The sequence below is a fragment of the Carettochelys insculpta genome, chromosome 2, assembly GCF_033958435.1.
Source record: "Carettochelys insculpta isolate YL-2023 chromosome 2, ASM3395843v1, whole genome shotgun sequence".
Lineage (NCBI taxonomy): Eukaryota > Metazoa > Chordata > Testudines > Carettochelyidae > Carettochelys > Carettochelys insculpta.
The window spans coordinates 141,294,106-141,366,194 of record NC_134138.1 but is presented as its reverse complement, the minus strand read 5'-3'; positions in this window follow the sequence as shown (position 1 = coordinate 141,366,194).

Genomic DNA, 72,089 nt, shown 5'->3' with positions numbered 1-72,089 from the left:
CTTTACTAGCCTGTGCAGCTTGCAATCGTACTTTCCTGAAGATAGTTTTCCATCCTGCCTCTGCACAGACAAACACAAAGTGTCAAACTCCTCTTCTTGTAATACAGACCGTGCATCACAGAGTGAGGGAAAAATCCTCAACAGAGATACACAGAACTTCTGCCTTATGCTATATGGAATACCATACAGGGCAAGCTCATGAACACTGGCCCTCTTTTTCAATGTAAAGAATGATATATACAGTCTCCTTACCATGCCACACTTCAGTAACAATTATTTACTGTGGTTTCATTTATTTTAAAAAATTGTTTTACTATGTATGAAAGGTAGGATTTGGGTGGTAATGAAAGATAGCACATAGAAAAAATAAACAAACATACAAGCTCTTCTTAATACACTAAAGGAATTTTATGTTAAGATCTCAACCCTAAGTGTGGTTCTAATGGCCTCCTTCACAGATGGTCCAGTCTTTTCCCCTGTTTGGCCTGAGATGTTTCCAGCAGTCTTCTTTGGCGTGTTGCCAGGGCAGAACTGACGACCTGAATTAGCTTACTGTGCTCTTAAACAGGATTTGTCTCAGGCAGGAATCCTTTATCTCCCAAACCTGCCCCATCTTCCCATTTTAGGAAAAGTATAGAATCCAAGATGCATTCCAGCATTGGTGAACAGGGTCACATGAGCTGCGTCTACACGTGCACGCTACTTTGAAGTAGCGGCACCAACTTCGAAATAGCGCCCGTTGCGTCTACACGCGTCGGGCGCTATTTCGAAGTTAACTTCGACGTTAGGCGGCGAGACGTCGAAGTCGCTAACCTCATGAGGAGATAGGAATAGCGCCCTACTTCGACGTTCAACGTCGAAGTAGAGACCGTGTAGACAATCCGCGTCCCGCAACGTCGAAATTGCTGGGTCCTCCATGGCGGCCATCAGCTGGGGGGTTGAGAGATGCTCTCTCTCCAGCCCCTGCGGGGCTGTATGGTCACCGTGGGCAGCAGCCCTTAGCCCAGGGCTTCTGGCTGCTTCTGCGGCAGCTGGGGATCTATGCTGCAGGCACAGGGTCTGCAACCAGTTGTCAGCTCTGTGTATCTTGTGTTGTTTAGTGCAACTGTGTCTGGGAGGGGCCCTTTAAGGGAGCGGCTTGCTGTTGAGTCTGCCCTGTGACCCTGTCTGCAGCTGTGCCTGGCATCCCTATTTCGATGTGTGCTACTTTGACGTGTAGACGTTCCCTCGCTGCACCTATTTCGATGTTGGGCTGAGCAACGTCGAAGTTGAACATCGACGTTGCTGGCCCTGGAGGACGTGTAGATGTTATTCATCGAAATAGACTATTTTGATGTCGCAACATCGAAATAAGCTATTTCGATGTTGGCTGCACGTGTAGACGTAGCCATGGTGTTATAGAGCCAGTAGCCATTTCTAACAGGCTGAGCCTCACAACGAGTTTGCCCAGAATACACTGTCACATGCTAATGGATCATTAGCTCTGTGTCTGTCATCTTCATTGCTGTGACTGCTTGGCTGACAATAGATTTTTCCTGACATGAACACGCTGGTAATAAATCTAGAGTCAATATAATTAACTTCAGATACAGAAAGCTTAGATGAATACAAAATGGATAAACACATTCAGCAAATCCTAACCTTTCCATTGATATTTCATATAAAGTTTCTTGCAAATGGATATTAAGTTACATCATAGTGATATTCATTAAGCATATTCTCAGAGAGAATAAGCAATTCCGCATCACAACAATGGGGACATTTAAATCAGAAGAAGGGATGAGGTTTTTGATACCTGCCAAATGTGTACTGAAGGAAATTTGCTAAAAGAGTTTCTGTTTGCCCAGTGTTTCACATGCACACGTTCCAGTGGAACAAAAATTCAGACTGACACACAGTGTCTAGAGTCCAAGAAAACAAAATGAACTCTCAAGGCTATATTTTTTTTAATAAAAGTGAATCGCTGGTTTAGTGTTTCGTGATAAACTCATTGAGAACCCGAAATTACTCAGGAAAAAAAATCCTCTCCTCAGACAAACTTGTTAGGAGTAAATAACTGGCTGTTAGCAACCAGGCCCACTGACGGAGGGGGCAATGAGGGCAGTTGCACAGAGGTCCGGTGCGTCAAAGGAACCAAGAGCTATGGCTGCCACTTCTGCTACTTCAGCAGTGACAATGGCCAGAGCTCTGGGTCCTTTTAAACTGCTGCAACATCACTGCTCTGCCACTCTGTATGACTGTGTGGGGGTAGGAGGGGACGGGGCACAGCACCACAGTGCCAGTGGCATTACGAGCTGACCACCCTTGGCACCACCAGTTCCTGGAGCGCAGAGACACCCCTCCTCCTCCCCTGGCCCTGCTGCCTGCAGTGCCTGTCAGCCCTGGTGTTAGCAACACATATTTAGATAACATGATTTCAGTGCATTGTTTTGGGGTAAAGAAATACTCAGAAAATGGACAAAAATTGTGCTTTAATTTTGAAAATATAAGCACTTGAAGTATAAGATAAAATAAAAGCAAAATCCTGTGGCATGAGTGTTCACTAGAATTCCACTTATGTTATCTAGAACAAACCAAAGAGGAATTTAAAAGCTTCATGTTTTCAGCTCCAGCGCCTGGAACATTTCTGGATAGCCTGGATATTGCTAGTCACATCTATTTCAGCGTGTGATTTGGTATGTGATTCAGATGCTAGTTCAAACAATCTAGTCCAACAGGCACATTCTTCCCTGACACACACATTGTACATACACACACCTGAGTCGAATAAACATTAGCTTCACTAAAAATCAACCATTGCAAGCAAAAGCTACAGGACAGCCAGAAGAAACAAGTGCCAGAGTAATCATTTGACAAATACATTTCAAAGCACGAAATTTAATTATGTTGCTTAAGGTTACATGACAAAAATGTATGTTTATTCTAGATCAAGGAACCGAAAACAAAACAAATAAACAAAGGCGGCAGCAGCAGCTCTGAAGACTCTGAATGTTGGTTTGTGTTCATAGACCAGCTGAGTTATAGCATTTATAGCTCTTCCTGGGCATGTGAATTTTTTAAGATTGTCATTTCCTAAGGCCCACTTATTATTGCCTGGAGCCCAGATATTACTGCCTGGATTCATTTTCATCCTCAGAATGAAAATGCATGTTTTCCAGAAATGTTTCCTTACTCGGGTAGCTATTTTTGTTGATGCTTCAAATCTGTAGAACGAACATAATGTGATTGGTAAGGAGATAATACAGCAACATGAGATGATAAACCCAAATAAGAGCCAGCCAAATGGGCCCCCGGGGCAAGGGAGAAGTGGTGTATAGCTCTGTGCCCTCAGAAGGGGCAGGTCTAAGGTTGGAGGGGGCAAGGCCTATGGCACACTGCCCTTTGTGCTGCTCAAATCGCAGTGCTGCCCCGCTCCCAGCGCTATGCACAGCTGTGTGGAGGCCCAGAGCTGCGGCCCCTGTACAATTCCCCTTTTGCCCCTCCCCACCAGCATGGGCCTAACGGGAGCCAAAGATCCCAATTCTGCAATACAATTATTTTCCAGATATGTGGTTTTCCAAATTCCCAAATGAAGTCAGAAATCATTCTGCAGTTTGTTCTTCATTAACATGACATCATTTAATCTGGAAAAAATAATCAATACCGACAGAAGAAATGTCACCTATCATAGATGAGGTTACTCGATGGAATTTAAAAAGGGAGAAAGATAGGAAGACTTCTAACATTATTTTCACTTCATCTTTCTCAATATGAACAGCAAAAATGCATGAAAAACGGTACCAAAGCTATGGTACTCTATATGCAAAATGCAACTTTTTAAATTTAGAACAGATACAAGTGAACTGCATATGTGCTTATCATCTATGGGTATTTTCACCTCTAATTTATTTCTTTGATTTCATCATAGATTGATGATGACCATTAATTTTATTGTGAGTCTCATAATATTATGAGTCGACAAAGTACCAGTTACCGGTGCCACTTGTTTACCTGGGAACATCAGCTTTCATTTAAAATAAAAATGACAAAAATTTTCTAGTCCTTATAGTTGAGAGAAAAACTTTGAAATGCTACCAGAATGTGCCCTAAAGTCCCAACAACCAGAAGGTAAATAAAATGAAAGCCAATTAAAAAAATCAATCTCATGTTTTTGGTAATAGACTGACTCATGATTTTTGAGTGCATGTATTTGGCAAATCTTAAGCCAGTTATCATCTAGCAGGTGTTCTGTGACCTGAGTAAAATGAGCTGACAACCTGAATATTGTTCCTAGTGGACAGGTGTCCATATCATAGGAGTCCATATCACATTTAACACTGTGTCACAACTTTTTAGCAGGAAGACGATAAGAATGTTGAAGGCTGAATAATCATGGAGGACAAATTATCATCCCTCCGAGTTAGAGCTAAAGCACAATACACAGGCATTATGGAGAACACTAGCTTTTGTTGTTGTTTTGGTAAAGATCTAGACTGAGATTATGAAGTGGATCCATACTGGGACCTATCCTCTTCAACACATTCATAAATGATATGAAGAAGTTGGTTAAGAGTGAGGTGGCAAAAATTGTAGATGGTATTAAAATGCTCAAGATAGCTAAGTCCAAAGTGGACTATGAAGAACTTCAAAGGAGTCTCACAAAAGTAGGCAACTGGGAAACAAAATGGCAGTGTAGAGTGGATGCATTCAAGGTTCTCCCCTGATGGGGTGGGGAAGGCTACATCACCTCACTATAGTCTCAGCGCTGCCTGGATCAGGGTGGGGAAGCCTCCTCTCTGGGCTCAGTTCCCCTTTAACTCAACTGAGCAGGCAATCAGTACATATGGAGCCTGGCCTAGGGCAGGGTGCAGCAGCAGCCACCATAGTGTCCAGCAGTCACCCTGTAGCAGGGCTGGGTAAGCAAACAGTAGGTAAGCCTCTGGCCCTGGGGCAGAGTGGGGAAGCAGTCAACAAGGCTCAGCTCTTTGTAGCAAGGCTGAGAAAACAGGCAAACAGTATATATGTCCTGGCCATGTGGCAAGGCATTCCCACAGTCAGTAAGGCTCCATGCTTTCTATCAGGGCTGAGCAAACAAACTGGGGCAGGGCAGGGCAGGGCAGGGCACGGCAGAAATGAATGTGAGGCTCAACACCTTGTAGCAGGACTGAGCAAACAAACAGCATGTAAATGGCTTTCTCTGGAGCAGGCAGAGTGGCAGAAACACCACTAAGGTGCTGTGGGTTTGGAGAGGTGAAGGGCTGCCTCTCTGGGGGGAGGGGTAAAATGACCACAGGCTCACCCACTCCACTCTGCCCCAGCTTGGGGACCTAACAGCAGCTGATGCTAGCTGCTGATTAGTTGGGATCCAGGTCACAACACACTGACATGGGTTCTGGTGGAGCATCTCCAAGGCTACTTCGTACCTCCAGTTCCACTGGCATATGGGGTCCCACTCAGAGTCATCTGGAAGACTGGGTAGATCCAAGTCTTCTGGGTAAGTGGCTGAGGTCAAGTCCGGAGACTTGGGCACATCAACATCATTAAGTTAGGCGGCTGGTGGCAGGTCCACAGGTTCAGGTAATTCCAGGATATCAGGGTATCTGGCTGCCTGCAGGTTCATAGGCATAGGCAGGTCTGAAACCTCTGGATAGCTGGCAGCCAGAAAGTTCATAGTCTCAGGCAGGTCAGAGCCTTGCAGCAAGTTGTGGGGGCCAGGAAGATCAGGGAACTCCAGTTAGAGGGCAAGCAGCAGGCCTGGATGCACCACCAGGGACCAGTCAGAGTGGCTGGTGGACTGGTCTCATGCATGGTCTTTGGTTCCCTCTCCCAGGAGCCTGGTTCAGAGGCTGCCCTTTAAATGATCCCCTTGTCCCACTTCTGGCATTTCTGCCAGCTGTGTCAATCTTTGGGAGGCAGGTCATGGGTGCTCCTGGCTTCAGCCACCAAGGCCTCTGGGAGGCTTCCTTTGCTTCTGGTGTGGGGGAAGGCCACACAACCTCACTTCAGGCAGTTGAATTTTAATGTTGACAAATGACAAGTAGCATATTGGAAAACAATCTCACATATATGTACAAAATGATGGGGTCTTAATGTGCTTTTACCACTCAAGAGAGATCTTGGAGTCATAGTGGATAGTTCTTTGAAATCATCAACTCAACATGCAACAACAGTCAAAAAAGGAAATATAATGTTAGGAACACTAACACTGGGATATTAGCTAGAATCGACAAAGCGGAATTCACTTATTTCTCTGGTGAAGACCTAGTCTCTATGCACTTGCATTGACCTCCCTTACTTACACAATAGTGTGAAGTACAGGGGTCTACTACTGACCCTAAAGAGATCAACTTTGCTGTGTCTTCACCAGATGTGCAAAATTGCACTCCTGGCTGGGTTGATCTTCCACTTAGCGTAGACAAGCCCATAGAGAATAAAACAGAACATTTTATTACCTCTATATAAATACATGGTACATCCACATCTTGAATACTGTGTGCAGATGTGGTCACCTCATAAAATAAACAAAACAAAAAAACCTTGGCATTGGAATAAGTTCAGAAAAGAGGAATAAGTTCAGAAAAGTTCAACAAAAGTGACCAGGGGTTTAAAATGGCTGACATATGAAGAAGAAAGATTAGAAAGACTGGGACTTTTCATCTTAGAGAAGGGGAAACCAAGGAAGGACATGGTAGAGGTCTATAAAATCATGACTGGTTTTGAAAAAACTAAATAAGGGGAAAAAACAGCATAAATGTATCACTTTAAAGACTGAAAAAAAGATTTATTTCATGGTACAGACCCACTGCATCAGAGCCACCCTTTCAGATCCAGACTCAGATCCTTTTGTGGGTCTGTCCTACAAAAACTCATCACCAGATAAATCATTTTGTTAGTCTTTGAGGTGCTACATTTCTGATGCTTTCTTTTGTTGAAGTACGGACTTAAATGGCTACCTCTTTGTCACTAAATAAGGGAACGTTATTTATTTGTTGCCATATCACAAAAACTAATGGCCAGCAAATGAAATTAGTAGATAATGAGTTTCAAACAAACAAAAGGAAGTATTTCTTCACACAACATACAGTCAACCTGCAGAACTCCCTTCCACAGGGGCCGTGTCTACACTAGCCAAAAACTTTGAAATGGCCATGCAAATGGCCATTTCAAAGTTTACTAATGAAGCACTGAAATGCATATTCAGTGCCTCATTAGCATGTGGGCGGCCGCGGTGCTTCCAAATTGATGCGGCTCGCAGCCCTGCGGCTCGTCCAGACGGGGCTCCTTTTCGAAAGGACCCCACCTACTTCGAAGTCCCCTTATTCCTATGAGCACATGGGAATAAGTTAACTTCAAAGTAAGGGAGCCCAAATTTAAAGTCCTTGCTCCATTCCCAGGAGTGGAGTAGTGCCCTACTTTGAAGTTTAACTTCGAAGTAGGGTGTGTGTAGTCGCTCAACTTTGAAGTCTGTTACAAAGTCTCAACTTTGAAGTCAAAATAAACAACTGAAGTTATTTTTGTAGTGCAGACATGGCCTGTGGCTTGCAAAATATTTAAATGAGATAGCAAAAGAAAAAGTCATGTGGGAAATACAAATATTATATTTGATAAGATGTTGAGTGGACATATTTACTGCAGGAGCAAATCAGTATTATATTGCTACCAATGAGTGGTTTTTTTTCATTCTTATAATCATCCATGTTGTTCATGGTTTGCAAAAGGCTTTACTTGCTTGCTATCCAAATTAATCAATTTACAAATCCCAGGCAACAGAAAATTAAGGCACACTGTAGCAATGGTTCAGTATAATCAGCTGTAAATCATCACATGTAAATCATCAGGTGTCAGATTTATTAACATTAGTTCAATTTATATCATTCTACCCTATTATAAAGAAAATGGTGAGAATCTTGGTTTGATGGCAACATCCCAATTCTTTTGTTAGCAATTAATTCCTAGGACAAGAAAAGTAGACTCATTTGTTTGGAATAAATCACTCTTGGAAAGATTACACTTAGGGGTATCAGGTTTGAGAACCAGTTCTGGGCCCCCAATTTTAGGAAGGATGTGGATACACTGGAGAGGGTCCAGCGGAGGGCGACCAAAATAATTAGGGGGCTGGAGCATATGACTTATGAAGAAAGGTTGACGGAATTGGGACTGTTTAGTCTGCAGAAGAGAAGACTGAGGGGGGACTTGATAACAGCCTTCAACTTACTGAAGGGAGGTTGCAAAGAGGCTAGAGAGAGGCTGTTCACAGTGGTCACGGATGGCAGAACATGGAACAATGGTCTCAAGTTGCAGTTGGAAAGGTCCAGGTTGAACATTAGGAAAAACGTTTTAACTAGGAGGGTAGTGAAGCATTGGAATGGTCCACCCAGGGAAGTAGTGGAGTCTCCATCCCTGGAGGTGTTTAAGTCTCGCCTTGACAAAGCCCTGGCTGGGCTGATCTGATGGGTTTGGTCCTGCTTAGAGCAGGGGGCTGGACTCGATGGTTGTTTTAGGTCTCTTCCAGCTCTATTGTTCTATGATTTTATGATTCTATAAAATGCACATCAATAAATGGCAGAGTTCAGATTACAAATATATCTTTCTGACTGAAGCTAGGTTTCTAGCTGTAACCTGGAAAGCAGGAGGAAAAGTCCTGAACACACAAGCTTTTAGGTTTTACACAGAAGTCCTTTTAGCCCTAACTTAAATTAAAAAACCTGATGCTCTCCTCCCCAAGTTGTAAAACTACCGAGAGAGAATTGCAAGATATTGAAGAAACATATGTATTTATTAAATAGCTCTCTGCCAAATTACATAAAGAGTGAGTCTGTTATCTAGACACAGCCCAACACACATACAAGTGCCACGGAAGAACGTCTGGAGAATATCCAAGAGAATCCACTTGATGTTATGCATCTTTCTACTCTCAAAACATTCTTATTTACACCCTGGCTACGTCTACACGTGAACGCTACATCGAAATAGTATATTTCGATGTAGCGACATTGAAATAGGCTATTTCGATGAATAACGTCTACACGTCCTCCAGGTCTGGTGCCGTCGACGTTGAACGTCGATGTTGGGCAGCACCACATCGAAGTAGGTGCTGCAGGGGAGCGTCTACATGCCAAAGTAGTGCACATTGAAATAAGGGTGCCAGGAACAGCTGCAGACAGGGTCACAGGGCGCACTAGCACTTCCAGGGCAACAGCAAGCCGCTCCCTTAGAGGGACCCTCCCAGACACACGCAGCCTGCACAGCACGCTGTCTGCAGAGCCATAGGCACGCACACCTTGGCGACGCAGTTATGGACCCCCAGCAGCAGCAGACAGAGGTCCACCCAGCCGCCCCTGTAGGAGCAGTGCTCGCCCTGCTCAATGCCATGCAAGAGGCAGCTGATCACATTCTAGACACAGAAGAGGAGCTTCTCCCAGGGGAGGAGGAAGCAACCCCAGACCCTGCAGCCCCCCCCCCGCCACTACACACGCTGCCGGCTGTGGAGCTACCCCACAATCGCCAACTGGTGGGAGCGGCTGGTTCTCGGCAAGTGGAATGATAATTGCTGGCTCCAGAACTTTCGCATGAGCCGGCAGACATTCCTGGAGCTCTGCCAGTGGCTCTTCCCCGCACTGAGGCACCAGGACACCGCCATGCGGTGTGCCCTCAGCGTGGAGAAACAGATCGGAATCACTGTCTGGAAGCTGGCCACTCCAGACAGCAACCGATCCGTGGGCCAGGAGTTTGGCGTCGGCAAGGCCACTGTCGGGGCTGTCCTCATGGAGGTAAGAGGACCCACGGGGAGGGGGAGGCAACCCTGGGAGGAGAGGGGAGCCCTGGAAGGGGAGGGCCAGACACACCCTGCACACCCCTCACTGGTGCTCTCTCATGTCCTTCCCCTGCAGGTCGTCCGCGCCATCGACACCCTGCTCCTCCACAGTCTCGTGCAGCTTGGGGACCTGGATGCCACCATAGCGGGGTTTGCCACCTTGGGCTTCCCCAATTGCTTCGGGGCTCTGGATGGGACCCATATCCCTATCCATGCCCTGCAGCACAGTGGAGGACGCTTCTTAAACAGGAAGGGCTACCACTCAGTGGTCCTCCAGGCCTTGGTGGACAGCCGGGGCCACTTCCTGGACATATATGTGGGCTGGCCTGGCAGCACCCACGATGCCCGGGTATTCCGGAATTCGGGCCTGTGCTGCTGGCCGGAGGCGGGGACCTACATCCCCCAGCAGGAGATCCCTGTAGGGGGACACCACCATGCCCCTCTGCGTCATCGCAGATGCGGCATACCCCCTCTGGCCCTGGCTCATGCACCCTTACATGGGCCATCTGTCAGCCAGCCAGGAGTGCTTCAACATGCACTTGAACCACGCGTGCCAGGTGTTCGAGTGCACATTTGGCTGCCTCAAAGGGCGCTGGAGGTGTCTCCTCACCCACCTTGATGCGGGCCCCACCAACATCCCCCAGATTGTGGGCTCATGCAGCGCCCTCCACAACCTGGTCGACAGCAAGGGGGAGACATTCTTTCAGGGCTGGGCTGTGGAGGGTGGCAGGGCTGACATGCAGCCACCCGCTGCCCCCAGTCATCAGGTGGATCCCGACGGGATCCGGGTCGGGGAGGCCCTGCTGGAGCTTCGGGACAGGATGGCGATCCGGAGCCCCCCATCACTGGAGAAGGATCCCCCCACCTCCTCCTCCTCTGGTGTCCCAGGGGTGGGCTCCTGGGGGGGCCCATGGTGTGCGGGTCTTGTCTCCGGGGCAGATTCTGCCTCCAGGGCCTGCTGGGGCTCCTCGGCCGAGGTGTCAAGAGTGGCTGGAGGAGAGGAGGTGTGCCGGGGGCCCAGGATTTTCCTGAGCTCCCTGTAAAAGGGGCAAGTGACGGGGATGGCCCCAGATCGGCTGGCCACATCCCGGGCCCAGGTGTAACCCTGCCACAGCTCCTTAACCTTACTCCTGATGTGGTAAGGAGTGCGGGCAGGGTGGACCCGGGTGGCCAGGCCCTCGGCCAGCTGAGCGAATGCATCCGCGTTCCGCCTCTTGCTCCCCATTCCTGGAGCACCTCCTCCTCGCTCCTGAGCCCCAGCAGGTCCCGAAGCTCGGCCTCCGTCCAGGAGGGGCCCCGCTGCTGCTTCCTAGCCTGGCTGCCAGACTGGGAGCCCTGGTTCCTTTTGGGGGGGTAGTACCCTGGGGTTGCTTGGGGGGCTGGCAGGTGGCCATCACAGGGGGGGGGTGTCTCTGGGCTGCTGTGAGATGTGCAGGCCAGCCGCGTGGCTGTGCTGCCGCCTGCACGTGCTCTCAGCTTCCTGCACAGGAAGGCAGGGGGCGGGGACCTTTAAGGGGCCGCTGCACACGGCGACCATCGAGCTCAGGGGCTGGAGAGAGCGTCTCTCAACCCCTCAGCTGATGGCCTCCATGGCGGACCCCGCTATTTCGAAGTTGCGGGACGCGCATCGGATACACATGCCCCACTTTGACGTTCAACATCGAAGTAGGGCGCTATTCCCATCTCACGTGTAGTCGTGGCGGGCACTATTTCAAAGTTGGTGCAGCTACTTCGAAGTAGCTGGCACGTGTAGACGCCGCTCCTGTAAAAGAGAAAAAATAGTTGCTGCTTTGCCTGCTTCTTTTTCCTACGTTTTTTCAGATCTGAATGTATATTGTATGTCAGTCAGGTTGTGGGCCTGGATATCAGAGCTCCAAAAGCATGGTTCTCAATCTTCTCATGTATACATTGACCCTATGTTATACAAGGCAAAAGTTGCAGGATCCTCTTCACTCCATTCAGATATAAGCAAAAGGAAGAGTATTCACAACCCGTTTGGGTTTCTTTTTGTTTCTGCTCTCATATTTACCACCCAGCTGCCAGGAAAGACCAACTTGCCAAGGTCAGCATACCCTTCTTTTCTCCTTCTCTCCCCAGGATTTTAAATCAGTGTCTGCTTGTCTTTTCTTCTTCTTATAAATTATATGAAAAAGTCATAGAAGTTAGTTAAACAATATATATGTATTAGGCAAGATCCTATGTCATTCTGCATACTTTATTGTTATTTGGACCTATGTTTCTCTCCCTGAAGTTAAAATTTTGCAATATTGTTTACTGATCACAAAAATAATCAGGAAATAAATCACAGTGAAATAAAAAATGTGTTGCACAATCAATATGACAACTTGACAATTTACCTTCTTACAGTAAAGTTAGTCAAATTCACAGAACCATATTTTCACAACTTTTTTGTAACAGAACAGTAATACCCACGATATATTTCACTGTCACTACATTCTATTTATAAGCACCAAAAAGCTCCTTCCGTCCCCCATCACTACAAAATTTCTGCTCATTTTAACCAGTTAAAACAAAAAATCTAGCTGAAATTATTAACATAATTATTGCATTATGACATTGATCAAACTCTGTCTTAGGGGGAGTCTTTCTATTGATTTCAATATGCTTTGGAGCACGATTCAATATAGCACTCATATCACCATACATTTTATTACACATTTGACCAAACTCTGTCTTAATGACACTGGCCGCACAGAGTAAGATAGGCAAAACCATGCCAAAACACTGTGTCTATGTCTATATTACAGGGATTTGTTGACATAAGTCACCGTTGAAGAGCTCTTCTGAAAACTACTTCTGTCGTTAGATCACATCCACATAGCAAAGCAGATCACTGTGTCAATCGTCTTGGTTGACAAAGAGCAGTCGCACTGCCCAGCCACTTTCTCAACAGAACGGGTCCGAGAACCTTGTCACACAGGGTCTCATGGACAGCAAGAAGACCCAGACAGGTGCACTTAAAAAGGCCCTCCCAGACATCCATTCTCTGCCCATGTTGAGGCTTGCCTACCTCCTCAAGTGACAGTGTAGCTACTGAAGGGCTCATATACTTTGTGTGAGAGTTTGTGCTTTCCACATAGCCAGGGGGCCAGAGCAGGTCCTGGGTCACACTGGACCCACTCAGAGATGCTTGAGATCATAGATGTCCTACACCTCCTCATCAGGGCCATGCCTGACACCAGACCCTCCCCCCAGGCGATCAGGTAGGTCTAGAGGCATGGTACCAGTTCAGACTGGTGGGACCAGCTCATCATGGGGAAGTGGGACATCAGAATTGGCTCCAGAATTTCAGAATGAGGCAAGAGATCTTTCTGGAGCTCTGCATCTGGCTCACCCTCACTCTCTGGGGGCTGGACACCTGGGTGCAGCCTATCATACCTCTAGAGAAGCAGGTCACCATCACCCTATGGAAGCTTGCCCTTCTGCCCTCTGTCAAGAACTGGATAAGGATGGCCCCAACAGGTGAGACACTCTTGGACTGCAGGCCCTGCATGGGGAGGCAGGGGGTTTCCATTCAATAGAGACCCTCGGGGAGTAGGATCCGAAGTGCAGGGGGTGAAGTGGGGAGTGGAGAGAAGCCCCATCCCCGGGGGACCATGCTGTCCCATCCTCACACAGATGGGCTGCCAGAGGAGGATGGCCTCTCATAGGGGGGCACCTAGAGATCTTGAGGGAGAGAGAATACCACAGGACAGAAGAACTTGCAAGGCCCAGGAACTCCTTGCCTCAGCCCATGATATTTGTGCTTGCTGTCCTCCCTTTACAGGCTGAGATGGCCATGAACAGCATTCTGCTTCAGAAGGTCATCTGCCTCACAGACCTGGATGTGGTCATGGTCAGCTTCAGCATCACCAGCTGCTTTGTGGTGATTGATGGGACCCGTATGCCCATCCATGCCACAGACCACAGTGAGGCCCAGTTCATCAACCACCAAGGACACCACTCCATTCTGCTGTAGGCCCTGGTCTACCACTAGAGATGGTTCCTCAATGTGTATGTCGGGTGGTCAGGCTGGGTACATGACTTATGAGTGTTCAGCAACTCCAGACTGACAGAGGATGGAGGTGGGTACCTACATCCCCCATCAGGAGCTTGGAGTTGGAGAAGTGCACTTACCATTGTGCATGGTGGGGGATGCAGCCTACCCTCTTGTGCCCTGGCTCATGAGGCTGTACACCGGCCACCTAGACCCATCCCACGACCTGTTTAATGTCCATCTAACCTGAGCACTGAACCAGGTTGAGTGTACCTTCAGCAACCTCAAGGTATGATTTAGGAGCTTCCTGACATGGCTGGAGATGGGGGAACACAATGTCCCTAAAGTAGTGGCTGGCTGCTGTGCCCTCCATAATCTTGTAGAGGGGAGAGGAAAGGGGAAGGCCTTCCTCCTGCAGTGGGTGGTGGATTCTGGGCATAACTCCAGTCTACTGAGTCCACAGGGATGGGGTGCAGATCTGGGAGGCCCTACAGGGGACCTTCTCCCACAGCCCCCACTGACTCTCCACAGATAACCCCCAAGTGCGGTCCTTGAGCCTGCAGCCCATCTCATCCCTACCACAACCCCTCCTGCCACTCTCTCACCCTTCAAATGTCTGACCTATCAACTTCCACTTGTACCTCCTGTGCCTACCATAGTGACTACAGGCAATGGGGAATCAGGGTTCAATATCAGAGAGGGAGTCTAAGAAAACAGCAGGGAGGAATAGTGTGGTGGTTTGCACATTGGTCTGCTAAAACCACGGTTGTAAGCTCAATCCTTAAGGAGGCCATTTGGGAATCAGGGCAAATAGATGTCAGGGGTGGGGTTTGGTCCTACCAAGCAGACAGGGGACTGGACTAGATGACTTTCCAACAGCCCTTCCAGTTCTAGGAGACATGTATCTCCATTACGTTAAAAGAAAATTCCCCTACCCCCTAAAGAGGGATGCAGAGGTGGTGAACAGCAACCTTTCTTACTATAACATTGGTAACTGTGGTCAAAATAAATGGTTTGATAAATAACTAGTTATAAAGCCCAATGATACATAACTATATACAGTGAGGGTGCTTGTAACAGCAGGTGGAGGGTCATCAGTGCAAAGAGGGGGCTGGGACCCTAAAGGAGAATGGGACCCTGTGCAGCGTCACCTCAGGATCCCCTCCTCCTGGGGGTTCAGGGTCCCTGTTATGGCTGGGTTGGGGCTGGGGGCATTGGGAGGTACAGAGATGGGAAGACTGCATCAGGGTCTGGTTTGGCAGGGGAGCAGGGGGTCCTGGGGAGCAGGAATGGTGGGCATTGCAGGGATGGGGATGGAGATCAGGGAACCAGACATGATCATCTCCCACTGAATCAGCTGCAGCATGCCTTTGGGCTGGGCAGGGGGCAGGGATAGGGGAGCAGCCGTGGTGAGGAGAGTGGAGACAGTGTGGGGAACTGGGGAGGCAGCTATGGATGCCTGGGCCAACAGGGTCTGCCAGATGGTAGTGGAGGTTTTGAAGCAGGCCATGTATTGGTCCCAGGCCCACGTCCACCACTCCCGTTCCCATGACCACCACTCCTGCTTGTCATGCAGCCATCACTCCAGGTCAGTGAGCCTTCACAGGGCAGTGGTGTGGGAATGAAAGAGGTCCTCATCCAGCTGGCATCAGCTCCTCTGGATGCAGGCCCACCCTCTTGGTAGTAGGGTGACAGTTCTCTTTGTACCCAGTTTTGGGATGGCTCGCTCCAGTTCTGGGATGGTGCTGGCTGGCCATGGAGGGGTGGTGGATCTGGCCCAGCCCTTGGAGGGTGCAGACATAAGGAGGATGAGGAGGAGAGACAGTGAGTCATTCCTGCAACACAGGCCCTAAGGCTCTGCTCTGAACCCACTGTGAGCAGCACCCACCACCCCAACAGGACAAAGGAAGGGGATGTGCTGGGAGCGCAGGCACGTGTGCCCTGAACATTGGGCCCTACAATTTGGGGAACCCCTGGTGCCCTGGGGACAAAACTCTCTATTGCAGACATAGCCTGTGTTGTTTTAAAACATCAGCGTCTATTTACAATGTAGCCAAAGGCTTGCGTCTTTTCAAATAGGGACTATGAAATTACAACAAGCAAAGACTAGGCAGTGAACAGTGTAATGGGATGTGAACAAAATTAAAAGAAAACATGAAAAGCTAATATAGCTTCTGGGAAATTATTCAAGTATTGTGTGAATGCACATGTAACAATGAAGCAAATATAATCCTTGGGGGGGAAAAGGCAAAAAATCTTAAGACACGGGAACTCCCTAAAATATAGAAAAATACAAAAAAGCCAATTCATCCCAAAATGAAGAAAGGGTTTATAGGGACAATTATCAGTGCTGGCAAAATGAACATTCTTAAAACAACAACAAAACAGAGAAAAGCCCACACCTTTTGGAAAATATAGGATCAAAAATTAGAAATTGAAGTAAAATTCTCATTAACAGTTGAAAGTTGAATCTAAAGAGAGAATATGCTGTGCTAGAATTCACCATGCTTATTTGTGGTATTTAACATGCAAATTATATTGTTGCTTTTGTGATAGTCTTTGCAATGCTAAAGCATGAAGTCTAGCCTATATTTTTCTAGCTTGAAGAAATAGCTACTGCATTTCCATGCCACGATTAAACTGATGGATGGCACAGCAAGGGTGGGCTAGCTCAGTGGTTAAGTAGTGGCTTTGTAAACCTAGGCTTGTGATCTCAATTCTTGAGAGGAATTGGGCCAGCAGACTTTAGGAAAAAAATAGTAATAGGTCTTGGTGTGAGTGCAGGGGATCTGACTTGATGACCTCTCAAGATCCCTTCTAGTTGTACAAGGTTGGCATATCTACATGTAACAAGAATAAACACTGGGGCATTTCACTATGCTAAGCAAATTCAGTGAGAATTTTAATTTTCAGTAACATTAATCCTGTACCTTTCGAAAGGAACTAATTTCATAGCATCTGTGAAAATTCAACCATCTCTGAATATTCAACTCCCTGATATACTGATTTAGGAGACAATTCTTTTCACACCAAAGTTTGATGTACATGTTTAGAAAAATCATCAGTCTTAACAGAAGTGGATCAACTTTTGTAAGTGCATTCTTTATCAAAGGACACAGGTTCAATGTGGTGAGGCACAGATCTCCTATGAGCTGATGAGAGTGTTTAACATAGAATCATAGGGATGGAAGTCTAACTGCCATCATTACAGTTTCAAGATGAGGTGGTGTAACTATATTCTGTCAAGGGACCTGGGATTACTGGTCATATTGGAAAGGAACTAATACACAAGATACTGGGTTATGGAAAAGCAAATAACAGGTATTTCTGTTCAAAATGAGTGGATGAAAAAGGTGAAGTAGCATTCAGTATTCTCACACGTCATTAAGGTATGCTACTATGGAACTCTCACAAAATATCGTATGGTAAACTTTGAAATACAGAGACAGAAAATATTGTCAAAAACAGGAACCTTTGTTAAAATAAAGATTTTAATTCAGTTCTGTCATCCTCAATTTTTATTATTAAATACTATTTTATTATTATAGCATAATGTTCAGAAACAGCAAAACTTTGAAAGGTCTCCTTTTTAAATGCTTACTGTTGATCCTTAGAGGAAGAAGGCACAAAATGATGTCAACAAGCAGCACTGTGTTTAGAACACTTTGTTTATAATGAATCCTCCCCCTCCACCTTCTTTATGCAATTCTTTAATTACATCCTAGATTAGTAAACATACCTAATCTCCAACCTTGCATTCCTCAGGCTCATAATGACTGTGTTATATTGTGATTAAAATATCCAAACAAACAGAAAAAAGACTTTGGGCTGAAAAGCCTTTGGCAATGACTTTGGAAACATGGAGGTATTCCTGGCTACTTACTTTTTCTTACTTTTCTACAGTTAATAAAATGTGCAGACTTCCTCATTCCCTTGGCACATAAGCAATAAAAACAATACATCCATTAATAATGATTTTTGCATACTGACACAAAGCCAATTTTCAGGACGCAGCCAACAAAAACTGACACATGAAAGAACAAGGTACTCAAACTCTAGCTTATCTCCTCAAGCAATGTCCTGTGAAACAATACATGGTCCTTGCAATCAGTCCTGAATGTTAACATGCTCTTGCTTTCTTGAACCAACATGAAGAATGAATTCTACATAAAAAAAGGCCTCTAACTGAAAAAAGATGTTCAGCTATTTGAGCCCCCTTTTTAATAGGGGGCTGTCTTCTCATCTGAGAACTACGATATCAGCAAGGTTGAGGTAAATTGTAGTGAGGGCTCAAATCACATAGAACAATTTTGGCAATGGAAAAGAAATTTTAGGTTGCCTCTTTAGCTTGGTTTCACAGAAATTCCAAAGAACACACAACTTCAAACTCTTTGTTAACATTCCTTTACAATATGACTTACTTATCTGTATATTTTTTCTAAAAAAAAACAGCTTTACAGTCAAATATAATGGAAATCAGCTTCTTCTTTTTCTTCTTTTGCTCTTCATACATATACTAGAGAATATAGCTAGTGGAGAGAAAGAAGCAAGCATCATGTAAAGTATTTTCAAAACATCAGTTTGTTTTCAAACGGTGATATAAAATAGAATCTCCCATTTCATGTAATTATACTTTATGGTAATATTGTCAAACATCACAGAAAATTTATTTCTGCTAGTATCAAAAAATTTCTCATATTCATCAGCTGTTATGAGTACATATAAAGGATACATTATTTTCTCCTTGAGTAAGCAAACAGACTTACAGTTAGTCAAACTAAATACCATGTATCACACAAAGTTGCCTTTTAAAACATACTTATTAATATGCTCATTTTATGGTATCTATAACTACAGCAATAAAAAATCAAAACTTTTTTTTATTTTCTGCTTGTGTGAGTTTTACTGCACTTACCCTAATTTCCTTCCTAAATCATCTGAGCTCATCACATTTCTCAGTTTTTATTCATATTTTTGACTGCTCTTGGAAACTCCCTTCCCTCATTAGAAGTGGGTTCCTGCTTCTATAACTTTTGGCCTTTTGGAAAAAGACTGCCCAGTTGTATCTGCCTTTTTTTTCCGCACAGCAGAGGATTTTAAGAGGTAGCCCATAATGTCACATATATCTGTCGAGAATGGCAAACCATTGATAATACAGTCCTCCTTTTCCAAAAGAGAGGAAGCAACTGCGTCAGCCGCACCATTCCAAAGTATAAAATGCTCTGTTGTTGAAACATAGGAAACCAAGCAGGTAAACTTTTCCACAGAATACATACTAGCTGGAAGCTGGTCTCCGATCAAAGTCAGATCTCACAGAGATAAACAGCAATTACAGTCCACTGGTTTATGACTCAAAAACTGTGTCAAAGCTACTTCCCTACTATGAAGGGAGGATGATAAGTAGGGTTTTGTGAGTTTATTAATGAAGTGCTGTGGTGCATATGCAGCACTTCATTTAGCAAATTTGCCTCCCGCAGCAACTTTGAAGTTTTTATAACTTTGAAGTGCCAGATCGCGTCTAACTGCTGCTCACCTGCTGGTACTTCAAAGTGCCCAGGGCGCAGATTCATCCTCCTTACGAGAAATGAGATCCTGCATCTCCTGATGGCTGTATGCTGGAACTCTTTTGTGAGCATGAGAACTCTTATCAGAACTGGAACACTGAGAACTCATGGGCCGTATCTACACGAGCCCCAAACTTCGAAATGGCCACACAAATGGCCATTTCGAAGTTTACTAATGAAGCACTGAAATGCATATTCAGTGCTTCATTAGCATGCGGGAGGCCGCAGCACTTCGAAATTGACGTGCCTCACCGCCGCGCGGCTCGTCCCGACGGGGCTCCTTTTTGAAAGGACCCTGCCTACTTTGAAGTCCCCTTATTTCCATCAGCTCATGGGAATAAGGGGACTTCGAAGTAGGCGGGGTCCTTTCGAAAAGGAGCCCCATCGGGACGAGAAGCGCAGCAGTGAGGTGCGTCAGTTTCGAAGTGCCGTGGCCGCCCACATACTAATGAAGTTCTGAATATTCATTTCAGCACTTCATTAGTAAACTTCGAAATGGCCATTTGCGTGGCCATTTCGAAGTTTGGGGCTCGTGTAGATGTAGTCGTGGTGGCGAGATGTGATCACTCCTGAGGTTCACTAGCCACTCTAGCCATAAAGAAAATGAATTCAAGTTCCTAGGCTTCCTGTTACACACTTCCTGCACACCTGGATAGCAGCAGACATGAAAGCGGATGGAATGGACACATGGGGCATTGTGGGATGCCTCTAGGTTACCTCTGAAGGCCAATACGATTGATTTAAAACAATGCTGTTTACACACTAGCATTAATTCAACATTTTAAATTTGAACTTCATGCTATTCCTCCTGAGAGGGGCGGGTCAAGAAAGTCGACTTTAGCGCCCCTTAAAATCAACCTAATGGTATTTGCAGTGGAGACAGTCATATTGTAAAATCAAGCAAAGTGCTTTAAAATCAACTTTATGCTCTAGTGTAGACAAAGCCTGAGGAATTTTTCTGCTCCCTGCCCCCTCCGCCTTCCCTGAATCTGGTTATTGGGCACAACAGTTGTTTAAGTCTTCATACATCATGTTGCGATTCTTAGATAAATCACCTAAAAGAGATATTGAAGGCTTCTTCCTTTCCTAGAAGCACAAATTATGGAGTTGGGCCTTGTTACCTAGAGATAGAATGGACTTTTATTGCTGGAGTGTATCTGCAAATATTTGTTTCTTAAGTGAACTGCAGATGCAATAATACTTAAGGTAAGAAATAATTTCAAAAAATTTGGAATAATTTATATTTGTCCATATCACAATTTCTAGATACACTTGAGGAAATATTTATGATTTTGAACAAAGTGACTTTTGCGCTCTCCTAAACTTGACAGATAGACTTTTATTCATAGATCTGCAAGTCCTCTAAATATTCTCATAAGGTGGAGATAACGTTTTTAGAAGTAAATGACGTTTGTCAATGAAACTGTTTCAACCAATTGAGCAGATGTACTGCCAGGCACTTATACCTTGGAATATTAACTATGAATGTGTTTTGATATGCAGAACTAATATTGAAATATTGATCTTGGCATTTTTATACTACCAGGTGCATTCACCAACATCATCAACATCAATAACCGTGTCTGATGCCTCTCTCACTATTTCCTTCCATCTTTCCCTATCCAGTGCAGAGTGGCTTAGTTTCTGTAGACTAGCTCCGCACCAATCTACTACATCATCTATCCATTCTCTGTGGGGACTGCCTCTCCTATTCGAACCATCCATTATGCCGAATATGAGGGTCTTGATTTTTTGTTCGTCGTTCATTCTGAAAATATGTCCAAATAGTTGTAGCTTCTGTTTTATAACCTTCTGCAGCAGGTTCTCTTTTGGCTGTATCTTCCTATATAATTCCTCATTGGTGACCTTCTGCATCCATCCTATTATCAGAATTTTTCTATAACAACTCCTTTTGAATGACAGTATTCTTCTTTTCAAATCGTTTGTTATCCCCCATGTCTCACATCCGTACAACATGCTGCTTAATACACATGTTTTCAAGATGCCCAGCTTCATTCTTAAGCTAATTGCTTTGCTTTTCCAGATCTTATCCTTCGTCTCCAAACTCACTTTTGCTTTCGCTATTCTAGTCGCTATTTCCTTTTTACAGTCTAGACCATACGTTATGTTGCTCCCCAGATACATGAACTTCTCTATATATTCTAGTTCAATACCATCCACACCGATCTTCCTTCCTATTTTCTTATCTCCAAATTCCATTGTTTTTGTTTTATCGATGTTCATAATCAAACCGTACCGCTTCCCTTCTTCGTTTAACACCCACACCGTTTTTGCTAGCTTCTCCTCATCTTCTTCAGTGATAACCAGATCATCTGCAAACCTCAAGTTGTTAATTCTTTTCCTGTGCACAGATATCCCTTCTACCTCTTCCTTGATCTTGTCCATCACTCTGTCCAGATGTGCGAAGAAGATACTTGGCAATAATGGATCTTCTTGTCTTGTACATTCCATTAATACTAGTTTCTACTTCAGTTTAAAATGCCCTAGTTATTGAACATACAGCCACAGTCAGGGGTCCACAGAATTGCTGCACTCTTGGGCAAGGTGGAGCATCTAGTTGTGCAGTCCCAGAAGGGGTGTGGCCTCAGGTGGAAGAGGCAGGGCTAGGGGCAGCCAGCACTTACTGAAGCATAGTAGTTGTGACAGTTGGAAATGCCTGGCTGTTTTGATCCACTGGGTCTAGGGGCACCTGCCTCCTTGCCTGCTCCATCAGAAGGCTTGGTAAGACTGTTCATGGTGCTCCAGGAAATAACACCCTTTAAACTGACCATGTCTTCATTTTATCTAGCATTAAAATTGGCATATGGCATGTTTATATTGATGCAAATAAGAAAGTATTCCACAACTATGCCAAATGCTTTCACTATGAAGCTGAACAATGTTTTAGATTGAGCATGGGTAGGAGGTAGTGGGGTAGGGGGTGGTGGCAGGAGAGAGGGAAAAGAGAGCATCTTGGCTAGTATGAGAGAAAAACAATTAAGATATAAAATATTTCTCTCCCTCTTGTGGCTGTAGTTTTAAAGATAAATTCGTTAATGTTTGTAAGGTGCTTGAATACTATGGGAATGAGGTCTACATAAGAACCAAAGTAGACAGTCTCTATGCTTATAATACGTCTTCGAAGTCCATTTGCTGCTCTCCCTAAGAAACTGCTTTCCTTTTTTAGATATTTTAGACAATATTTCACAGAATTTTCTTCATCTGAGGCTTTATCTTCTGTTAGCTTGAGGAATAATGAATAAATTTACCTTCTGAGATCAGTAGGAATCAGTTTGGGAAGAAATCATGTCAAATATTGCAAAAAGGTGATTTTAAAATAAAGGCAGTTACAAAAGGGGGGTTAATGTAAGACATATGCATAAAATTAAGTTATTGGAAGCCTGTTTGATGTAGTAATCTTGGTTGGTGGCTCAGATTGGAATTGAATGATAGTTTGGACCTACATCATTTATGACACAGAAGATGATATTTGAAGTGGTTTGTGCTGCGCTGATTTATGTCATGTCACATTAGATCACATCATGTTGAAAACAACATGTGACAGACAAGGTAAAAAATATATGTCAGGCACAGAATGCCTTGCATTGATAACATGAATATGTACTCTAACTGTACCATAAGTAATATGTAGAAATAAACTGAATAGACATAAAATACACTAATGGTGTGTCAAATCAACGGTATGACATTTCATTGACGGATTACAATAAAGTGGTCTGGAAGAGTTATGTAGTATCACCATGGCTGTCTATATCCACAGTGGCTTTATATTCTTCTCTACTATAAGTTATTTATCATGAAGTGAACACCGCAAACTAGGTAGTTTGGCTTGGATAGTAAACTGAATTGCTTTTGCTTTGGAATTTGTGGTTTCATTTAGACTAGAACTTCCTACTTCCTGCTAGCAAAAACCAGAAATGCACAAAAAAACACATGCCCCCCCACATGCATGCATTTACACACACATGCACAAAGTTTTGTGGGTTTTTTTAAGCCTAAAAAGTCAGCCAAACTTTTGAGATCTCAGACATTTTGATTTCATTTGGTATAGATTTAGGTCAATGGATCATAAATCAAAATTAATTTCCCTATATCCATTTGGTAAATGGTCTGTCATCATTGGTGATCCCTTGATTTGAGGATGAACTGCACCAAGGATTTACATATGGATCCTGAGATTACTCAGTAATCCAATCCTGGAATCACAGACCTACCATCAGTAGGTTTATATTTCTTAGCAGGTCAGATGTCTACTGTGAGAAAATGCTTTCTTTCTCCTCCCCCCACCCCTGCCTTACTTCTTTCTATCTTTTCAAAATCAAAGACAAACTGCTTCTCCTCCAGGTGGTCCACTGGCTGATGGAACCACTACTGAGGTTGGTTGGTGGCTTGGTCCTCCCAGCTTTTGTGATGTCCACATCAATTTTCTCAAGATGTGTTTTCAATATGTCTGAGTAACATTTTCTGTGACTACAACTGGATATCTGAGCAATGTCATTATATAAGAAATTATTTGCCTATATGTGATACCCTGTAAAGTGATATACATGGCAACATTTATGAAAGTTTTCTACCATACAAAACAAGATGTTGTGCCTCCTGAGGATTAACTCTTCTACGTACCTCATTATTAACACACACAAAAAATAGATAACTAACTAGCTATGTGACTCTGACTGAGTTTTTCTTAATCAATTAGTCTGCTTACTAGCATCTTCATTTCACTATTACTGCCTGGAATTTTAGCTGATGTAAACTGACATAGGCCGTGTCTACACTAGCCCCAAACTTGGAAATGGCCACACAAATGGCCATTTCGAAGTTTACTAATGAAGTGCTGAAATGCATATTCAGCGCTTCATTATCATGCGGGCGGCCACGGCACTTCGAAATTGATGCGTCTTGCCACCGTGCGGCTCATCCCGACGGGGCTCCTTTTCGAAAGGACCCCGCCTACTTCGAAGTCCCCTTATTCCCATGAGCTCGAAGTGCCGCGGCCGCCCGCATGCTAATGAAGCACTGAATATGCATTTCAGCGCTTCATTAGTAAACTTCGAAATGGCCATTTGTGTGGCCATTTCCAAGTTTGGGGCTAGTGTAGACACGGCCTATGTCAGTTTACATCAGCTAAAATTCCAGGCAGTAATAGTGAAATGAAGATGTTAGTAAGCAGACTAATTGATTAAGAAAAACTCAGTCAGAGTCACATAGCTAGTTAGTTATCTATTTTTTTTGTGTGTTAATAATGAGGTACGTAGAAGAGTTAATCCTCAGGAGGCACAACATCTTGTTTTGTATGGTAGAAAACTTTCATAAATGTTGCCCTTGTATACCATTTTACAGGGTATCACATATAGGCAAATAATTTCTCATGAGCTCATGGGAATAAGGGAACTTCGAAGTAGGTGGGGTCCTTTTGAAAAGGAACCCCATTGGGGCGAGCTGTGCAGCGGCGAGGAGCGTCAATTTTGAAGTGCCGCAGCCGCCCGCATGCTAATGAAGTGCTGAATATGTATTTCAGTGCTTCATTAGTAAACTTCGAAATGGCCATTTGCGTGGCCATTTCGAAGTTTGGGGCTAGTGTAGACATAGCCATAGATATTTTGGAATCACCACGCTACACCAGATTAAGTGTCTTCCTAGTCCCACTTCCTGTCAGCTGGGGTCAGGTTGTTGTCCAGACATCTTCCATATTTGTCAGTGGTGGCACTGAGATCTCCCTGCTTCCCAAATTGCATTCAATCCTTATATTATTTCTTTGGGACTACACCATGCTATCTTCACCAGGTACCTGTCATTTATTACCTGCATGTGTTTGAATGAGTGAAATTGCTCTTCCTGAATTTTGTTAGTCATATCACAGACTTTGTCTTCTAACCTAATACTTCCAATTTGAAATCTCTCTTTGGCTGTGTCTACAATAAGAGAAATCTTCAAAATAGCCATGCTAATGGCCATTTCGAAGAATACTGATGAGGTGCTGAAATGCATACTGAGCATGTTATTATCATGCTGCTGGCCTATCAGCACATAGGAATAAGGGGATTTTGAAGTTGGCAGTGTCCTTTTGAAAAGGACCCCCATCTGGATGAGCTGTGCAGGAGCAAAAAGCGGCAATTTTGCAGTGCCGTGGCCAGTGGCATGCTAATGAGGTTCTGACTATGCATTTCAGCACCTCATTAGTATTCTTAGAAATGCCCAGTAGCATCGTTATTTTGAAGATTTCTCTTATTTAGACTTAGCCTTTGTGTAATTCCTTTTGGCATGAAGACATCCCAGAGGTGTTGAACCTTCCATCTTCTTCTGTGCTTCTTCACCACATGGAATTACAGGTTGCACAATTCTTCTGTACAGTTGGGTTTTCAGTTTCGGTCACATATACTTGTCATGCACACACTGACAACTAAAGAGGAACTGATCATAGAAGTAAAAAATGCATGATAACTTATGCACAAGTAGTGATTGTGACTTGACTACATTTGCAACATGCAAGGAGACTAAAGTTCAAACCAGTAATATACATACATACTGCTTAAATGTTCATTTTCACACAGATGAAAACAATTACAAACCAAATCAACTAGGAAGAAGAATTTAATCAGAAAATAAATTGAATGATAATTTGTATTGTACACTTTACAAGATGCCTTAAAAAGGACAACCATGCAATGAGGAAGAAGGCCGTATTTGTTTTTAAAAGGGACTTGGTTTGTAGAGGAAGTGAAGATAGTAATAAAATTAGTTATACATATAAATGGAAGAAAGCAGGACTGATAGTAATGAACATAATTCAGAAGTTATAAGTTATAGAAAATTGATAAGGGAAACAAGGGGGGTAATATAATTAATGTCAATCAACCTGGGCTTATTAAAATAGATTCTGTCAAATTAACTTGATATCTTTTTTGATGAGAGTACAATTTTGGTTGTTCAAGGTAGGTTGGTATAAGAGACTTCTGTATGGCCCTTGTCTTGATGCTGCAGCATATTTTGATTTTTAAAAAGAGGATGATGTAAAAGTAGCATATCCTACGTTAATTGGATTAAAAGATGTCTGACTGACTGGTCTCAAAATTAGAGATATAAAGTAGGTGAGGTAATATCTTTTCTTGGACAAATATAGATTATATCACCCACCATGTTTTTCTGATATTCGGGGACCCAAGCAGATAAAAGAACATTGTATATGTCTCAAAATGTACTTGAATATGGAATATTGTCATCAGTCATGTGCGGTTTTAGTGGGATCCTGCAGGAGTCCATTCTTGAATCTATGGTATTTAACATTGTCATTAATAATCTGGAAGAAAACAAAATTACCACAGATAAAATCTGAAGGTGACACAAAATTGGGGATATGATAACTAAGGAGTACAAGTCACTGTTCCAAAGCTATCTGGATAATTTTTAAAGTTGTAGTAAGCATAGAAATATTTTAATATCAGTCAAGGTATACATAAGAACAAAGAATGGAGGCCATTCTTACACGATGGTGGGTGTCAGTGTTCTGTGGTGTTATTAACTGTAATTTACCCCTAAATGCTTGCTAAGATCCCAGTATGCAGGGGAAGTGTTGGTAATGTGCTGATGATACGACACTGCTCATGATAGTAAAAAACAAAGCAGATTGTGAATTTCTTCAAAAATACCTGACAAAACTAAGGGCCTGTCTACACTACCACCTTCCTCAAGGATTAAGGGGACTTCGAAGTTGCCCTGGCACTTCAAAGTACCAGCGGCTGGGCTGAGGCTAGATGCATGCCAGTACTTCGAAGTTTAAAAGTTCAAAGTTGACACGGGAGGGAATTTACTTAATGAAGTGCTCCCTATTTGAAGGATGGTGGTAGTGTAGACAAGCCCTAGGTGATTGGGCAACAGCATGGCAAACTAAATTTAATATTGATAAATGTAAAGTAATGCACATTCGAAAATATAATCCCAAATACACGTACAAAATGATGGAGACTAATTTAGCTATGTCTCATCAAGAAAGATCTTGGAGTGGTTGTGGATAGTTCTCTGAAAACATCCGTGCAACCTGCAGCAGTAGTCAAAAAAGCAAACTGAATGTTGATAATCATTAAAGAGGGATAGAGAATAAGACAGAGGCTATCTTATTTCCTCTGCATACGTCCAAGGTACACCCACATCTTGAATACTATCTAAATAAGTGGCTGCCTCATTTAAATAAAGCTATATTGACAGTGGAAAAAGTTCAGAAAAAGGCAAAAAAAATTATTAAGGTTTTGGAACATTAGAAAAGAGGAACTAGGGGAGATAAAAGTCTATAAAATCATGAGTGGTGTAGAAAAAAATGAATAAATAAAATTATTTATTTATTTCCATAACATAAGAACTTGGGGTCAGCACGTGAAATTAAAGGATAATGGGTTTCAAACTAACAAAAAGAATTTTTTCTACACATAACACAGTCATCATCATCATTATCATCAAGGCCAGTGGATCCTTGCCAGAGGATGCTGTGAAGACCAGAGTTCAAAAGAGAACTCAATAAATTCATGGACGTTAGGTCCATCAATGGCTATTAGATTGGAAGAGTAGGAATGGTGTCCCTAGCCTCTGTTTGTCAGAGTCTGGAAAGAGATGACAGGAGAAGTATCATTTAATGATTACTTGTTCCATTCACAATGCAAGTTACAGCTATTCAGGCATATTTGTGGAATGAACGATGAATAAAAATCATGACCCTGGTATTTGGGATAATACACAGTTTGAACAGGAGAGGCAAACCCAACAGAGAGTGGGTAGGTGATATAGTATATTGGTGTGGAGTTAGTCTACACAAACTAAGCCAATCTGAACCAGACAGGGAAAGGCATCAGACACCAAAGGGTGCTGAGCCCATGGTTGTTATTGTTGTTGATGATGATGATGATGATGATCTGTTCACTCTTTGTAGGGCATGTGACCTTGGCCACTGCTGGAAGACAGGACACTAGGTTAGATTTACCTTTGGTATGACCTGGTGTGGCCATTCTTATGTTCTTGAAAGGTGAATATAGTTCTTAATATATACTCATAATGTAATTAAATTTAACATCCCTGTGATGGGGAAAAAAAAACAACACAGCCGCCAATCCCTGTACCATTTAATCTCAGAAAGGGGAATTACAAAAATGAGATTAGTTAAGCAAAAATTTAAAAGCTACAGTGTCAAAAGTGAAATACCTGCAAGCTTCATGAAAACTTTTGAAAGACATCATAATAGAGGGTCAACCTTAATGTTTACCACAAATAAAAAAAAACAGTAAAAGAACCAAAAAAAAAAAGAGTTTCACGGTAGCTTAACAGCCAAATAAAGAAGCAGTGAAAGAAGATCAGAAAAGGGCAACACAAATGATTAATAGTATGGAACAGCTGCCATATCAGGAGAAATTTGTAAGACTGTGACTTTCCAGCTTGGAAAAGAGACCACTAAAGGGGTATAAGATTGAGATCAGTAAAATCATGACTGATGGGGAAAATGTGAATAAAGAAGAGTTATTTATTCCTTCCCATAACTGGCGGGGGGTGGGGGTCACAAACAAACAAACAAAAGGAAGTCCTTCTTCACACAGTGAACAGTCAACCTATGTAACTCCTTGATAGAGGATGTTGTGATGTTTATAATTCTATAATAGTGTTCAAAGAAGAGCTTGAGAAGTTCTTGTAGAACAGCTCCATCAATGGCTATTACCCAGGATGTGCAGTGAAGGTATTTCTCGCCTCTGGGTGTCAGAAGCTGGGGATGGGCAACAGAGGATTCATTGCTTAATGATTACCTGTTCTATTCATTCCTTCTGGGTCACCTGGCATTGGCCACTGTCAGAAGAGCTAGATGGACCCCATATGGTCATTCTTATATTCTTATGTTTAATCTTCTTTCTTTCTTTTTTTTGTTTGTATTTCATTCAGTTTGAAAAACTTTTGTGCCTCTTCAGTATCATTTAACAAACCTACATTTTGTGCCCTTTAGAAATACTTGACAGTCTCTCTTTAACAATATTTTATGACAGAGGAGGACTACTGACATAGTCTGACAAGTTTTATTTAATTTTTATTTTATATGCCAGCAGCACACACAGTTTATTGAGAAATGTTGTATTGCTATTTTTTTTTGCTGCACATTCTTACCTAGGAAACTATGGCAAAGAGCAGGAGGGTCTGCTGTTTTATATACTTACTACAATGTTCATTAGTGTTAGATACTGAATTCCTCTTTAAAAATAGTTGAAAATGCTTAGAATAAAGCTGTTAACAGTGAACAACTGACAAAATGCTTCAGGCAAATCATAATGTATAAGATTCTTCTACCCTTCTTCATACAGACTAGTTCCAATTTGTTCTTAACTCAACATAAAGGAAACAGAATCAGGCCAACATCAAAGGAATGCACTAGTGCCATGAGTTAATAATGCCTCACAAGGGCAACAAACATATATCTTTATGGAATCTATGCTGTCTTATCGTTCTTTACAAAAGCTCTTCTCCCCTCATCTGGTGTGTCCAGTTCAATGGTGTGCTTTGCACATAATGAGTATTGATAGTTTCTCCAAACAGAAGCAGAGTCCTAGGGCCAGGCTGTATGACAGCAGTGTGATTGCTGCACACGTAGAGCTGGTACTCAGGTGTAACCATAATGGTTACTGAGTGCCTGAACAATGAGAAACACAATAGTAATGTGAAGCTGTTCCTGTATCATTGATTTGGTCAACATAGGGAAATGGCTGACAAACTACTAAAAATGTAATGAGCATTGGCAGATGTAGGCATGCAAAAGAGGTGATCCCCAGGGATTTACACAAAGGGAGAGAATAAAAAAGTCTTAAGATACTGCAATTTTATTTGAAGCCCTAGTTCAACATCAGAATTTCAAAAATATACTGTAGAATTAATTTGAAACAAAGGTTTAGTCTGAAAGATATGTTCATCGTCTAGAAATATATGTTAAAATCAAGGAAAAGCCAGGTGTGTGCATCTTTTGCTCATATGTGTTAAGACTGAGTCACTGGCTTATTGGGAATATATTTGGAAAGGTTATTTCTGTATTCCTTTTTAACGCTTCAAACCATACTGCTTACTTAACAGAAAACATTCAATATACCTTTGTAGTCTTATATAGCCCCTTTATGAAAAGCTGAGTGATAAGCAGTAATTGAGAAAAGCTTTCAGTTTCTCACAGTGTTTGCATCTGGGGGAGGTAGAGGAAGTGAAAGGAAAAAAAGGACCAGCAACTTCTCATAGCACAAAAACATTCATAGTTATGTGTTATATAGACATTCACATATACAGACATGTACCCCATCATAATGGAACTATCTCTGGTGAGTGCCTGTGGTTCAATGCCACTAAGACACAGCTGGTTCAATGAAATAATGCATTTCTGAATAATTTATTTAACAGTTGACTTAAATAATTTGTCAAATGCATTATTCACTAAATAGAATTTGACCATCTGCACAACTGGACAAATAATGAACATGTCTGTTCCCAAATTCATCAGATAAATTATTCACAATTAATAATTCAAGCTGCTTGCAATGTTTAAGAAATCATAGGCCTACAGCTTGACAAACAATAAGATAAGCTTCTTTCCTTCATTCCGACAAGAAACTTGTTTCCTTTCCCATCTTTTTGAAGGCACACTGTTAAAATGAGCTATTTCAACTATAGAAGATCACACGGAACCCCAAGGCATGCAGGTGGCAATGAGGTCTACAAACTCCATGCTGAACATAAAGGGTGGGTCTACACGTGCCCCTTCCTTTCAAAAGGGGCGTGTTAATGAGCAGATTTGATGGCGGCCACAGCGATTTGAAAGTGTGGCATCACAGATAGGAAGAAGGGCTTTTGAAAACTGGGGGGGGTCCTTTCGGAAGGTCTCGTCTCCACGGGCGGCATGCGATTCGAAAAGCTGCACTTTTGAATTGCCGTGACCGCCTTTATGCTAATGAGGTGCTGCATATTCATTGCAGTGCCTCATTAGCATCTTTCAAACCTGCTCATTAACATGCCCCTTTCAAAAGGAAGGGACACATGTAGACCCAGCCAAAAAGAAGGGAAAAGAGATATTGTCCTGTTTACTTGTAAGCAGCTTGGTCACAACCTCACAGTTGCAAGAGCTTCCAATCATGGAAGCAGACCTCACAGGTGCAACCAATAAAGGAAAGAGAGCCTTCTGTGAAGGGAAGAGTAGAGAGAAGGAAAGGAATGGAGAAAGGGCTGCCATACTAAGTTGGTAACAGCTTTGTGCCAAGCTCCTTCCAAGAAAACATCCAGGACATTGTACAAGTCAATGACCTTGCACAGTGAAGAGCTGACAGCGGTAAGAAGTCACCGAGGAAGTTCATAGGTACTGGATGCCTAACATAGTGAATGCTAGTGGAAATGGGGTAGGTCACTCTCTTTAAAAGTGTCCCCTCCCAAAATGTCATAAACGGAATAACAAAGACTGGGGAAGAAAATTTTAGATATTGTGGCAAAGTGTAGTCTGTTTCCCGTAACTTATCCCTGGCTGTTTTTCAGTGTTCATATCATTTTCACTCTACCTTCTTTTAAAATTCTCCTCTCTCTCTTTTCACCTCCCCCTACCACCACGTGGGACCCTGAGCAAGGGGTGTGTGTGTGTGTGTGTGTGTCTGTGTCTGTCTGTGTGTGTGTGTGCAGTTCTGTGCCTCCAGAAAGGCCAGAGCCTCAGGTGGAAGAGGCAGGGACTGTGGCATGCAACCCTCCCCCAGCCTTTGTTGCTGCCCAGAGCGTGTGGCATGGAGCTCTGGAAGCAATTTAAAGGGTGCAGGGTTCCAGCCACCATCAGTACTTCAGTAGCAGCAACATTGGCTGGAAATCTTGGGCCCTTTTGGGCTCCAGAACAATTACTTCTTTTCCCCTTCCTCCTGCTTCCTGACCCCATCAAGAAGCCTGCTGATCTCCACTCATTTCTTTCCTAAGGTCTCTGTCTCTGTGTCCTGTGCAAATGAACATCTCTGTAGAGTCACTCTCTTCCTTTGGCAAATGCCACCAGAACCTTTTCTTCCATCCATGCTTTTCCATGCCTTTTCTAAGCACTTCTCTCTAAGCTCTTATTTTTTATCCATATTCTTCTGTTCCCAGTTGAGTTCTTGCTGATCTTCCTGCAGAGGTTATTTCACAGATTTTTCTCAGATCTCGGCTTCCTCAATTTATATTCCTTCAGGGATGTTATGCTCATAGGTGACATCATGAAAGTTTGATTGAACACCATAAACATGTCTGAGATTCATGAGATTTGTGTATGACTTGATCATACTATTTTGGAGAAGTATTGATGGAGTCACTGAAACAAAGAAGTTGGTGCACAATATATCAGTTGCTGCACTATATAAATAGTTTAGTAAAATGAGGACATTTCCAACTTGTGACTTTAGAAAATAAATTAAATAAATTCTTGCATCACTATTTCTTGAGAATATGGACAACAAGTTATCAGTCTTATTGGCACATATTCAGTCCAAATATAGGAATTTATCAACAGACAGGTTTTTTTATTATTATTTTTTCAGTGACTGCACTGGATTTATCAAAAGCTACCAGCCATTATAACACTTTTCTGTAAATTCTATTTCGGACTTTGCAGAAAGGAATAAAAGAAGCACTTCTAGTTTTCTCATTGCTAATGATACATCTATACTTACAAAAAACTTCGAAATGGCCATGCTAATAGACAAATTGAAGAATACTAATGAGGAGCTGAAATGAATATTCAGTGCCTTATTAGCATGCTGCCAGCCACAGCACTTTGAAAGTGCCGCAGTTCACTCGCCTGCAGCTTGTCTACATGGGGGTTCTTTTCAGGTGATAGGAATAAGGGGATTTTGATGTTGGCAGGGTCCTTTAGAAAAGGATCCCCGTGAAGATGAGCTGTGGATGAGCGAACTGTGGCACTTTCAAGGTGCCGCGGGTGGAAGCATGCTAACGAGGCTCTGAATATTCATTTCAGCACCTCATTAATATTCTTCGATTTGGCCATTATCAAAGCCATTTCAAAGATTTTTCGTAAGTGTAGACACAGCTTCTGTGTTATTTCATAACAAGAATGAAAGTGTTGATAAAAGGGGGAAATGCATGATTTCCAGAAATGCGATAAACATGATAATAAACGTCAATCCATGAATAGGAAAATAGAATTCACTAACATATTCTAAAAACAAAGAAGAGTTTACTTGGAGCCCAGTATGTTGATGTATGTGATAGATTTCTCCTCAGCCTATACCACTTTCCTTTCAGCAGCAACCAAGTGTCTCACTAGAAATGATATTTAGAAAAATTATTTTACTTGATGAGGTTCTCGGAGACAATGCTTTGTCAAGTACCCTTTTAAATAGTACTCTAAACAAAGAGTATAATAGGAGATACAAAGGAATATGTCCTCTACTCCTAAAAAAGTGAGAAAATACCACCAAAACCTAAAATGTGTTCTAAAAATATTCATGCCTTCATTATCATTTCTTTCCATGAACATAAATTATATAGTCAGCAACAGAAAGAGGACATGATATTAAAATCCAGCTCCAGAAAGAGAGAGCTCTGCATCTCTGTCAAGCACAATTTTTCTGGCAACTCTGAGAAATGCATATTTCACATTTTTGAGAAGCAAATGTACAAAGCAGAATAAATTAAGATTTATATATGTGTCACTTAGTAAGTGTGTAAATCTTGGTAGAATAAATGCAAGTTGGCAATGAAAATTGTCTTTCATTATACATTTTCTTAATTTCTCTTTTCTTGGTATAGCTGGGAAGGAAGAAAAAGCTTACACGCAAGCCTGATGTTGTTTGATTCATTGTCCACATGTATCATATTTTATCAGTACTGAGACTATCTGAGTTCAGCATTTAACTGGGAATGCTGGATGCTGATAAATGCCTGTAAACAGTACAAGAAAACTGAATAATGTTTTTACTTTAATTCAGTGTCCACAAACTTTTTCCAGTCTTCTGCTCACAGTGTAGTTAAAGTTGAAGCTCGACCAACTGGCAAATAATAGATGAAAGTTGTATATATCTCATGTTTGAGTGGCTGAAACACAACATGATCAAAAGGGGCAACCAAAAACTACAGAAGTACTTTTCACTGGGTTTCTGATTAAGAAAGGTTGCATTTGGCTTGACCACTGTGATCCAGAAAGAAAAAAAAAATGAGGAAAAGAAAATTCTCCTGGCATTAATAAGTTGTTGAAAATATTCTTGTTTGGCATCACAACTTACACCCCAGTTTTTTTCAGGAGAAGTATGTTTAACCATATCAGAGTTCTTTCTTGTTCAATCAGATAAAGATCTATTATTTTATTTCCAGAGTGAGGCCAATGTGCAATATGTGAAATTCCCCCACTTAAAGGAAGTGTCTCAATATAATTACACTACAAACCCATGTTTCAGAACCTACAAGATGATTTTTATCTTCATTTTTAGTGACTGTGTCCATAATCCCTTGACACATTTTGGAGGGAAGCCTCTTACAATGTGTAATGAGCTGACGTGCATTGGTTTGACTTTGAACAAGAAGAAGGCTGGCTGCTAACTCAATTGTTCTTGTCATATCTTACTATATTTTGGAATATATAGTTTGGATGATTAGCAGATCAAATCTGAAGACTTAACTTATGCCAAACGAGTGAGGGTCCCTCTAATGAGAAAGCATGGCTAAGGGAATAAAGGTCCCTGCATTGTGTGAATGGTTTCTTTGTTGATGTTTCTGTAACTTTTTTTAATTGATAGGGTTTTCAACCCTAAGCCAACCCCTTTTACCTCAGGGATAGTGGTAGCTCCCACTGGCATAGCCCATGACAAGGAATGGCCCTTCTTTCACACCAACATGAAAACATAGAAGAAAAGGTCACAGCACTAGACAAAACTGCCTCAATGAATTGACTGAGCATTAAAAAGGGAAAGACCTGGATAATGAGGATCAAACAATTCAAAAACACCACCACCACACTGAAAGGAGATTATCTGGAAGATGTGGAGCAGTTCACCTATTTGGGGAGTATTATGGGCAGAGACGGAGGAACAGACAAGGATATCAATGCGAGGATAGGAAAAGCAACAGCTGCATTCAAGATTCTTCATCCCATATGGAGCTCACAAATATTATCTGTAAAGATGAAACTGCAGATCTTCAACACAAATGTGAAGACTGTTCTTTTGTATGGATGTGAGATCTGGCGTCCTAAAAACTCTTCAAATCACAAGCTAGAAACATTCATAAATAGATGCCTGAGGTACATCTTTTGCATCAAAGGGCAAGACTTTGTCACAAACGAGGAGCTTTGGAACAAGAATCATGTGACATTTAAATCAAGACAAGGACAAGAACAAGAATCATGTGATCTTTAAATCAAGAGAAGAAAATGGGGTGGCTAGGCCCCAGAAAACCATCATCCAGCATAGCCCATCAAGTTTTCAAATGGAACCCACAAGGAAAATGCAAAAGAGGAAGACCTCAGACAATATGGGTAAGATCTACAGAGACTGAAGGTCAACAATTGACCCCTGGAGTCAGCTAAAAGTTTTGTCGTGAGACAGAGTGAAGTGGAGACTTGTAGATGATCTATGCTCCACTTGTGCCATGTCTACACTAGCTCCAAATTTTGAAATGGCCATGCAAATGGCCATTTCGAAGTTTACTAATGAAGCGCTGAAATAGATATTCAGCGCCTCATTAGCATGAGGGCGCCCGCGGCACTTCGAAATTGACGCAGCTCGCCGCCGCACAGCTCATCCAGACAAGGCTCCTTTTCCAAAGGACCCCACCTACTTCGAAGTCCCCTTATTCCTATGAGCAGATGGGAATAAGGGGACTTCTAAGTAGGTGGGGTCCTTTCGAAAAGGAACCCCGTCGGGACGAGCCACGTGGCGGCGAGCCACATCAATTTCAAAGTGCCGCGGCCGCCCACATGCTAATGAGGTGCTGAATATGCATTTCAGCGCTTCATTAGTAAACTTTGAAATGGCCATTTGCATGGCCATTTTGAAGATTGGAGCTAGTGTAGACATGGCCTTGGAGTACAAGGGTTTAAGTCAGTAAGTCATTGGGTGCATCTACATTTGCAGTCCTCTTTCGAAAGACGCATACTAATGAGGTAAATGGAAAATGCAAATGAGTTATACATTTGCATATTTGAAACCTCATTTGCATATTCTAGTTTCAAAGTCCTTCTTTCAAAATAAGAAAGCCAGTGTAGACGGTGCTCTTTAGAAAGTGAACCCATCTTCGAAAGAATCCTTCTTCCCTTTATTTAATGGGAAGAAGGATTCTTTTGAAGATGGGGTTTACTTTCGAAAGAGCAGCGTCTACACTGGCTTTCATCTTTTGAAAGAAGGTATTTTGAAATTAGAATATGCAAATTTGTACTTCATTTGCATTTTCCATTTACCTCATTTGCTCACCTCTTTCAAAAGAGGAATGCAAGTGCAGACGCACCCATTGTGTGTGCTAGGAAAATGGCATCATATTCGATTTTGTGGTTGCTGCCTATTTCATGAAAGATGCATGAGATTATCTCAGACAGATGTGGGAAACTATTATGGTTTTAAGAGCAGAGATGGTGTCTTCATCTGTACTTTGCAAGGCCTTACAGAGAGTGTGGGTTGTTTCCATCCACATGCAGACTACATTTTCATATACAACAAGGCATGTACAAATGTATTCCACCAATATTGAAATAACACCTAGCTGTGGGCACTCTGCTAATCAGCTGTGTGGCATCTGAATTTCTCCTGAGCAGCTGCACAATTGCACAGCTTATGGTCTCTATGCTTTTTTCCTCCTTGCTTTTCAGATGGAAAACCAAACTGATCTGAAAAAACACTGACTACCAAAATCTAAATAAAAGATCATCCAAGTTCTGTGCACAGTTTTCAGAAGTGGTTGATCTTTCAATTGTTTGTTATGTAGAAAATAAAATCCTATATGCTCAGGTTCAATCTTCATAAGGTCAGGTAGAATAGCTGAAATCACTTACCAGACCTTCTAAGGCTAAGTAAAATTAGATTGGGTAAAGCATTAGAATGTGTACAATCCTGTAGAAAACAATGTTGAATTGACTATGGAGTGAGCCATTGATCTACCATACATTTCAAATACAAGTTGAACTCCTCTAGTTTGGCACCCTCAGGACCTGACTGGTGCCAAACAAGAGAATTTGCTGGCCCAGGAGAGGTCAATATTGTCTAACAGCATTTCCACAACTTCCACTGCTTACTGGGCTCTTAGAAGACATTGGAGTAAATCAGATCTAAATAACAGCACAGAACACTGAGACCATGTCTACATTGCCTGGGTCATCAGATCCACTGCTAGCAGAGCCATGCGAAGCAGGGTTCTAGAAACGGCAAATGTCTTCCTATCTGCATACTCATGTGACTAACAAGCATAGCCGTGCTAGGTTTTGATCTATGTTGCCAGCCCATACACTATACTAATTAGCTGCATGAGTATGCATATAGGAAGCTATTAGCAATTTCCAGAAATCTGCTTAGCATGGCTCTGCCGGCAGAAGAGCTGATGACCCAGGCTGTGTAGACACGGCCTGAGAGTCAGGATGTGTGGCTGTAAATAAACTTTTTGCAACCACAGGAAACTTGGCCACACCCATGATAAGCGCTCATCCAGCTACTTAAAATCATGCCAGATTACAGATGTTGGACGAGAGACTGCTGGATTAGACCAGTTTGCCCTGTAGTTTTGATTCAATGCACAGAACTGGCTTGTTCTGGGGATAAATCAGGATTGTGTAGACAATGTTTCTGTTGCCAGATTGGGAAGGTGTGTAGGGAAATGAAGCAGAGAAGAGCAGAAAGAGGAAGGCTAGCTGAATATTTCCCTGGATCAATGGATTCTATCCTTCCTTCTGAAGCAGGATTCCTGTTTGATTCTAAGTAACTTAAACAAAGTTTTCACAGGTGATTGGGGCCAGATTTGCATAACTGCTGAGCACATATGTCTGCAAGTGAAACTGAACTGTGTGTTGAACATATTAAATGACACAAAATGCAAAGTACTCTGAAAAAAATCACATCCTCGGCATTTCAAAATAGGCACCCAAAATTAGTGGGTATTTTTGACATTTTTCACAATAATCAATTTGTGCTTCAGTTACACATTTATAAGGTGGGAAGAACAATGCCTCCCTACCTCTCAGTTCATTCATGTTCATAAAGTACTCATATGATGGTTATGAGTGCCAAGGAAAAATATATTAAGACATTAGTGTTCAGTACAAAGTTTAATCTATACTATTATAAAAGGAGAGGTGTCTGTTCATCCATCTGTCCATCCCACTATAGTCATGAACATTCCTTGGCCCCCCGACTGTTGCCCATACAGCCGCTCCCTTTTTCCCTCTTCCCACTTACATCCCTGTGCTCCTTGCCCCCATACCCAGCCTCTCCCACTGACTCCCCCCACTGTAGCTCCTCCTGGCTTACTACCAGCCCATATCCACACACACCCACCTGCTGGAACATATCTGTGCTCCTCCCTGACAGGTGGGCACAGCCCTCCAGCATCTCCCTTCACCAGCCCATGGCTGCAGCACCTGAGGCCCCTTCCTCACCTGTCCAGGAGCCCTCTGTCAAGTTCAGGACAGGTAAAAAACAAGGACAGGCAGGAATGTTCAGCAATAGTCTAGAATGTAGTGGAAATGTGTGAATTCTTCTACAAGAATTGTGGAATAGTCTAGAACCTGGGAATGTTCTAGAATCTGGTAGTATATTCTGCAATATGTTGGAAATATGTGAGTATTCTTTATGGAATGTTGCATAATGGTCTAGGAATGGTCTAGAATCCAGTGGCAGTGGCTTGAATGTTTCCTAATGTTTCTGAATATTCTAGATTGAGGTGAAGCTATAGTGGAGGGTATATAAAGTGGAGTGAGCATGCAATTGATGTTTGGACATCACAGAGAGAAGAACAGAGATGTGTCAGTGAAAACACTGAATTAGTGTGGTTGTGATCACTGACTAACACAGTAATGTATGTGGTTGAGTCAAACAGTGGAAGTAGCAGGATCTCAGCAGCAATGGTAAGAAAACAGAGATGGAGAGCATTAAGGTTTACTCAGTCTCAATTGGGATTGAGAGGGGTTTAAGATGGGGGTAGGGAGTGCATTTTTCCCAGGGGAGAACCTCCTCCCTCCCTCCTTCCTGGTTATGAATTGCCTTGAGTCACAAAGTGCTCCTGAACTGTCAAAATGTGTCCCCGTCTTGCAAAAGATTGCAAGATTATATTAAACATTGCTATAAGTGGTTGTTGATAGGATTCAGGGTGTTGTTGAGAGAGGGAACATGATGATGGAAGAAAAAGGACTGAGCAAGCAAATCTCCCAGCTGAGCAAAGGAGAGAGACATGCTGGAGGAATACTGAGGCCTGTCAACAGGCACAAAGCCACCTCTCACAGCAAGTAAAACAAGTGGTACACTAAATAAATACTGAGGCCCATTGACAGACATGTTCCAACCTGCCAGAGAATGCAAGAGAAGAGGTAATCCAAAGAAATACTGAGGCCTACCAGCAGACACAAGCTGCAAGAAAAACAGTGGGACTAAAAAGTGCCAAAAAACTGGATATTGATGAAATCCAGCAATTCAGATTGACTATACAACTATTCTCTTGTGGCCAAATGAGTAATGAATGCAGCCATTACCATGCACAACTATGGTGGGCAGAAAGAAGTGAAGGAACAGTCAGGCCACCCAATTTTGCACTATGTTGTGACAATGAGAAGGTGATATTTTCAGAAGTTCCTGAACCACACCAAGGCCTTTGGAAAAGGTATATGGATTGAGATGTCATTTCCAAGTACTTTCGGTGACATACCTACCACATAAATGCTGGAATGGCTATGGCAAACTTCCAAACTACAGATACCACCTTGCCAGGGAGGATATCATTTTTCCAAATCCAAGGATTAGTAAATCAACAGATTGGGCCACCACTGAATGCAACCGGTGCCAGATCTACATATGGCCAGATATATTTCTGTAATCCAGATGAGTAAATCCAGTACAAAGAAGTGCAAATCAGTACTTGGGCGGTAGCTGCCACAAAGGGATGGGTCCTGCTAGTCATATATAATAAGCAAGGCATAGGGAAATTCACTAAATTAAGAAGATAAAATGAAATACTGTATTGCCACTGAGTCTATGAGTTTTGTCTATTCTTTCATTGAATGAGTAAGGGTTTCTGAGGAAAAGCAGTACATAATCATGTAATCACAAACAGTATAGTAATTTATAAACATGAGCAAAGGGGATTTAGGTTGCATGTACAACTTTGAGTTTTATAACTTTTGAATATTTTACTTTACAACCTTTATGTTTTTAATGTCATTTTGCGCATGTAAGCATTACATAAATACATCTTCTAATCTTTTTCCTATAAATCCACCCTTCCAATCTTGATTTTTTTTTTTTTTGTTTCTCTGCTCTGAACTGTCTCCAAGTTTTCAATATCCTTCTGGTAGAATGCTGCTCAAAAATTAAGAAAAATATTCCAAAGGCAGTAGAGACTTTTATGAAAATCCCTATTCCCTTCTTGATTCATGGGATGATGTTTTTGCACAAGCACCCTGAATGGAGATACTAAGTATACATCATATTACATCATTCTAATATGCTGACCCATTTCAAACCCTACTCTTTGGATGGTTTTCACCAGCAGTATTACCTTGTATCTGTTTGCTAAGCTAAATCACATTGGTTATTTTCTGCTCATTTTTTTTTTCGCCCCCTGAAATAGAGTCAGCTTGTGAACTTCTTTGTACAGATGTGGTTTTACAGTGTAATATACATTTTATCAATGACAGCATCTTAAAAGCCTGGAAAAAAATACATTGGTAAAGTAATGTCTTCATTCTGATTGGCTCATTAGAAAACACCATGAGTTTGAGACATGCATTGTAGGCTTAGAATGTCTATCTGATTTAAGCCCAGGCAAAACCCTGCTGAGTGAAATGAACACAAGGCACAGCTTCGGGGCTCTCTCTTGCTTAAGAAAAAATTAGTAGTGATTTCAGCAGATCTGCTGAGTGCTCAACTCTTTGCAGAAAAATGCACTCTTACCTGGTGAGTGCAGGGAGGGTAGATACTGCAGTCCTGAAATATGCTTACATGTTTTCCTTTCACTCGTATAAGAAGAAAAACTAATTTTTTATTTATTAAGCAGCACAACAGAAAAGCAACAGTTTAGCTTATTATACAAAGCCCAGCACAGAATTTTGTGCAGCAATTAAACATGCTTTCTCTCTCTCTCTCTCTCTCTCTCTCTCTCTCTCTCTCTCTCTCTCTCTCCCACATATATGTGTGACTTGTTTTTTAGAAAAAGTGCAATCTTGAATCCTTATCATGTAAACACTTAACCACATACTAAACTTTAAGCAGTTGAGTAATTTTTCTGAAATCAACAAGAATACCATGGTTAGATTTAACTGTAGGTACAAATTTCTATATGACCTAGGTCTTATACAAAACAGCTCCCCTGCACTCAAACAAATGCTGCACTTTTATTTCGCGGATCAGAAACCATGTGAAGAGTGTGACAGTCAGGCCTACTGACTTGGGGAGAGCAATAAGGGCTGTTGCCCCCAGGCCCAGCATTTCAAAGGGGCCCAGAGCACCAGCTGCTGCTGCAGCAGCAGTGGCTGGAGCAATTGACCCTTTTGAAATGCCATGGAGTGCTGTGTCAGGGCCCTAAGTACCACCCCTTCTGCCTTTTGCCCCACCCCTTCAGGGGGCAGGGAGCCAGTCCTATCCTCCCACTTGCTCCAAGGCCCACAGAGGTTGTCGGTGCCACTGGTGCTGTGTCCCTGGAGTACAACCTGGAACTGTGGTGCACCCTTCACAGTCCAGCCTGGGCTGTTTCTCATAATGTTTTGCTAGTGACAAGCAGCAAAACCCATGAGATGCCATTATCATTTGATATGTTGAGCCAAATGCCCAGTTAGGGTGCATGAATGCTCTCATAGCCCCTCACAAATCAGAAAGCATCAGACACATTTTTTAGCTCCCCAGACATACAGCCTAGAACTGTACAATCTTGCCTAGATCGGAAATCTGATCAGCATAAGTTTATTACCTGGTCCACTCCTCCCACAATTTGGAGAGGTCATGCACCAGCCTTTGAAACCTAAGCATTTCAAGCAAAATGCACTGTTATAGGCAAAGCATATAATAAATTAATAAATTAATTAACAACAAAACAATAGATTTTAAGTGATTCTGAGCAGCCGGCAGGAAAGGTCAGAGATAGTTATCAAAGAAAAAAAAAGATAAGTGCAGTTTAAATCTAAAAATTTATTACACTAGGCAGCAGTTAGATCAAACAAATTTGCCCTCCACAGAAAGTGGTGCTTGAACAGCTTTGATGTGGTGATGCTGTGCTGAATACCCTACAACTGCCTGTTCCCTTCACTGCCCCTTAGATTTGGGGACAACAGCCAGCCAGGACCAAAGGGGCTGGTGGGTGTGTAGGGCCCATAGATGGTGACAGAACCTGGGACCCCAGCCAGGTGGCAGGGTGATAGGACTGGCATGCCCACCCAAGCCCCAGATCTGTAGCATCCTCCACACTCCTTTGATCACAATTCTTCTCCTGATTAATGACACTTAAAAATCCCCTGGGGCAAAGGTACTTTGTATGTCCTAGCAAACTAACAGCATATTTCAGTCACAACGATAAACCAAAATCTCATAATTCCCTAACACCAATAATATACAAATTTGGGCAGAACAACAAGTTTCAGTTTATTACATATTACATGGCATGTTTTTTATGAAATATCAGAAATGTGATGATAATAAGTCTGTGGATAAGGGGAAGCAGTGGAAGTGGTATACCTAGAATTCAGTAAGGCGTTTGATATGGTCCCACAGGATGTTATTATCAATAAACTAGGCAAGCCCAACTTAAATGGGGTGACTTTAAAGTGGGTGAATAACTGCCTAGATAAACATTTTCAGTAAGTAGTTATTAATGGTTCACAACTCTGCTGGAAGAGCATGAAAGAGGGATTCCACGGGGTCTATTTTGGGAATGGTTCTGTTCAATATCTTCATCAACAATTTAGATATTGGCATAAAGGGCACATTTACTGTATTTGCAAATGATACCAAGCAGGGAAGGGTTGCAATTGCTTTGGAGGATAGTGTCAGAATTCAAAATGATCTGGACAAACTGGAGAAATGGTCTGAGGTAAATAGGATGAAGGTCAATAAGGACAAATACAAAGCACTCCACAGAGGAAGGAAAAATCAGTCTCACACATACAGAATGGGAAGCAACTGTCTAGGAAGGAGTGCTGCATAAAGGGATCTAGAGATCAGAGTGGATCACAAGCTAAATGTGAATCAACAGAGTGACACCTGCAAAAAAACAAACATGATTCTGGGGTGCATTAATAGGAGTGCTGTGAGCAAGACAAGAGAAGCCATTCATCTACTCTACTCTGCACTGATTAGGCCTCAATTGTTGTAATAAGTCCACTTCTGAGAACCACATATGAAAAAAAAAGATATGGATAAATTGGAGAAGGTCCAGAGAAAAGCAACAGGAATAATTAAATGTCTAGAGAACATGACTGATGAAGGAAGATTGAAATAGTTGAGCTTGTTTCGTTTAGAAAAGAGAAAACTGAGAGGGGACAAGATAGTGGTTTAAAGTACCTAAAAGAGTGTCACAAGGAAGAGGAAGAAAAAAATGTTATCCTTGGCCTCTGGCTTAAAAGGCAGTTTTAGGTTGGACATTAGGAAAAACTTCCAGTCAGGTGGTTAAACACTGGAATAAGTTGCTTAAGGAGGTTGTGGAATTTCCATCACTGGAGATATTTAAGAACAGGTGAGATAGACATCTGTCAGGACTGATCTAGACAGTGTTCAGTCCTGTCATGAAGGCAGGGGCTGGACTCAGTGATGTCTCAAGTTCTCTTCCAGTTCTAGTGTTCTATGTTTCTATGGATGTGACAAGGTGACATTTTGATGTGTAGTGTGTCACATGCAATATCTGAAGTTTAAAAAGGTGAAAACAGAATTGAAAGTGAACTTAGTCCCACATTCACCATGGCCTACCATTCCATTAGGGAAGAGTAGATATATTTTTGTCAGATTTATCATATCATCATGAAATCAAGGAGTTATTACATTTGGTAGAAACTATTAAACTAGTGAACATCATCACTTTTGGTGATATTAGGTAAAATAATTTTGTCATGCACTGTGGATTTTAGAGAAATCTGTTTATATATTTTAGAGTGTGTTTGTCTGTCTGTCAAATTGTGAATATTTGTATAGCACTGAAATCAAATAGCTCTGGAACAAACAGCTGACAAAATTACCTGCTAGAACTAAAAGAACATTTTAGCTCCAGAAGTTTAGGAATAATAATAGTGCTTTTCCAGCACCATATGTAATTTCTGGGAAAGTTTTCTTTTAGAAAGAAAGACAATGAAAAATATCTGCTGAAGCTCTCAGCCTATGTCTGCACTGAAAAGTTTTGCTGGCATTTTGTCAACAAAACTCTCTGAGCATCCACACACAAAATGCGTTTTGTCAACATTAAGTCATCTGAACACGGCACTTTTGTTGACAGCATTCTGCCTCTGCCCCATGAGGCAGAACACCTTAGTAAAGCGTCGGTTGACAAAAAAGCTGTGTGGACCCTTTGGAGGGGCCCTTTTGACAACAGAGAGGTCTTCCTTGGTGCCAACCAGCAGGTCCTGGGAGATGCCCCTTCCATTGCAATCACAGATCTGTGCTCTGTGCCTCCAGCCATTCTTAAAGATGCAGGGAGCCCTGGAAATCCTGTGGCAGGAAGCGGAGAATGTGGCAGCAGCAGAGGCACAACCTGCACTCCCCCATGCCCGAGCAGCCACTCCTGCTGATAAAGCCCTCACAGATGGCCAAAAGCCAGTCACCTCATGACCTCCGAGGCCCTCCAGGGAGGTACCAAAGGGTTTCCAGATGTCCCCCTGAGGCATAAAGTACAGAGCTCCATAACTGACTGCGCCTGAACTGTGGGATCTCCTGAACCTTTGGGTAGAGGAATGCTCCTGCCTATGCCCAGCTCACCATCTCCCTGGCAGCATGGGTTCACCCCAGCTGGACAATGGATTAGGTCCAAGCAAAGGTAGAAGAGCTGAGGCCAGGGTATACTGGGGTCCAGACACAGACAGAAGGTCAGAGGCGGGACCCACCACTTGCCACTGCTTCAGGATCTCCACAGCCTTGGGAGAAGTGATGACAGCTCCCCCACCACCCACTAGTGCCAGAGCCAGAGGAGGATCATCCCAGGACCCTGCCAGAGCTAGAATCACATCTGCCCTTGGACCATGACTCCAGCAACGGGATCCTCCTGAATGCCCTGGACTTAGCATCTTCCAGCCAAGCCATATCCAGGACATCCCTGGACCTATTTGAGGGACCTTCTGGTAAGTACTCTGATTCACACACCCTAGGGCATGGAGGGAGGGACCCACCTCTGCCACAGGTGGAAGCGGGAGAGCCATATGGACATTGGCCCGACCCCAGACACACCTGGCATGCACACACCCCTGCCTCCAGCCCCTCCTGCTCCCACCGCCAAGCCCAACCCCACTTCAGCCCCATCCCATTCATACCTCCCCATGCTCCCAACCCCAAGCCAGCCCCAACAGGGACTCTAAACCCACAGCTGGAGTGTATCATGTGGCCAGAACCACTCAGGACCCTTCTGCCTCATGGGGCTGTGGCCCCTACCTCCTCCCTACACTGAGCTCCCCTCCAAATTTGGATGCCCCTCCCCCATCCCAGCCCCCATATATATAGTTACCCATCATTTTACAATGTAAATAGTTCTTAGCACACTTTTTATTTTGCACAAGTTTTTCTGTGTTTAAGTCAATGATTTATTATTTTTTTTTTACAACCCCTGTGTTCCTCATTATTGGGGGATGATTGGAGAGGGGAGAGATGGTGAAGGGCAAGGTCATAGTGAGGACGGGGTAGGGCTAAGGGTCCAAGTCCCCTGAAAAGGGTGCCCTGGGAAGGGGAATTGGGCTACGGGTGATGGTGTCCCATAAGGCATCCCAGATCCATTCCCTGTCCTGATGGTCCTGGAGGACTGGTGCTGCTCCTGACTGTTCACAGCCCTGGCTGGTGTCTGCCTGAAACCTGGGATGAAGGCCTCCCCCACCCTCTCCACAAGGTTGTGGAGGTCACAACAGACAGACAAGACTTGGGGGACATTGTTCTACCCCATGTCCAGCCAGGTCAGGAGGCACCGAAAACATGCCTTCAGGAGGCTGAGAGCACACTTAATCTGGTTCCTTGTTCAGCTGATACAGTCATTAAACAAATCCTGGGTTGGATCCAGGTGGCTGGTGTAGGGCCTCATAATCCAGGGTTGGAGAGTCTAGGTCACCATCCCTCACCATGCATGATGGCATATCAACATCCCTGACCACTAGCTCCAGCGGGGGATGTTATTGGCCACCTCCATCAGCCAGAATAGGCCAGAGCAGGATGGTGTTGACTGCCATGGCTACCTTCCAGGGGGTGAGACCAAACACACACATGAGGAACTGAGGAAGGGAGTCCCTGGGCCCTGGGGGGGTACCCTTCCACCTCCTGCTCCCTCCCCCTGAGGTGTACAAGTGCCCTCCCTGAGAAGTTAACACCCCCAGCAGTGGGTCTTTCTGATTTGTCCTCCTTAATTACTGTTTTTGGTTCTCTGTGCCTTAAATATTGAGTCTGTTCTAGTATGGCTATGGTCTGAAGAAGTGGGTCTGTCCCATGAAAGCTCACCTAATAAATCATTTTGTTTCTCTTTAAAGTGCTACTTTACTGCTTTTTTGTTTATTTTTTTAGCAGTGGGTCTGTGTGAGGGTGGGATGGCACAGTCCTCCAGGGACTGCGTTTCCCACCCGACCTCACACCTTCCACACCTGCTCCCACCCCCTGAAGGTCCCTCTTTGGCGGTACCCTTATCCCCCTCTCCCTGTCCAGGGCGTGCAGCCCAAGAGTGCCTTACTTGCAAGAGGACAGCCCTGATGACAGACTTCCCCACACTGAACTTGTTTCTCACTGAACAATAACTGTCGGGGGTGGTGAATTTCCATAGGGTGACAGTGGCTTATTTCTCCAGGGGGATGGTGGGCCACATCTAGGTGTCCAGTTGATGGAGGGTGGGGGCAAGCCAGGTGCAGCGGTCCAGGAAGGTCTTCTTCTGAATGCAGAAGTTCTGAAGTCACTGCTGGTCATCCTACTGCCCCATGACTAGCCTGTCCCACCAGTTCGGAACTGGTGTTATACCTACAGACTAGCCTGGTCACCTGAGGGGGCAAGCTCAGGTGGAGTATTGAGGAACTGAGGTCATGCTCCTCAGTGCCAGTTTTGGGTGCACTCCCTGCCCCCTCCCCAGAGCCATCAGCAGCATGAGCAGCAGGTCAAGCAGCAAGGAGAGGGTCCAGGGCAAGACTGAGGAGTGCTCCGCCACCATGGCTGACAGGGAAGAAGGAACTCTGTCACAGAATAAAAACAAAAAGCAGTCAAGTAGCACTTTAAGGGCTAGCAAAATAACATATTAGGTGAGCTTTCATGGGACAGACCCACTTCTTCAGACCATAGCCATACCAGAACAGACTCAATATTTAGGGCACAGAGAACCAAAAACAGTAATCAAGGAGGACAAATCAGAAAAAAATGATCAAGGTGAGCAAATCAGGGAGTAGAGGGGCAGAAGGTGAGGGGGGAAGGTCAAGAATTAGATTAAGCCAAATATGCAAACAAGCCCTTATTGTGACTCAGAAAATTCCCATCCCGATTCAAGCCAAGTGTTAATGTGCCGAATTTGAATATAAAAGACAGCTCGTCTGTTTCACTTTGAATAGCAGTGCGCAATTTTTTTTTCAGTAACACGCATACTCTTAAGTCATTAATAGAATGGGCCACTCCATTAAAATGTTGACTAACTGGTTTGTGGATCTGGAGTGTTTTGATGTCTGTTTTGTGCCCATTAACCCTTTGTCTAAGGGAGTTAGAAGTCTGTCCAATATACAAAGCATCTGGGCATTGTTGGCACATGATGGCATATATGATGTTAGTTGAGGAGCATGAGAAAGTGCCCATGACTCTGAATAACCTGGTTAGGTCCAGTGATGATATTTCCAGAGAAGATATGTGGACAAAGCTGGCAGCAGGCTTTGTTGCAAGGAAAGGTTCCAGGACTGGTATTCCTGGGGTATAGACTGTGGCTGTTCGTGAGGATCCTCATAAGGTTGGCAGGTTGTCTGTAGGGGAGAACAGGCGTGTCACCTAGGGCCTTCGGGAGTGTAGCATCCTGATTAAGGATAGGTTGTAGGTCTTTAATAATTCATTGCAGTGGTTTGAGTAGGGGGCTGTAGGTGGTGGTGTTCTGTTCTTGGCTTTTTTGGGCCTGTCTTGGAGTAGCTGGTCTCTGGGTATTCATCTGGCCCTGTTGATTTGTTTTTTTACTTCTCCTGGTGGGTAGTTCAGGTTTATGAATATTTGGTAAAGATCTTGTAGTTTTTGGTCTCTGTCAATTGGATCAGAGCAAATGAGATTGTATCTAAGAGCTTGACTGTAAACAATGGATCTAGTTATGTTTGGACCCATGGTATAGAGACTCTAGAAGACTTCCACAGAGACTTTAACAATCTACACCCCACCATCAACTTATGCCTCAATTACTCCACACAAGAGATACATTTCCTGGACACTACAGTACTAATCAAGGATGGCCTGATTGGTACCACACTCTACCGGAAACCCACTGATCACTATACTTACCTACACCCTTCTAGCTTCCCTCCTGCACACATAACGAATACCCAGACGAATACCCAGAGACCAGCTACTCCAAGATCTTAGTAGATAGTTTTTTTGGGGGAAATCACTGGGACTCCTGGGCAAAGCCCTCATGCATGACTTCCTTTACCCATGCCTCATCTCCCTGGACCTGGCAGCATGGGGAGGTAGCTGGCTGCTCGTAGCCGCTTCTGGCCTCAGTTGCCCACCTCTGCCCTAAGGGTTGGACTCCATGTGGTTGAACCAGGGTGCAGCACACCCTGACCACTGCTGGAACATTGATGAAACCCACCTAAAGCCTCGTTAGGAGGCAATGAAAGTGGCCCTTGGGACGGCCAAGTGCCCTCTCAACCATATTACTACCCCCCCACCCCCACCCCGGCTGATGTTCTCATTAAAAACTTCTAGGATAGGCTGAATGTGTCCCATGTAAGGCCACAAGAGCCATGGCTGCAGGAGGTTGGTGGCACTGGCCACAATGCAGAACAGCACTGTGGTGTTCACAACAGGGAGCTTCCATGGGGGGGATGTAAATTCCATTGAGCATCCTTCAGCCAAGCCACGAGTTCTGGAAGACCTGGGCATCATAAGCATGGCTGAATCACCCTATACAAATGTCCATGATCCTGCCCTTCTAGTCCATGAGCTCCAACAGCACCACAGGGCTTGTGGTTTATGTAAGCCCTTCCGCTGTGCTCTGGGGCCCAGATGGCAGTGAAGGTGCCATCCAGCTCCCTGAAGCAGTTGGTGAAGCCCACCTCCAGCTCTATTGTTCTGATTCTATGGTTCTAGGGTGACATCAAGGTACCCGATGTGGATGAGCTGGCAGAGGAGGACTTTGTTGATGGCCCAGATGACCTACAGGACATGAAGTGGGAACATGCTCATGAGTGTGGATTAGGAAACTCCATGCCCACCCATCCCCAACCCTGCTGCTCTGTCTCCCCCCAATCCCAACAGGGCATTCCTCCCCAGGACACCTTGCACCTGTCCTCTGCAGATGCCCTGTTTCCATCCCTTCCCCTGTCCCTGATGGATGCCACCCGCCCCCCGCCGTCTCTAACAGTGCCCTTGTTGGGAGCCCCCCCTCTCTCCAGCCTGTGGTAGAAGTGTGACATAAGCATGGCTTACCTTGATAAAAACATCCCCATCGGTGGCCTTGCCCACCCTGAACTGGTGGCTGATGGAATGGTGTCTGTTCAGGGTGGTCAGCTTCCATAGAGCAATGGCTGCTCTCTTCTGCAGTGGGAGCACGGGCCTCATGTGGGTGTCACTGTGCTGGAGGGCTGGGGTAAGGCAGTGGCACAGCTCCAGGAAAGTCCCCTTGGTCATCCATGCAGCCACCAATCGTCTCACCTATCCTCCAGCACCAGCCTGTCCCACCAGTCCATGCTTATGGATTAGCTCCACAAGTGGCAGATGGCCTGGTGGATTAGTCATGGGCTCTGTACCCCTCAGACAGCCTCCAGAATGGTGGCTGTCAGGGTGGCCACTCAGAGCTGCTGCAGGATGGCAGCCAGCACTGCAGCCAATGGGTGGTGGAGGAGGGAGCTGCTCAGGGTCCATGCTGTGTTCCACAATGCTTCTTCTATGTGTTATCCCTCTGCATGCCTCAAGATAACTAGCTGGCTCTCAGAGTGTGCAGGGTGAGGGTGTTGGGGAGGTGCCCTTTAAAGAAGTAGTTGGCGACTGCCCCAGAAGGTCTTCTCTGCCATGCAACCTTGCCAGTGGCATTTCCTGGAGCTTTACTTTCGAAAGGTCACTCTGGGATGTGTGGATAGTCCCTTTTGAAAGAATGGCTGGGTCTTTCAAAAGGGTGGATCATTCCTGCAATCTACCTTTGGCTGTGCAGATGCTCAATTTCAAAAAAGCTCAAGGGGGAGCAGACAGGAAGGGGAAGGGAACCTCCCCAGGGCTCAGGTACTCCCTCCCTCAGTCCCTGTTGTGTGTGTTCAATCACCTCCTACTGCAGGTCATGAGGACCATCAACATGATCCTGCTGTGGAGGATCCTCTGACTGGGAGATCTTGACCAGGTTGTGGCAAGACTAGCTGCCCTGGAGTTCCTGAATTGTGTCAGGGCCATTGATGGGACCCACATCCCAATCTGTGCCTCGGACCATAGTGCGACCAAGTACAGCAACTGGAAGGGCTACGTCTCCATGATGCTGCAGTCCCTGGTCAACCATTGTGTTCAATTCACAGACGTTTATGTCAGGTGGATGGGCCAGGCACACAATGTCTATGTATTCTGCAACTCCAACCTGTGCCAGAAGCTGGAAATGGACACATTCATCTCCCTCCATGAGTTGGCATTGGGGATGTGCAGCTGCCACTCTTCATTTCGGGGGATGTGGCCTTTGCCCTCATGCCATGGCTGATGAAGGCCAGCTGGACCCCAGCCAGGAACTATTTAATGCCTGCCTGAACCACAACAAGATACAGAGGCAGAATGTGCCTTCAGCTACCTCAAGGCATGGTTAAAGTGCCTGCTCACTCACCTCAACATGGGGGAGCACAACATCCACCGGGGTGTGGAGGCTTGCTGTGCCTTGCATGACATTGCAGAGGAAAAAGGGGAGGCCTTCCTCCCAGGGTGGGGGGCAGATGCTAGCCATAAAGGGCATGCCTCTGAGAAGTCAGGCACAGTCACCATCCACAAAGCCCATAGTGATGGGCTGTGGATTCTGGAGACCGTCAAGGAGACCTTCTCCCACGGACCTCAGTAACATTCCCCAGGATCTCCCAAAGAGAGCCTCAGACCTATAGCCCTACTGTATCCCTACCATGACCCCTCCTTTCACTCCTTCCCCAACCCCCACATAATAACAATGAATGCATACCTAGGGAACTTTTACTGAACAAAAAAAAGTGAGCAAAACAAATATAGGGCAATTCCAAACTATTTGCAGAGAAGGGATATGCAACAATAGCTATTTACAGTGTAGGGGGCTTTGGACAAGGGGTGGCTCAGAACTTATATGGGGATTGGCACGGGAGTGGGGGCATCAGAACATGGTGGGTGGGGAGCTGACAACCAGAGGAGTATCGGGACCCCAAGCAGTGTTGACCTCAGGATCCCATCCCACTGTAAGTTCAGGGCCCCTGTCAAGGCTGGGCTGGGGACAGGACCAAAAAGAGGTATGGACTGGGAGGGGCTGCAGTGAGGCCTGGGGGTCAGGGGAAGCAGGGGAGAGCTGGGTTTAGGGGCAGGAGCCCTGGCCATCACCCAGGGGAGCAGTTCGGGGGCCCAGGGCACCATTAAGGAAGACAGGTGGGTGCAGGGCAGTGGGGGAAGCCACATGCACCTGGGACAACATGTCCCAGCAGACGCTGGTGACAGTGTCACAGAGGGACATTAACTGGCCCCAGGCTTGTGACCACCACTTTACATCCACCCTGAGGCAGCACTTCATCATCCCATGGATGTCACAGAGGATCATGATGTGCTGTCACATCAGGTCTTTGTGCACCCACCACTGACTTCTCTGGCGGCAGGGGCAGCCTAGTGGTGTCATGGAGGTGGCCCGGCCTCCAGTCAGTGTAAGTCTAGCTGTATGGAACACAGGAAGGACAGATGGTGAGTCCCTAAGGCCAAACAGCACCATGAGCAACAACCAACACCTCCTGGGCCAAGGGATGGGGATGTCCTGGGAGCAAAGCCATGTGTAGCCTGCACAGCATACTCTGCTTCACAGAGGGCTCCAGGGTACTGTTGGGACCATGCTGACTGCTTCACCACCCACTCAACAGGCTAGCAGCCAGGGGAGTGGTTCAGTCACAGAGGGATCCCCAAAGGGTGGCAGATGACCCAGGATCTAGTCCTCCTCAGGGCCCTCTCACACGTGTGGCTCACAGCACAGCACAGGGCATGGCGGTTGCCTCATATTTGTAGGCATGGCCAGGTGCTGGGTGCTTCACTCCTTGGTGTGTCTGGGGTCAGGCCAGTGCCCTTGTGGCTAGCTCACTTTCAGCCATGGCAGGTGCAAGGAGAGACACCCCTGGGGCCTGATGCTTGTCCAGCCTCCTGTGAACCTGGCAGCAAAATGCTGCTTCTGCACAAGAGCTGTCTGCTGGGTCTGGGTGGTGCACACTACCACTGCAGATGGTTCCACATGCTGGGACTGCTATGGAAGATGCCAGCTGAGTGATGCTCACAGCACACCCCATCTGTGCCCACCTCGCACACTCTGGGGTGTGCGGTGAGCGGGGTACTCACAGGAGGGACCCTCACTGACCTCAGAGGACACCCACAAGATGGCCTGGCTACCAGGGACTGGATCCAGCATGAGAATGAGACTGCTGGTCTCAGAGTCCTGCTCCTGCAGGACTGGGTCTCTGCTGTTTCCTCCTCCTCCACTGGGGAGGGGGCCTGGAGCCCTGTGTCCAGATTTAGGCAAAGTTGTAAGGTGTTGCCCCACAGGTCTGATTCAGATCCCTGGAGTATGGGTAGGAAGGGGGTTCTGCCCTCAAGCGGCCCATGGCATCCTGGGCCAGAGGTCTTTGACTTTGGCCCTGACTTGCTCCAGGGATTGGAGCGGGTGGTCCTGTTCAGCCAGGGCCATGGTCATGAAGCAGAGACATGGCAGAACACCAGCCTCCCCGAGATTTCATCATTACAGCATCTGGAACAGGGGTCCTGGAGGGTTTTCTCTTTGGCTCAGAGATCTGGGAGAACATCAGTTTCTGCACCAGACCAGGATGGGTCCCACCTCTTGGACCATGGGGGAAGATCCTGGGACCTCTGAGGCTGCTCCATTGAGGGCTCTGAGTGGTCTCGGGGGGCTGGTGTTCTGCCATGTCTCTGCTGCAAGCAGAAGGTGTCGTCATGAGGGCGTAGAGGAGTGCAGTGTGCTGCCTGGCTGCTCCAACACTCTCATCTTCCTGCCACAGGGTTCCCTGGACTCCCTGTGGCTTGAAGAAGGGCCGGAGGCAGGAACCATAGAGCACTAATTGCTGTGGACAGCATGTCCACCTGGACACCTGAGTGGTGTCTGGGAGGCCTTTTCTGTCAACAGAAGGGTCCCTGAATGTCCCCACCTGCATTTAAATGATAGATAGAACACCAACAATGGTGTTCTACCTCATGGTGAGTGGGGTATGGCTGCTAACAAAATCACTCTGTTTTGTTAACTTACTGTCAACAGGATGCACTTCACAATCTGAACACTCCCTGGGTTTTGTTCCAGTGTAGATGTGGCCTCAGATCCACCAACAATAAGTTGATGTGACCCCTAATTTTTAATTCTCATTAGAAGTGAGTTGTTGTTTCCTTCCAATCAGTTATTTAAAGTTGAGTATTTTTCATTTAGCCTTCAGAGTAATGTGGTTCTGCACATCACCAAACAATCTCAGAAACAAACTGTAAGTTTTACACAATATATGGTACCACAGTTACAGCACTTTCCTAGAACTGCAACTGAATACATGTATTATTATTACCAATCAATCCTGGGGGTTGTAATCCCATGTGACCTATGGCTATTGGGGAAATTAACCATTTTCATTTAATAAAAATAAATGAATTGTGCAGTTTATGCTTGTTCTCTATCATTCACCCTAACTGAATTGAAATCTTGATGCTTACAAGATGTTTTCTACAACAAATATATGGTATTTCATATTAGTACAGATATAACTGAATATAACCAATAGCCTGTAAAAAAGTATGGGTTTGCATTATTGCCCTGTGTCATCTTTGCCACATTGTCGCAAAGCTACTGCCCTTGTAAAACATATGCCAATTAATGTGCATCTTTGATGGATGTGTCTCAGTTTTTGATATACTAAGAAGGCATGTTGAAAAGATAGTGCTGTAGATGTGGGGAGTAAAACCAGAGTATACTAAAAAAGAAAACTTGTTTTCTGCAAGGCAAATTTGGTTTTTTACCAGAAAGTCTATCTATTTAGAATAATCTCTTTTCTAATTGCTATTAGGAAACACCCTTGAAACATGGCAATGTTCTACCCATCAGAAGACTTTTTATTTTGTTTTGCTTTGATTTATTAATTGTATTGACTTTTATAAAGGATTGGGTATTAGTTTGGATATAGGAGTTCTCAAGGAAAGGTTAGTTTTTACACTCAGGATATTGGAGTGATAAAGGAGAAACTCTAACAGGATGCATTTCTGCCTGTTGGTTACTGAACATCACCAGTGGCACCTTTCAAGGCTATTTCCCAGCCTACATGAAAAGAACAGGTGGTTAGTTCCTTGCGGACATGTTTACAACTCACATCAATTATGTTTTTCCCCATAAGGATGTGAAAGTACCAATTCTGGTGGTTGTATATCAATATAAATGTTGACCTTATGTAAACAAGAGACATCCCATTATCTTGTGTGATGGAATATGGCACAGGGCAGACCATAGTGACAAGAATGTAAATGTGATGTAATGAAGTCAATGTACTAAGCATGGGAATAACAGTCATACATGTGTGAGAGAGTATATTTGTGTAAGGGTTGAACACAAGAGAGAACAGATAGGCCCAGTCCATTTTCTTTTATTCTAGCTCAGAGGGAGGAAGTCAGTTTTGCCTTTGAAGGACGGAAGCAGCTGAAGGCAACAGTGTCTGGATCTGTCCTTCTTTCTCCATCCTTCTCCCATAAACTAGCAGGAATTTCACAGAGATAAGAGGTGTGCTCTCAAGAAGAAAGAACACAGGAAATTTCCCATTGGAGAATCCTTATTTTTCATCAGATGTCAGGCTACTCCTACCCAGGCCCTCTGGTGAGGGAGGTAATTTCCAGAAGTCTGAGTAATTTAGCAGGTCCTGTGGCCTGAGTTGCTGTCATAGTACTTATGCCTGCTCTTGGGAAAACATAACTTGATTGAAGGACACTTTTGATATGCCCTGTGCAGGTTTGGGAGTGGAGTTACTGGGGCCCAGAACCTGCATAGGACATATTCCATTCATCTGTGAGACAACAGATGTAGTCAGATTGGTCCAGGAAAGTGAGGGAAGGCTAAGTGTGGTTGTCCTAGGGCTCATCCTAGCCAGTGGGAGATAAAAATGAGATGGCTCAGGGATCCTTTTGTGGGGAGGGGAACTTGGGGCTCCTCCAGGGGTGAGTGGGCAGTTTGGAGCTTGTGACCCAAGCTGAAGCAGGGACCATTGATTCCTTCCTTAGGGCTCAGAACTGATGTTGCTTGGCTTGCCCTTGCCTAGTCATAGTAAGCCTGACAAACTGACAGACAAATAGATTCTCCTGCTGCCTCTTCATATTTTCCTGGCCCATTTTTCACCAGCAATTGGTGAGGGAGCTCAGATAGAAGTCAGTGTGAAACACACACTCTATTAAACTAAGGAGGAAGAGTCACATTTCCACATGTCCCCTTATTTTAACTTCATTCAGCAACTCTAGATACCTAGGCTGATGTGAAGTCCAATGTTCCTATAAGCTCACAAACTCAAAACATGGAGCTTCTTTGGCTGTCATCAAGGCATAGGAGTCTGTGATGTCACTGCCTCAACTCCTCTAGTTTGCCCAGCTGAATTGAAAGCATTGCTTTCTGTGAGGCTATTGACTCAGCTCCAGTAGATAATAATGTGATCTACACTAAAAATTGAAAAGGTATTCCAACAATTCAGGTCATTTTAGGTCATTACGGCTACGTCTACACGTGCAGCCAACATCGAAATATCTTATTTCGATGTTGCGACATCGAAATAGGCTATTTCGATGAATAACGTCTACACGTCCTCCAGGGCTGGCAACTTCGATGTTCAACTTCGACGTTGCTCAGCCCAACATCGAAATAGGCGCAGCGAGGGAACGTCTACACATCAAAGTAGCACACATCGAAATAGGGATGCCAGGCACAGCTGCAGACAGGGTCACAGGGCGGACTCAACAGCAAGCCGCTCCCTTAAAGGGCCCCTCCCAGACACAGTTGCACTAAACAACACAAGATCCACAGAGCTGACAACTGGTTGCAGACCCTGCGCCTGCAGCATAGATCCCCAGCTGCCGCAGAAGCAGCCAGAAGCCCTGGGCTAAGGGCTGCTGCCCACGGTGACCATAGAGCCCCGCAGGGGCTGGAGGGAGAGCATCTCTCAACCCCCCAGCTGATGGCCGCCATGGAGGACCCGGCAATTTCGACGTTGCGGGACGCGGATCGTCTACACGGTCCCTACTTCGACGTTGAACGTCGAAGTAGGGCGCTATTCCTATCTCCTCATGAGGTTAGCGACTTCGACGTCTCGCCGCCTAACGTCGAAGTTAACTTCGAAATAGCGCCCGACGCGTGTAGCCGCGACGGGCGCTATTTCGAAGTTAGTGCCGCTACTTTGAAGTATCATGCACGTGTAGACACAGCTTACAACTATTGATATCATAATGTAAAATGGCATAGCATCTTGTGTGATGGGGAAGAGACTCGGGCCGAAGCAACAAAAGCATCTGAAAGCAGTCTGATTCTCAAAGCAGTCCCATAGCAAGCTAAACAATGGGCCTTGGCAGATGTGAGTGCCTGTGTGCATATAATGTGTAGGGAAGCAAACATGGGTCTCCAAATCTCTCTCCTGAACTGCTTCCCTCCGTACAATTCACCCCAAAACTGTGGAAGGGTAGGAGGTCAGAGGAAATCATAGGATCATTTCCTCTGTATTTTAGTTAGCTAAGAGAAAGTCTGCTGCAACTATGGGACTCCCAACTTCCTGTCCCTCCGAGTGCCAATGATGCTATACTCAGTAGTGGGCAGGCTTGGAGCCTATTAACTACCAAAGCAGGAACCAGTTCCTCCCATTGCCCATAAGATAGTCTCTAGCCCGATACCTCCTTACGTGACCAATCTTGAATAAGTAAGAGTTGAGAGAGAGCTGAGCTCCATTAAGGCCTACGGGAGATAAGGAAGTGGAGTGCTTGCTCTGTTTTTAGTGGAGCAGAAAGAGGTGGAGCTGTGTTACCTGGGCTTCACCTGTGTTACCTGGGCTGTGTTACCTGGTCTTCATTATTTCTGTCTGTCTTAACGAGTTTGAATTTTGCAGTTGGTATCTTTATTATAGCTTAATATTTATACTATACAACATTTGGACCATTTTGCTAAGTGTGATATAACCAAAATTACTGTCACAATACCAAAAGAAAAGAAAAGAACAGAAAAGAAAAGAAAAGGGGAGGACAGTCTACAGACCAAACACTTGAAGCCCCTGAACTTTCAACATTTTAAGAATGGCATATAACCTCTTAGAGTCTTCAGTCAACCCAGAAAGCACATTGGATTTAAAAATAAAGCCAATAAGAATATTTCAATGAATTGTGTTAAATGATGTGACGTCCATTATTACTCAGTAGAAACTTTGCTGAGATGACTATACTCACTCACTTATACTTGAAATGCAAGACGAATTCATGTTGGGTGATGCAAACATTTATTCTCTCCATTAAACTGTGCCTTTATCCATCTTGACGTCTGTAAAGATCATGTTGACTAGAAGTTACATGTCAGGATGGGAAATATAAACACAAATGTACTCTGTAAGCAGTACAGAGAACTGTATATCATTCATTAAAGAGTCATAAAATGACAATTTTAGAGCAGCTATAAGTGGTTTGTGATAAACAAATGCTGCTTCATAACCTGTTATGAGGTTAATTATAAGACCCCAAAGGCTGCTAAAACAGATTGCAAACTTACCTTAGTATTATACTTCTTGCTATAACATTGCAGTTTCGGGGCTCTTATGGGGAAATTTAGCAAAGGACATATTTCATTAATACTGAAGTTAGCTTACAGATTTCCCCTTGGGAAATATATTTCATTCTACACAGTTGTTGCTGTCTCAGCCACCATAGAAAAAGTCACCGCCATAGGCTACAGTTACACTAGCAAGTTTTGCCAGCAAAACCCTGGTTTTATTGACAAAACTTCCACACACAAAATGCATTCTGTTTACAGTTTGTCCACAAAACTCAACACTTTTAACAAAAGCATTCTGCCTCTCATCCACGAGGCATAAAGCCGCCGTTAATAGATTTTGTCAACAAAAAGCCTGTGTGGACATTCTGGAGGGCCTTCTCTCCACAGACATGACATCAAGAACAATGGACAGCCCTGTCTGCTGTGCTTCTAGGTGCCTGTTTTATTGAGTGGTCTGAGTGGAGTGCTCTTCCGATTGTCTTTTGTGTGTGGCCTCACTCTATCTCCAGAAGTTTTGCTGGGAAATCTCTTCCGACAATGTTGTCTGTCAAGAGGTCGCTGTAATGTAACTCTAGCCAAAGAGTTTAAGGCCAGAAGGTTTCTAAGCCCTTGTTAAAAGGAAAATGATTAAATGATATAAGCCCAGCTAATTCTAACAGGTGACCCGCACTCACTATGATACAGAGGAAGGTGAAAATAAAATCCCAAATTCACAGCCAATGACGCCTATGGGAAAACCCCTTCCTCATCCATATTTGGATATTAGTTAGACCATGATGATGTGAGCAAGAACAAGCCAACCAAGTCCCTGAGATAGAGAGTGCTTAGTTCCATCTCCAGGCCCTGAGTTACCATGTCCCGTGCCACATCTCCAGCCACAACCATCCTTGATGCTTCGGGGGAGCAGATAGAAGAAAATATGGGTGGGAAAGAGAATCTGTTCCTGACCAAAGCCAATGGCCAGCTGAAACTCCTGGTACATGAACTTTAGGAACACAGTATAAATCAGAACTGAGCTCTGCCTCCAGCAACATAAGTAACTCCATCAAATACAACTGCAGTCATAAATTTGTCAAATTCTTTCTTAAAACTAATTAAGTTGTCTTCTGCTATGACTCTTTTGGATAGGCTATTTCAGAGCCTTCATCCGCTGATGGTTAAAAGCCTTCTAATTTACAGCCTGAATTCATTCATGGCCAAGTTTTACCCATTAGTTCTTGTGCTTTCTTTGTCCTTTAGCTTAAATAACTCTTCCTTCTCCCTGATATTTACCCACCCAATATATTTATAGAACATTCACATCCCATTTCAACCTTTTTTTGTGAGACTGAACAAACCAAGCTCCTCACACCTACTTTCATATGATAGGTCCTCCCCACCCAATCACCCTAGTTGCTCTTCTTTGCACATGTTTCACTTTAAATTAATCTTTCCTGATCATGAATTACCAGAATTATAGATAGTATTCTACATAAGGCATTATCACTGCCTTATACAGTGTCATTAATATATTCTTATCTCTCTTGGAAATGCCTTGACTAATACATCCTAGGATTGTGTTTGCCTTTTTTGCGGCTGTATCATATTGGTAGCTCATAGTTAACCTGTGAATGACTTGCATCCTGGGTATTTTTCCTTCTCAGATATTTCTAACTGTAAGAGAATTTCTTATTGATTTGACCTTGCACTTCATGGTATTGAATTTCATCCCATTTCTGCAATTCCAGTCTTCAAGGCCATTCAAAACTGCCTATATAATAGTCTGATCCATTTCTGTACCTAAGACGCCTTCCTTCTTTGTGTTATCAGAAAATTCCATTAGCGCATTCCTACTCCTTGAGCCAAGGTCATTAATAAAAAATTATTAAGATTGGTCCTGACGTGTGCAGTATTTTAGGGTTCTACTGTCACGCACACAGTTTCCCAGGTTCTTCTAGACCTGTCTAACCGGGTTTGGTTGGAATAAGGAGTTAATTAAAAAGGGGTTTGCTAAAAAGGGGTTAACTGAGAAGGAGTGAACTAAAAAAGGGTTACCTAAAAGAGGTGAACTAAGAAGGGGTGAACTAAGAAGTGGTCCCAGTAGTGGTCTGCCTGCAGCCCACCTGTCAGTACTGACATACAAACACACAGCACTCTGTCCTGTAGAACATGGAGGTTCAGCGAGACACGCTTCCCAGCTGAGGCAGCTTGCTTTCAGAACTTCCCGGTCATTGGGCTGGAGCCCTTTCTGGGACATCTTTGCCTCAGCCTTACATTTGGCCCTTACAGGCTCATGAACTAAAACATAAACATGTCACAATACACAGTTGCGGGTGCCTTTCCCTTTGACCACTGGTCAGGGTACTGGTTAAAAAAAATGGATATGGATGACGAACAAATTAAAAAACATAAACAGATTTAACACAAATAATGGTTTTTACTTATGCAGTTGAGCAGATACAAAGATAAAACAATAAACTGTTGCATTATGTTGCTCGAGCTATACTAATACAGGTTTCTTTGTGGTACTGATAGGTATTTGCACACTAATCTATTACTCTAACTCGTGAGCAGGCGGGGGGATTGGGGTGGCATAGGGTGATCAGTCCTCAGTGCAAGCAGTACTTGGCTTCTCCAGGGCATCAGGAGTCCGCCCCGCCAGGAGGTTGCTGTTATGCTGCTTTATAGGACTTTTGATGTCACTGCTTCCTGGATTGATGCATGTCTCTACACGAATCATTTTACAATACATTTCACTTGGTTTCCTGTGTATATCTATACACCAATTATTTTACAATACATTTTGCTTTTTTCCTTATATGGGATATACTAGGGAAAGGGTATTTTAACACATTTCACTTGATTCCTTATTTGGGACTTGGCATGGGGAAGGGCTCACCAGCGTTAGCTTGATTGCTATATTCATTGCATCATGTGTTGCTAACTGCTCCTGCTTCTAGGCTCCGTGTTTATCACATATGGTTAAGGTGACCCCCCTACTTCCCTTTTTCCTTGTCTCTTGAGACACTTCCCATTTTCTTTAGCCGAGGTTAAAAATAGAGAGCCTGAGCTATGCACCTAAGGTCGGTCATGCTGATATGGCCTGAATGACATTTGACAGGTCCCCAGACCAATACTTGAGGAACTTCACTAATACACCCATAAGCTCTCTCCGGTCAAATAATTCAGATTTCAGCACAATTCGTTGGTTTCCCACTTTAGCCAGTTTACTATCCACTTTAGAGTACCTTTCTTGATCCCATCTTCTCTAATTTAACTAATAATTTCCTATGTGTAACTATGTCAAATGCTTTACTGAACAACTTGACATTCACTGATGATACAGTTATCATTGAAGAAGATGAGGAGAAACTAGCAAAAACAGTGCAGGTTCCAAACAAGGAAGGAAAGCAGTAGAGACTGACTATGGACATCAACAAAACAAAAACAATGGTATTTTGAAGATGAAATAGTAATAAAGGTCGGTGTAGATGAGATTGAACTAGAGAACATAGAGAACTTCATGTGTCTGGGGAGAAACATAAGGTATGACCTAGTTTGTAAGAAGGAAATAGCAACTAGAACAGTGAAAGCAAGAGCACATTTGAAGGTGATGGATAAGATCTGGAAAAGCAAAGCAATTAGTTTAAGAACAAAGCTGAGCATCTTGAAAACGTGTATTCAGCAGCATGTTGTATTCGTGCAAGATGTGTGATAATGAAGGATTTGAAGAGAAGAACATTGGCATTCGACAGAATTTGTTATAGAAAGATCCCAAGAATAGGATGGATGCAGAAGGTCCCCAACGAGGAATTATATAGGAAGATACAGGCAAAAGAGTACCTCTTGCAGAAAGAAGGTTGTACAATGCAAGTTACAGCTATTCGGGCATATTTATAGAATGAACGACAAATGAAAAATCAAGACCTTGATATTCAGCATAATGGACGGTTTGCATAGGAAAGGCAGACCCCACAGGGAATGGGTAGATGATATAGTACATTGGCGTGGAGCTAGTCTACAGAAACAAAGCTAGTCTGCACTGGACAGGGAAAGATGGAAGAAAATAGTGAGAGAGGCATCAGACGCCCATGAATGCTGAGCCCTTGGTTGATGATGATGATGATGATATAAACTAGAGCGGCTGTACTTCTCTTAACTAAAATCTCTGTTATTTTCTCAAAGACAAGTGTCAAACTAGTCTGTTGTCAACTACCCCAGTGTTGCATTGCATCCCCTTTTGCCTTTATGAATTTAAATACTTTTTTCATTTACAATTTACTGTACAACCTTGGATATGAATTATGCCAAATTAAGACTCCTGTAATTGTCCAAGTCACTTTTCCCACTTTCTTAAAAATAGGTCAGGCAATAGTTATTCTCCTATTATATGTTACCAAACCTGACTAAATAGATTTATTAAACTACTTTATGACAGAACCAGCACTCTTATGTGCCAGATATGTTAATGGAGGGATGAAAAGTACCCAGTTTCTGTGATTTGAACCTTGTGAGAAAGACTGGAAAGAATTACCCCATACAAATCATGTGATTCCTTCTACGTTTATAGTGTACTTAAATCTATTTATTGCTTTTGTTATATTATATGTTTAATCCATCACAGAAAACCCACTCCTTTCCTTCCTGGCTTACTCAGGGGTAGGCAACTCTCACTTTCCATATCTTCAGTTCATCTCCAAGTATATCCCTTATTCTTCTGAAATTATGGACAATTTTCACCATTTTCCCAGGTCTAGGGAAAAGGTGACTCCCAGAGTTTTCTCCTTTCCCTGATTCCAAGCATTGTGTTATAGCATTATGTAAGAGGAAAAGACAGGAGAGAGGAGATAAACATTTTTTTCACAGCAGTTAAGAAAGAAAAGTGGGTTGGCTTTTCTCTGATCCCTCCACCCCTTTTGTGAAAATGGTATTGCCTCTTGTGTCCCTCCTAACACTTCAAATCTTTTGTGGGCTCCTGAGGGAAAAGTAAGAAAGCTTTAGCTGGAGCCTGCTGCACTTCTGATTGGCTGTTCTTCCATAGAGGCATGGAAGATGCACCACCAAAGATATTTTCCTGTGGGCAATCTAAACATCATGTGAGGATTTCAATTTCTCTTGCCATTGTGAGACCATTTACAGCAAAGGACTAAAATGTGTTGCTATAAATCAACAGGATTTTACACCACTATGACTTGATCGCTATATTTAGGCTTATTATGAACATATCATAAAAGTCAGTCCTTGACATGAGACATTTTCAAGCTGAATAGACAAGACAGACAAAGGATAGTGAAAGGTGAGGAACTGAGAAAGAGATTAAGTGACAAGAGTATATTGTAAATCTGTAGCACAGCTATGAGTTGAAACCATATGTCCTTGCATTCCAATCAGTGCCTTAACCATTAAAGCAATCTTCTGATTTGCAGGAATATGTTTACTGTTGTTTATGCAACAGAAATTACTACCTAAGGGTATTGTTTTTATATATACATTATAAAGCTGTGAACCATGTTTTGGCTGAAACAATATGCATGTTTTTTGTATTGATGTCTTTTAGTTCCCCCACTTCATTACAGAGAGATTAGCTTCATTAATTTTAATGAAAGCAAATATAATCTCACTAAATGCATAATATTAACTCACATTGGAAGAAAGGTGTAGAAACAAAGTATATATAACTAGTAAGTTATTCCTAATTTCTCTATGGAAGAATAGTATTGCACTGGAGGAAAAGGCCCTCTTTCCACCTCTGAATAAAATGTTTCCTCTAATCACTGCTGTTTCACTAACTCTGTGATTGTCTTCTTTATCAAACCTTCACTTCTAGAGATAAGAAATGCTCACTTACCTTTTTCTGTTGAAAAGAAAACTATGCCTTAAAACCAACAAACAATCATTACCAGGAAACAAATCTGTTTATTTTATTATTGAATTGCAATGGGTTTTATTGAAAAGAAGAAATGTCAGGCTTTGACGTTACAGAGGAACTTAACGAGATTTGTCTCAATTAATTTTTTGCTAGTTTAGTACATAAAAATTATGTTGGTAAAGGTTGTTTCAACCAGTTTGAAACACTTGTTCCAGAGAGACTTTCTTTGACTATGTCTACACTAGCCAAAAACTTTGAAATGGCCATGCAAATGTCCATTTCGAAGTTTACTAATGAAGTGCTGAAATACATATTCAGCGCCTCATTAGCATGCGGGCAGCCACGGCACTTCGAAATTGATGCTGCTCGCCACTGCGTGGGTCGTCCAGATGGGGCTCCTTTTCGAAAGGACACCACCTACTTCAAAGTCCCCTTATTCCCACCTGCTCATAGGAATAAGGGGACTTCGAAGTAGGCGGGGTCCTTTTGAAAAGGAGCCCCATCTGGACAAGGTGCACGGCAGTGAGCCGTGTCAGTTTCGACATGCCGGAGCCGCCCACATGCTAATGAGGCACTGAATATGTATTTCAGCGCTTCATTAGTAAACTTCGAAATGGCCATTTAAGGCTGTATTTAAATTGATTTAAGGCTGTATTTAAATTGATTCATGTCCTTCGTTTCTGATGTAGAGTGTAGTCTGGACCTTTTGACCATTTGAGTTCCCAAACCTTGTGGGAAAGATTGGAAAGAATTTTGGTTTACTAGGACCCCATACAAATCATAGGTGATTCCTGCTGTGTTTATAGTGTGTTTAAATCTGTTTATTGTTTGTATTATGTTTTCTTGATAATACTTCTTACGATTAAAGGTGCTTTCTTAAAAGGGGTTGTGTGGTAATTAGAAACTGCTGGCAATACAGTCTTCACAGATTCAGAGTAACAGTAATGCACAGGCATTGGCAATTATGCAGATTGTCTTGGTGGCGATATAGGCGTGTAAGGTAGGAAGGTGTTTGAGAAACCCATGTTCAGATGTGTGTGGACCAAATGACCCTCCAACCAGAGCCCTCCTATCCACAGGACAGTTTGGGGTGGCCCCATGGCATCTGCCTCAGCTGTATGGATAAGATACAAGGGGCCCAGAGTGTCCTGAAGCATTATCTGGGGGAGCCTGGCTTGGCAGTGGGAGTCAAAGTACCCCAGAAGTCTCCTCCACTCCCTTCCCTATATCAGAGCCTGCTACACTCACCTTCATGTTGATGGCAGCAAGTACAATGAACTGGCTCCAGCCCCAGCCTGTTCTGCTCCCCTATGTGACACAGGGCTCATCCAGCTGCCACCCCATGGCAGATCCCTCAGGTAATACCCCAAGTCACTTAGCTCGGGGGAGGGGGCTTTGGGAAAGGAGTCCATTGGGGGAAAAAGGGGTGGAGAAGGGGCAAGAAGAGACAGGGCAGGGATGGAGCAGACACAGGGCTTGAGAGAAAGGGTAGTTCGGTGGAAGGGTGGAAACAGAGCATGGGCTGGGAAATGTGAGAGTAGGTAGGGCCAGGGGGTTGCCCTAGGCTCTATGCATGGGATTGAGGTAGAATGGTAAATTGCTACAGGCCCTCTGTTCTCCTTGGGGTTGCCCTCTTGCAACATTGGTAGAATATGAATAACAAGGTCTGCTTTGGGTTCCACATCAAATGTATGGATTGTCAGCTTTGTCCACTTGCTATGGTCTAATAAATATGAATGTTATTCTTGAAAATATCTGTGAATGTTAGGTTTTCCATACCCCATTTACCATGTTTGTGTGAAACTAAATATTAAACTATAAGGTACATTTTTAGTATGTGTTTACTATTACACCTACCATATGTTTCATTATTTCCATACATTCAGTAAAAACTTAGGGCTTATTTTTTTCCTTTTTTAGCCAATGTCACATAGGTGGTAACTGATCCAGTTCTGGGCACTACCCTTTAAGAAAGATATGAACAAACTGGAAAGAATATAGAGGTGAACAACAAAAATAATAAAAACTTGCAGAAAACATGTCATGAAAATTTGAAAGTATTGCACGAGCTTAGATGACAGAAAAGAAGCCTGAAGGGTAACATGATTAAAGTCTTTATGTAAAAGGTAGTTATAAAAAGTACAGTGATTGATTGGTCTGTAGATACACTGATGGTAGGACAAGAAGTAATCATTTTATCATTCAGCAAGGGAACTTTAGGTTAGAAATTTGGAAATACTTTCTAACAATAGGGAAAGAGGTCTAGAGAAGGTGGCCTCTTAGAATTCCCTCAGCTCTGCATTTCTATGATTCCTTGATTTGACTGTGTCTTTTTTCCTCTAAAATTGGGGTTTTACTGGACTTCTTTGAACTTTTCACATTGGGACTTCTTAGGGTTAGGGTGCATGGCTCATGGGAGCTGTCATACATCAGGATCCATGGAACCTTATCTCCCTTAGTCCTTGCCTAGGACTGGTTTAGCTACTAGACTACTGGGAAATGGGATGCAAAAAAGAAAGGTCTCTAGAGACCTGATTTGGTCTCGTTCATCATCTCTGCACTGTAGAGTTGCCGTGAGAAGTGACAATTACAAATGACCTGTATATTAAGTCCTTGTACTGAAATTAAAAACAAACAAACAAACAGAAAAGGGCGTAGTAATTGTTGGGGACATGTTGAGGCTAGAGGCCTGGGATTGAAAAGACTGCCCCTGCTCCAATCCTGATGTAATTTCAAGACAGAGAACACTGACCTCAGTAAGGTGTGACCCATTCTCACACCTATTTTTTTATTATTGTGTTACCATAGGACCTAGGGGTTGGAGTCCTAAATGGGTACATCACTATGCTAGGCACTGGGTATGCACGTATGTGTGCACATGCATGCACATGTACACACACACACACACACACACACACACAGAGGTATCAATCCCTGCCCTAAAGAACTTACTTAGGTTTCTCAATAAGAAATATGTGTTCTATCTTCATAACTTCTTTTTATTTTTAAAATAATTGTTTCTCAATGAATTTTCATATTTAGATTTTCATATTTAGAGTCTGAGTATCAATCTGTGGACAACCCCAATATATGGTTACATCACAAAGCTTACCCCATGTGTGGCAGGGACACGACATGCTAAGGCATCCTGTGGCTACATTGGGTCACTTGCTCCATGATTTCTACATGTTTTTGGTCTACTTCAGTATTTGTTTGGGACAGCAGCTCTTCCATTCATGATATTTAACTATTTAATTCACTCTGTTCCCAGTGTTCATTTCCTTCTGAGCTGCATCTGAACAAAAAAAAATATTTTGGTGTTCTGATAGAAACAAGTTCCTTCCTGGTTGTCTTCTACTACATTGTGATTCATGGATTTAAGTACAGGAACTCTATTCAGATAATGAACAGACTGCTCTTTTCTTGGAAGAAAGGGAGGAAATTTCCCATCTAATATATATTTTAGAGAGTTTGTCTTTTTGATCAAGAACTCCTCCTACATGGTAAGAGCTAGGACTACCAAATTTGGTATACAGCTTCCTCTTGTCATAACTGAAAGTAACATAAGGGTTTGGTTGTGCCAGGAAAATGGAATGTCCCTGGAATGGGATTCCTTCTCATAAAATCAAACAGAAAAGAGAATCACCAAATCAACTACAGCCCTCAAAACTGACATAACTGAGTGAATGTTGAAAGAGACTGAACCAATATAAGACGCAGAAAAAACCAGGATGAAGCTAGGGTAGTACTGCTTCTCAATAAATATTGCAGAAAAGACATAAAACAGAGAAATTTGGAGTAGTGCTCTTCTTCGATGCATATAAATCCATGCTTCAGGGTTCCAAACTGGAAGAAAATACATTGGAAACCAGACAGAGTATAGCCCTGTTTCAAAAAACAGAGTGAATGATAAGAGTTTATACAGACGAAGAAAAAAAGATACTTAATGGAATTCTCATTTAAAAATTTACTAAAAATAAAGGGAAAAATTCCCCTTTGTAAGAAATCTGAAATAACATAACTTAATAAAATAAAACTGTATTTTTTAAAATATACAATCATTTAACTAATACAAGTACATTTTCCTTTTATTTTCCAAAACCAAAAAACAATACCTCCTATCCCCTGCCCCAAAACATAATTGAGATAAGAACCTAAGCAATACCAGGTCAATTTATTAGTATTAAAAAAGGATAAAATCAGGATTCCATTTTCATCCCATTGACTAATATTTCTCATAAATGCTCTTAGTAATTTTAAATTAGTGTCTGGTTCATATTTTGCAAGCTATGAGCTTTGGAGTGCTTTTTCTGAGTTCTTTCTTTGAGCTTTCTATTAAATCAGAGTTTAAATCCCAGTAGGTTCAGTTGCTTAACATTTTTTTAACATGAGATTTTCTGATTAGCTCTGCTGCTGGGAATTTGATTTGTTTGATGATAAATGATCATATATGTGATTGTTATACATTTCTTCCCAGGTATTGGCAAAGCACGTATTACACCAGGCTGGATTTGACAGACTGCAAATCCTGTCATGGCAGGAGGTCCACACGAAGGCACACTAATGCTCATGTTTGCACTTGCTGAATCCTGCAGACCTTGTAAGGAACAAACGCATGAGCTGTGCTTGATGCTCTCTTGAGGAAACTAAATACATCTTAACACTTGATCCTCTCAGTCCAGGCAGTCAACCAAGACTTTTTTTCCGTCATTATGGGTCTGCACAGATGTAAGACGTTTACAGATTGGTATATTAATTAAGTGCCTATGCAGGGAGTTTGAAGACCAAACTTTAGTCACCTAGTTTTGAAAATCTAATGTAATGGCCTAATTATAATCTCATTCACTGCTGCTGAATTGACATAACTCCATTAAGTTCAGTGGAATTATACCTGATGTATGCCACTGACAAGAGAGGCAATTAGGCTGAGTAGATAAAATACTGTCCTGAGGCCTAGTTCCATTCCTAGTTTTACAGCTGGCCTATCTGAGAACCTTGGGCAAGTGTCTTCACCCATTTCTCTCAGTTTCACCATATGTAAAATAGGCTTAATAATGCCTATTTATAAAGTGATTTGAAACCCACTGAAAAAGAATGACATAGAAAATAAATGTTATTTATTATTATTACAAACCTGCATAAGAGCTTTCATTAGATTAGCTAAATTATCTGTATTGGACAGATAAGGCACTCTGCATAGCTCATCTCTATTTCTATCTCTGATAAGACAATGAACTCGGTTGTATTATTTTGCCTAATAACTTAGTTTGTTTAAACATTCGTATTGCACTTCAATGTCAAATCACTCATATTTTTATAATATTGATTTTTTAGTTTATTATGGTTCTTGAATATTTTCAATTTCTTTTTATACAAACATTTTTAGTGAGCCATATTGCAATTCATGAAATGTCCTAAATACAGTAAATGAAGAAACAATAAATGAATATTTTCCTCAATGGAATATTTAAATCATAAATAAGTTTCAAAATGCAATAGTGGAAAAGAGAAACTTTAAACAAAATGTTTAAATTCTTAATAATTTACTCTTAAATAAATATTTTAAATTAAACAAATATTTTCTGTGCACACATCTGAAGTACATGTAGATTTCCTCATGAATTTTCAAAACAGAGATCAATAAAATCAATTCCATAACATGTTCAGGCTCAATGTAATTCATTCATAGAGTTTTAAACCCTGACATTACAAATTGTCCTGCTCCAGAAAAGATGTTGATAGCCAGGTGAACCAAGAAGGATGGGCTCTCATATAGCTCAAATGACTTGTCTACTCAGTATACAGCAAAATCAAAAGAGAGCTATATTAAAAAGTTATTTTCATTACATCACTCCAGTGAGAGACATCTCTTTCTCCCTCTAGCCGTGTCTACACGTGCACGCTACTTCGAAGTAGCGGCACTAACTTCGAAATAGTGCCCGTCACGGCTACATGCTCCGGGTGCTATTTCGAAGTTAACTTTGACATTAGGCGGTGAGACGTCAAAGTCGTTAACCCCATGAGGGGATAGGAATAGCGCCCTACTTCGATGTTCAACGTCGAAGTAGGGACTGTGTAGTCGTTGCGCGTCCCGCAACTTCTAAATAGCGGGTCCCGCCATGGCGACCATCAGCTGAGGGGTTGAGAGACGCTCTCTCTCGAGCCCCTGTGGGGCTCTATGGTCACTGTGGGCAGCAGCCCTTAGCCCAGGGCTTCTGGCTGCTGGTGCGGCAGCTGGGGATCCATGCTGCAGGCACAGGGTCTGCAACCAGTTGTCAGCTCTGTGTATTTTGTATTGTTTAGTGCAACTGTGTCTGGGAGGGGCCCTTTAAGGGAGCGGCTTGCTGTTGAGTCCGCCCTGTGATCTTGTCTGCAGCTGTGCCTGGCACCCTTATTTCGATGTGTGCTACTTTGGCATGTAGACGTTCCCTCGCAGCGCCTATTTCGATGTGGTGCCGCGCGAAGTCGAAGTTGAACATCGACGTTGCCAGCCCTGGGGGACGTGTAGACGTTACTCATCGAAATAGCCTATTTCGATGTTGCTACATTGAAATAAGCTATTTCGATGTAGGCTTCACGTGTAGACGTAGCCTCTCTCACTTTCAAATTGATTTTAGTGTTCTATAGGGGCTCAAGTTCTAAATTCACTGCTGTCAGCAAAAAAGAGAATCCTGTTTCCGTCTATGGGCTTTATCATCAGGCCAAAGATTCCTAAACAGCAGTCAGCATTTCTTTCAAACTTACAGGTAGCGAAGGGAACAGTCTGAAGAAACCATGGTTGTAGCCACGCTAGTCCCTTCATTTCAGAGGGGCATGGTAATGAGGCGTTTTGGCAGATGCTAATGAGGTATTTCCACAAATATGCAGTGCCTGATTGGCATAACTACAGCCACACGTTTCGAAAGAGCCGCTTTCGAAACACACATCGCCTGTGTGGCTGGGAACCTTTCAAAATGACCCCCTGATCTTGAAAGCCCCTTTTTCCCAAAACCAAATGGGAAAAATGGCTTTAGAAATCAGGGTTCATTTTGAAAGGCCCCTGCCTACACGGGCAGTGTACATTTCGAAGGAAGCACTTTAGACGCCCATGTAGCTGCCATTATGCTAATGAGGTGTGGCATATACATATCAGTGCCTCATCAGCATCTGCCAAAGTGCCTCATTACCATGCCCCCTCCAAAAGGAGGGTGCTATTGTGGCCACAGCCAGTGACTTTAAACTTGAATCTTCCAGGAATGGCCAGATTGTTACTAGTGAATTTCTGGAAAATGAAAACTTCCATCCAGTGTAACAGCTTGGTTTTAATTAAGATCTTCAAAGTAGCTGATGAGTTATTTTTCTGTAAATAATGTACATAACAAAATAAACAAAACAGTCTCTAGACATGTG